The sequence below is a fragment of the Heloderma suspectum genome, chromosome 1, assembly GCF_057233095.1.
Source record: "Heloderma suspectum isolate Gila_16-S chromosome 1, 16-S_ref, whole genome shotgun sequence".
NCBI classification, from domain to species: domain Eukaryota; kingdom Metazoa; phylum Chordata; class Lepidosauria; order Squamata; family Helodermatidae; genus Heloderma; species Heloderma suspectum.
The window spans coordinates 354,326,275-354,397,693 of NC_139458.1; the positions used below are offsets into that span (position 1 = coordinate 354,326,275).

The 71,419-nt window shown below is 45.6% G+C and overlaps 4 protein-coding genes across 4 annotated transcripts; all 4 read right to left on the reverse strand.

The window, feature by feature from the left end:
- Positions 1-2,383: 2,383 nt before the first annotated feature.
- LOC146359705 (proto-oncogene Mas-like) lies at positions 2,384-10,511 on the reverse strand. Its single transcript, XM_084818010.1, has 3 exons — positions 9,666-10,511; positions 2,939-3,064; positions 2,384-2,833 (listed from the first exon to the last, which is right to left on the reverse strand). Exons 1-3 carry the CDS (start codon positions 10,509-10,511, stop codon positions 2,384-2,386), a joined length of 1,422 nt encoding a protein of 473 aa, XP_084674136.1.
- Positions 10,512-21,201: 10,690 nt separating this feature from the next.
- LOC146359706 (proto-oncogene Mas-like) lies at positions 21,202-22,152 on the reverse strand. Its single transcript, XM_084818142.1, has one exon. It carries the CDS (start codon positions 22,150-22,152, stop codon positions 21,202-21,204), a length of 951 nt encoding a protein of 316 aa, XP_084674268.1.
- Positions 22,153-34,149: 11,997 nt separating this feature from the next.
- On the reverse strand, positions 34,150-39,320 carry LOC146359707 (proto-oncogene Mas-like). Its single transcript, XM_084818274.1, has 2 exons — positions 39,223-39,320; positions 34,150-35,122 (listed from the first exon to the last, which is right to left on the reverse strand). Exons 1-2 carry the CDS (start codon positions 39,318-39,320, stop codon positions 34,150-34,152), a joined length of 1,071 nt encoding a protein of 356 aa, XP_084674400.1.
- Positions 39,321-52,334: 13,014 nt separating this feature from the next.
- Positions 52,335-53,333, reverse strand: LOC146359708 (proto-oncogene Mas-like). Its single transcript, XM_084818407.1, has one exon. The coding sequence runs from the start codon at positions 53,331-53,333 to the stop codon at positions 52,335-52,337; it is 999 nt and encodes a 332-aa protein (XP_084674533.1).
- Positions 53,334-71,419: the final 18,086 nt, after the last annotated feature.

Genomic DNA, 71,419 nt, shown 5'->3' on the forward strand with positions numbered 1-71,419 from the left:
GGCCTGTATATTTTATTTCATGGGTTTAGGCTGCCTTTTGGATCATCCAGAGCCAGCATAGGAAACAAACACATATTAACACGTATTTTAAAAGATGCCTAAGACCCAGCAGTATCAACGTGTTTAAAACCACTAACGGGAGCAGTGAAAATCTATAAATTTCAAAGGTGTTGGTGCCAACTGACTAAAAGATGGCCTGACCTGAATTTGTGTCTTTTTAAGCTTGAAGTGGAGCATTAGCAGGGGTTCTTACCTATCTCTGCTGTGAAGATCTTCACCTGCTTATTTCCGCATGTATCATGTACAGCTGCAGAGACAGCTTCAAAAGATGGCAACTGAGATGTTCTCACAGTTTTCACGTCTGCCAGGGGTGGGCAAGTTGTGGCCCTGCAGATATTTTGGCCTACAACTCCTATCTGCCCTCGCCACTGGCTGTGTTGGCGGGAGTTGTGGGCCAAAACACCTGGAGACCCACCCCAGACTTACACGATCAGAAATGAATTGCCTAAAAATGGCTAATACTTTTTCAGAAGAACCAGTCTGTACTTCAACCTGGTGAGCTGGATCCAGACATAATCATGCTTAGAGTAGACCCACTGAAATCCATGGGAGTTAAGTTGGTCATGATGGTCTGCTGTAAGCATGACTAAGTCTGAATCGACTCCACTGTGTAGCCCTAAGCAGCCATTCACCTGCTCACATGTAGAGCGAAAGTGTGGAGGTGGGTGAGCACTTGAGCCCCGCCTCCAGCATCCCCATGATCCTGGTACCTAGTTAGATGTGCAAAGGTCTGAAGAGGGCTCTGTAAGTGCATTCAGCTGAACACACTTAGAGTTCCTGCAGACGGAAACCCTGATAAGGCAGGGGTCACGACTGCGGGATCTATAAACATGCTCAGACGAAAGCGCTTACATAGCCCTTATCAGAAGTTTGTGCTCAACACATGAAGGTCTAACTGGGTACCGGGTATGCAAGGACGCTGGAGGCAGGGCTTACATGCATGTGCCCACATTCCCTCCACACTTTAGTCCTATATGCGAGCAGGCAAACACCTGCGTAGGCTTATTTTTACTTCCAATATGTTCAGGTGTGCTACAAGACAGTTTGGTCTTATACAGTAAGCACAATTGAGCATATATGATGCAACTATGGTTTTTTCCCCTCCAGTTTCCTGAATGTTCAGCTTTTTGTGTGGTCACCCTATGGAAGCTGAAATGAGGGGAATGAGGCAGGTTTACCAGAGGGGGATTCTTACCTGGAGACTGTTGCAATGAGTTGGCTGCTCTTTGTGCTGAGGAAAATTCCAACTGTGCTCTCAAATGTAAGATTTGATCTGATATAGATACATATGACCTGTTGCTGAAGGTCGCTACGTGAAATGCATGCTGCTGGTATATGGACTGATTTTTATGATGCTCCAGTAATTATTGGTTGCTGGGGAACATGGGTGGGAGAGTGCTGTTGCACTCATGTCCTGCTTGTGGGTTTCCCGTGGGCAGCTGGTTGGCCACTATGTGGTTAGAATGCTGGACTAGATGGACCCTTGGTCTGATCCAGCAGGGCTCTTCTTATGTTCTTATGATTTTAGAAGATATATTTCTGGTAGCAAAATTGATATGTGGCTATCTTTAATTGTTTCTGTGTAATGAGTATATAAATGTTAGCATTGGAGGACATAGCAGTACAGGCCCTGAGTGTTGGTTGATTTTTCTTTATTTGATTAGATGTCTATTGCCATTCAGTAAAGCTGCCAGAACAGTTTACAAAAAAGAGGGATAACATATAGAGCTTAAAATAAAATTATAATACGTTTACAAAATGTTAAAACAGTATGTTTTAAAAGCCTGGGAGAATAGAATCGTCTTTGCCAGGTGCCAAAAGGATAACAAGGTTGGCGCCAGTGGTCTTCCCTGCAGAGAGAATTCTGCAAATGGGGTGCCACCATTGAGAAGGCTCTCTCCTCTGGTCACCACCCACCTAGCCTCTCACATAGCAGGGGCACCTGGAGGAGAACTTCCAAAGATGACCTCGGCATAGAGACAGGTTGATATGGGGACAAGCATTCCTTCAGCTACCTGGGTTCTAAGGCATAATGGTTCTCTGCGCCCTAGAATGCAGCAAGTAGAACACATGTGGGCAGAACGTAAATCTCCAGGTGTTTTGGACCCACACCCAGATCCCTCTGTCAGCATGGCTAGTGGTCAGGGATGCTGGGAGTTGTTCCAAAACATCTGAATATTTACTTTCTGCCCACTCCTGTAATAGAAGATGCATCATGTGCATAACACCAGAACCCAGCTCTTCTTTTATTAAGAAAACTAACTCTTTTTGGATTCCTACATATGTTTCCACTGGTTATCAAATTCATCAAGAAAGGACAGCCTTAATTAAACTGTGGCAGAGGCAGTCCAATATCCTCTTTGTTGTTTGACTTCTGGAGTGTGATGGCACAGCTTCTACCACAGTTTTTTGAAATGCTGTTTGAACTTCCATTCTTTATGTCTACAACAGTCAAAAAGAAAAATGACTGAAATAATCTCAGTAAAAGGTCAGATGTATAATCCTGAACCCAGGACACAGTGCCTAGGGCAAGCAATCCAGTCGTCAAGACTGCGGTACACAGCTTTGTGTAACATCTGTGCCTTTCTTGCTGGAATCTCCTGAATATCTCCAAAGCACACATCGCCACAAATGCTATGAAATCCCGCAGATCCAGTGCACTTGTAAAGCTGTGCAGTTTCTGACACTGCACTTCATAGTCCTCCATCAGCTCTTCTCCTGAGACATCCTCTGTTTCTGTATCTTCAGGGCAGAGCTTGTATTCCATGCCTCTCTGCAAAAAAGTGAGAACCCACAGAAAAATGCACAGAACAGAGTAATGTTTGGTTTGGAAGTGGCTGAACACCATTTTGAAAAACAGTGCCCGCAATCTCTCTACACTTATGGCCATCATCAAAATGACACTGCCATTGTATCCCAAATCAGAGGCCGTGGTTTCTGTAACTTCTGTCCAGTAAGGGGAAGGAAATACAGTGGGGATTGTCTTACGAAGGGCTGGCAGGAGCTGTTCAAAAACAGAAATCAGGAATTGGGCAACAGCCAGATTCAGCGTACAGGTTGGGTGTGGTTTCCAATCCTTGCGAAAGCATAACCACCAAATTGAGCTTCCTGGTGTAGCCATTGCCAGAATGCAAAGATTGAGAGTAAGCCACAGTGATGAGGTTTCTAGTGCATGTTCTTCCACAGAGGCCTGAGTCGAGTTAGTGTAAGGTGGTCAGTACTAGAAAAATACGCATCCATTGGAAAAGCTAGGTTGCCCACCTTCCTGTACTACCAGAAACAAAATAAAACAGGTTATTTCATCTATCCACGGTGTGTTTGGCAATTCTTCCCTTGAATGCTGTTGTCACTGCTATAACTGTTAAGAAAAATGTGTCCAAAGCATGCTTTGTTGTTCAGTTGTGTCCGACTCTTCATGACCCCATGGACCATAGCATGCCAGGCCTTCCTGTCCTGTGCTCTCTCCCAGAGTGTGCTCAAGTCCATATTCATTGCATCAGTGATGCTATCTAGCCATCTCATCCTCTGCCATCCCCTTCTCCTTTTGCCTTCAGTCTTTCCCAGCATCAGGGTCTTTTCCAGAGAGTTTTCTCTTCGCAGTAGGTGGCCAAAATATTTGAGCTTCAGCTTCAGTATCTGTCCTTCCAATGAGCACTCAGGGTTGATTTCCTTTAGGATGGACTGATTTGACCCCCTTGCAGTCCAGGGGACTCGTAAGAGCCTTCTCCAGCACCACAGTTCAAAAGCATCAATTCTTCAGCGCTCAGCCTTCCTTATAGTCCAGCTCTCACAGCCATACATTACTACTGGGAAAACCATAGCTTTGATTCTACGGACCTTTGTCGGCAAGGTGATGTCTCTGCTTCTTACTAGGTTTGCCATAGCTTTCCCCCCAAGGAGCAAGCGTCTTTTAATTTCATGGCTACAGTCACCGTCTGCGGTGATCTTGGAGCCCAAGAAAATAAAATCTGTCACTGCTTCCATTTCTTCCCCTTCCATATGCCAGGAAGTGATGGGGCTAGATGCCATCATCTTCGTTTTTTTAATGTTGAGTTTCAAACCAGCTTTTGCACTCTCCTCTTTCACCCTCAACAAGAGGCTCTTTAGATCCTCTTCGCTTTCTGCCATTAGGTTGGTATCATCTGCGTATCTGAGGTTATTGATAATTCTCCGGGCAATCTTAATTCCGACCTGTGATTCATCCAACCTGGTGTTTCTCATGATGTACTCTGCATATAGGTTAAATAAGCAGGGCAACAATATGCAGCCTTGTCATACTCCTTTCCCAATTTTGAACCAATTGGTTGTTCCATGTCTGGTTCTTACTGTTGTTTCTTGACCCTCGTACAGGTTTCTCAGGAGACAGGTAAGGTGGTCTGGTACTCTCTTTCAGAATTTGCCACAGTTTGTTGTGATCCACACAATCAAAAGCTTTAGCGTAGTCAATGAAGCAGAAATATACGTTTTTCTGCAATTATCTCGCTTTCTCCATGATCCAGCGAAAGTTGGCGATTTGATCTCTAGTTCCTCTGCCTCTTCGAAACCCAGCTTGTACTTCTGGTAGTTCTCGGTTCGCATACTGCTGAAGCCTAGCTTGTAGGATTTTGAGCATAACCTTGCTGGCATGTGAAATGAGTGCAATTGTACGGTAGTTTGAACACTCTTTGGCGTTGCCCTTCTTCGGAATTGGAAGGTAAACTGACCTTTTCCAGTCTTGTGGCCACTGTTGAGTGTTCCAAATTTGTTGGCATATTGAGTGCAGCACTTTAACAGCATCATCTTTTAGGATTTTAAATAGCTCAGCTGGAATACTGTCATCTCCGCTAGCTTTGTTGTTACTAATGCTTCCTAAGGCCCACTTGACGTCACTCTCTAGGATGTCTGGCTGAAGTTCAGTGACCGCACTGTCATGGCTATCAGGGACATTCAGATCTTTCCTGTATAGTTCTTCTGTGTATTCTTTCCACCTCTTCTTAATCTCATCTGCTTCTGTTAGGTCCCTGCCTTCTTTGTCCTTTATCATGCCCGTCTTTGCACAAAACGTTCCCTTGAGATCTCCGATTTTCTTGAAGAGATCTCTAGTCTTTCCCATTCTGTTGTTTTCCTCGATTTCTTTGCATTGTTCATTTAAGAAGGCCTTCTTGTGTCTCCTTGCTATTCTCTGGAACTGTGCATTCAGTTGGGTATATCTTCCCCTTTCTCCCTTGCTTTTCGCTTCCCTTCTTTCCTCAGCTACTTGTAAAGCCTCATCAGACAGCCACTTGGCTTTCTTGCATTTCTTTTTCTTTGGGATGGATTGAGTTGCTGCCTCCTGAACAATGTTACAGACCTCTGTCCATAGTTCCTCAGGCACTCTGTCTATCCGGTCTAATCCCTTAAATCTATTCCTCACCTCCACTGTATATTCAGAAGGGATATGATTTAGGTCATACCTGAATGGTTTAGTGGTTTTCCCTACATTCTTCAATTTAAGCCAAAATTTTGCAAGAAGCAGCTCATGATCTGAGCCACAGTCAGCTCCAGGTCTTGTTTTGACTGACTGTATAGAGCTTCTCCATCTTTGGCTGCAAAGGACATAATCAATCTGATTTCGATATTGACCATCTGGTGATGTCCATGTGTAGAGTCGCCTCTTGTGCTGTTGGAAAAGCGTGTTTGCTATGATCAGCGTGTTCTCTTGGCAAAACTCGATTAGCCTTTGTCCTGCTTCATTTTGTACACCAAGGCCATGCTCGCCTGTTATCCTGGTGATTTCTTGACTTCCTACTTTAGCATTCCAATCCCCTATGATGAAGAGGACATCTTTTTTTGGTGTTGGTTCTAGAAGGTGTTGTAGGTCTTCATAGAACCGATCAGCCTCAGCTTCTTCGGCCTCAGTGGTTGGGGCATACACATGAATTACCGTGATGTTGAATGGTTTGCCTTGGATTCGTAATGAGATCATTCTATCGTTTTTAAGATTGTACCCTGTACTGCTTTTCTCACCCTTTTGTTGACTATGAGTGCTACTCCATTTCTTCTAAGGGATTCTTGCCCACAGTAGTAGATATGATGGTCACTTGAATTAAATTCGCCCATGCTTGTCCTTGTCTCAGAATTGAGGGGTACCTGCAAAAGGCCCTCTTCTGAAGATCTGAACATATGTGTAGGCATTTATGGTAGGAATGTGCATCCACAAAATGGCAACATAACTCACAGTGAACACTGCATTTTATTACAATGGAGTGTCTTTAAATTAGTTTGCATATTTAAAATGGAACACAGGATATCAGCTGTGACAAATATTTAAAATGGAACACAGGATATCGGCTGTGACAAATATTTACCTATCCTGCTGTCTGTAAAAGAACTTTCCACCCAATGCATTTCACATACTTCTGAGGCAGCCTTTCCCAACCTGGTGCTCTCCAAATGTGTTGGACTGCAATGGCCATGCTGGCTGGGAATGATGGCAGTCAGTCCAGCACATCTGGAGGCTGTGCCATGTCATTGCTCTTGCGCTTCTGAAGGCGTTTCTAAAATGTAAGCACCAAACTTATATTCTCACTTTTTTCAGTCATTCAAATTCAGAGGTGAATGTACTCACTGGGCTGCTATTGGTGTCAATTCAAAAGGGAGACACTGTGAGAAACGGTGTCCGTTGATGGAGAAATATTGCTGCAAGCTACCCTTGCTTTCTGATAAGGAATGAATCGGATGTATTTCTCAGCAGAAGCTAGTTTCTCCACTGCTTGTTTTGACGTGTGCTGTTATATCTAACTTAAATCTTTAAGGCACAGAATGAGGCACCAAGCCCTTTGCTTTCAGTGGGTTTTAGAACATCTGTGTTTTTACTGGGTTGTCACTTACTCTTTTGGGTTCATAGGCAAAAATGTTTCTGAGCTGCTTGAAGAAAAAAACCCAAATATACTGCCCAGTCCTCTGCAGAGTTAGGCATGCCTAAGCCTATTGAACTATCTGGACTTCAGTGCTCCTAATTTGAGTGTGAGCCGCTTCATTTTTTAAAAAAACTTTTACTTTTTTTAAAATAAGAGGCATCTACCAATCCTATTTTTGTATGACAAGAGTGATTTGTTCATCAACTACCTCCAGGACTGCAATCAATCTAATGAGTGGTGATCAAATAGAAACAGGTTTTTTCATGTATGGATCACCCCACAGCATGCACAAGGAGCTGGAGCTTTTTCGTTGCTGCACCCGTGGAGCTCACAAACCCCTAATCCTGTTCAGGTGGGTGGGGAGGGATTCTTTGCAGGCATTTTCTTCCTCCCAGACATCTATAGAGGGAGGACAAGCAACATCCACAAGCATTTTTCTGATCAAAGCAAATACGTTTGACAGCTCTTTCCATGCAATACTTCTTTAATTCACATCAATGAGAGCTTTTTTCATTGCCCAGAAACCCATCCCATGCAAAGTGATGATTTGTCCTAATCTTGCTCTCGGAGGAGAGATTTGACAAGCAAGAAGCTGATAGAGATACGGTTGTATCTCTATCATAGCTGAAATACAGCTGAAACACTGCTGTAGGGGTTTGGTTGACAGGAACGGCAACCGCTGGGCATTGTTGTAGAGAACAAGCCAGGGTTAATTAGCATTATCAGAAGAAAATTGCTCTGTTGATGTTCAGTAAACAGACGCATCATCTTTAGACATTATTTGCTGTGAAGCTCTGAACATAGAACGGCTTCTTTGAGCTTTCCACATCAGCCAGAGCTGCCTTCGTGAGGGGAGGAGTGAAGCTCTTATTGAGCTGGATTGCTCTGGAAAAGCATGCTCAGTTCTCCATTCCTGTGTTGGGTTTTACGTGTGAGAACATGTATGTGCGTTAGTAGACTTGGCAAACTTCACACAGTCGATTTGGCTGTTTGCAATACTTTACCTTCTCCAGAACATCTTTCACCCTGATACTTAACTGTTGATTGTACTTTATCTGAATTGACCCCTATATTTTTTTATTGTTATTAATTTACCCTTCAAATATACATCCTCAGCATAGTAGGCTCTAGATATTAGACTTGTGAAGGTCTCATCACAATTGAGTGTGGTCTCCCTGCAGCTGCTTTCCTTTCTCCCATCTGTGGAGGCCTCCTTTAAGAACAAGGCTACTTCCCACAAAGATGTAAAATCATGATGGGGGGGCTGATACTGCTGGTGGTGGCAAAGAGTAGCATCGCTCTGTCGTGGAATGAAACCGTGAAATTTAAATCACTGTTTGACAAGTACAACAGAAGACTGTAGTATATCCCCACCTCCTAAGACAGGAGTGCACAACCTTTTTGGCCCTGAGGGCAGCTTGTGATGCTGGCTTGAGGGCCACACGCTTGTGCGCACCAACACACACCATCCTCGCTGCATGAGGACTGAACAGCACTACATGGCTGCTGGTTAAGACTGCCTGGAGCCCTGAACTGGAGCAATCCCTTTAGCAGTGCTCTGTTTACCTGTATACTGTCCAGAGAGTTCTGGTTATTAGGCAGTCTAGAAGTGTAAGAAATAAGTAATTATAGACTATTATTCAGAGTGCTAAGAAGCCATGTTGTTTCTTTTGAAAGCAGGACAAATTCCTTCACACTTTTATTCTGATTAGAACAAACACCATGAAAAGGTACATTACACTTTCAAAATAAATGTGGCTACTTAATGCATATGATCCACAGGTAAGACCCCGCCATCGCCTTAGAGCATCTATTAAAGCTTTACTAACTGAAGTATGTACTGCTGTGTTTAAACATGCCCTGCTGCTGTTGGCGTTTGGGCCGTACCTCTAACAGTGGATACCTACACACCCATTCCCCTCCACTCCCACCCCTGGGGTTCTGTGACCCCATGCTTTCCTCCTCTCTGGTTCCTCTAATTTTCATTGTATAATGGTCATCTGCAGATCCTTCTTCTCAGACTGGCTTTTGCCTAGGGTGGCCAATGTGTCTTGCTTCAGAGGACAGTCCTCTCTTTGAAGACATCCTCTATTTAAAGGACTGTCCAGTCCAAGGCCGGTTTAAGGAGAAAGAACCATACCCGTCAACAATTAGCACCTAGGCAGCGGACTGAGCAGGCACAAAGGCCAACTGGTCACAGTCTTCCCCACTATGGTGAGATGGTATTGTATTTCTGTTTAAATTATAGTCACTATATCTAAATTTTGCAGCTAGACATATACATTAGCATATGCAAATCTGTGCCCCCCTTTTTTTCTGGTGATGCACTTCCTCTTCTTTGGCCATGTGTAAGGAGCCAGCATACTCTCCCCAAGACGTGCTTCCTGTTCTGAGAAGTCAGTCTCCTTCTAGAGTGGTCTAATCACTCCTACCTCCTCGTTGCTGCAAAATGCTTGCAAGGTTAACGCTGTCACCCACTGGATGCCTCTTGTCCTTCCCTCCAACATCGTTGTTGTTGACCCACGGCATGGCAGGAGTGGGGTAGGAGCTTGTGGCCCAAATAAGAGGTGCAGCTGACACTGGGTAGCCTGGGTGGCTAAATCAGAAGTAATAAACAGTAAAATATATGATTTGTAATACATTTATTCAGGATCTGGGGATGCAAGATAATATACCTCATGTTTAAGAATAGTTTGGCGGCTCCTAAGGCCCAGAATATATTTGCACCTGTTCTTGGTCTGCTTGTGTTCTCTCTACCATGTTGCTTTCATATTGTAAAGCGCTCTTGAGAAAAATCTCGAGGGGGTCACAGGATTTCCTATTGCAACCTCCAATGGCAAAATATAAATAAGGGTTGATACTGCTGGTTATGGAATCAAATAACACAGAAGCTGTAAAGATTGGTAAATCTATTGAATCGAACCAATATTCTAAGCTACGGAGAAGTCTAATGGACGCATCAAAAATCAGAAACAGGAAAAATGTAGCTGTGATGGTGATGTCGAGCATCGCTGGAGGCATTTGCTGTGCTTTTTTCAGCATTCTGAAAACAATGGCCAAAGTGCAGAAGAGCATGATGGGAATAAGAATCAGATACTCAGTGATCAGTTGGGATATAATTGTGATGTGACAATAGAAAGCATCTTCATTCAGGTATGCATAGAATCTTGGATGGCACGCAGAATATTCCAGAAACGATACTAGGCCAGAGAAGACCCACAACATGACACAAAAAGCCGAGAAATGCTTTAGCCGGTGCTGTTGATACCAGATGGGGAAACAGACAAACAAATATCTTTCAATGCACATAGCTGTTAAAATATAGAAACTGGCATTGCATCCAAGCACATACATCAACTCTAAAAAATGTGAAGCGGGTCCACTGAGAGGGCTTGGTTTTAAAAATAACATAAAATAAATATATTGATAGAGCAGAACAATAAAATCGGCGGCAGCCATATTCTGGATATACACAGTGAACCTAGTCTTCTTGATCTTCCAGCAAACAAAGAAAAAGACCAGTCCATTCCCAACTAATCCTATAATGCAGATAGGAATAGCTATGATGATCATTGCTTTGTCAATGTAGGGCGCCGTCTGCTCCACGGCTGCATCGTTTTTGTTCACTGCATCAGCAAGGATGGGAAGATGAATTGCTTCTCTGTGCCAGCATGAGATTATGAACTTGTACGGTAACTCTTCTCAACCTGCCAAAAACAATGACAGTTTGTCATTATCATAGTGTTGAGATGCAACTGAAGTAGGAAAGTTCCAAGAAGTTCACCTGCCAGGTAAGGATATTTGTGTTATAATATTATACTCCTATTAGATTTGACTGGGAAGGCCCATCCTAGCAATTCCTTACACTCCTTGACTGACTGCTTACTACCCAGTTATGCAGGAGGCTCTTAGATGTCATTTAGAGCAAAGTGGGCAACATATGGCCCACTCCCCACGCCTTGCCCCCCAACCTGCTGCTGAATTTGCTGTGGGGTTGGGAAAAAAGAGCACAATTTTCCTTTAAGACATGGTATGTGGGGTATGCACAATTTGTCTGGAAGCAGAATGGTGACCCTGGAAGCTGCCTGAGAGTGCAATTTTGCTTCCAATCACCACTTTTTTGCCTGACCATGCCACTGCCACCACGAGCATCTCTACATCAGCCTAAAATCCCGCGTTTAAAATGGGACTTTCTGCTTCCGTTTTAAATGCAGGATCATGACAGACTCCCTTTACATGCACTGCCTCCCCCGTTTTCCCCCTATCTGAGTCTTCCATATGTTTCATTCAGTCACTAGATGGCACTGTGGTCTAGCTCCTCTTATTGTGGGTTTTCCTTTTTCATGAGGGAACTCAAGCACTATAATTTGATATTTCATTATCTCCGATCTTTTAAAAAATGAAATAAAGGTCATTTGGTGCGGGAGAAAGGACCCATGGACTTCCATGAGTAAGCAATCTCAGCAGCAGAATAAAAGCTCCACCTGAAGAAGCCCCACATTTCAGCAGCAAATGCGATAGTGGCAAGCCCCTGGTAGGGCCTGGAGGGGCACAGTGTGGGTCCCTAACCCCTAGAAGTTTCCCACCCTCGATTTAGAGGAAAGGGAATGGCTGGAGCCTACAAAATCTGACATTCCTTTTCATCACCCCTACAGTAAGCCCTGACACACACCATCCATCCAGTTTCCCCTACCTGGTTCCTTCCAAGTGTTTTGGACGATAAGTCCCAGCTTTCCTCGCCATGGTGGCCTGGAACTGATGCGAGTTGAAGTCCAAAACATCTGGAGGGTACCAGGTTGGGGAAAGCTGGTCTACCTGCTGTTCCTACCATCTGATCGAGTCAGTTCCAGAAAAGGGGAATAACAAGCTGAAACTTGATCTAGACAAAATACCAGTACTATTAATCAAGAACACCGGGTGAGATGTTCAGGCTGTTCTGGATGGGGTTGCACTTCCCTTGAAGGAACAGGTATGTAGCTTTAGGGTATTCCTTAGCCCATCACTTTCCCTGGGTGCTCAAGTGGTTCTTATCAGCTGTGGCGGATATGTCACTTGGTCTTTTCTGGAGAAAACAGACTTGGCTTCGGTCATCCATGCTTCAGCTGCCTCCAGTCTGGATTACAGTAATGCATTCTATATGGGGCTGCCTTTAAAGATGTCTTGCGATGCCAGTATGACTTGTGAAAGCGGCAGTTAGCTTGTTGATTACAGCAGTTGTGAACCCCTTGATGACTTCACATGTTTTCCTCTGTCAGACTGGATGGTATGCCTTAGAGCACAGGTAGGCAACTTGCTACCCTCCGGATGTTTTGGCCTTCAACTCCCATAGCCATGCTGCCTGGAGATAATGAGACTTGACGTCCAAAACATCTGGAGGGCACCAGGTTGGGGAGGGGAGATCTAGATCCATTTCACTGGGGCTTCAGGCCTGGTTATGGGACAGAGACTGCTCTGGTCATCTTGGTTGACAATCTACACCATGACCTGGACAGGAGGACTGTGTCCCTCAGAGAAGTCTTATTAAAATCAATACAATACAAAAATCACTGTTAAGTTATTGGAAAATTATCCCAGTCATGCTCTACTTGGGTTTTGAACTCACGTCCAACAAGTGGGTGTCCCACGGGTAGATGGTTGGCCACTGTGTGAACAGAATGCTGGACTAGATGGACCCTTAGTCTGATCCAGCAGGGCTCTTATGTTAACTTGCAACATAAAATTAAAAACCAACCAGTAAAAGAAAAAAAGCACAAGGAGAGAGCAAGCACAACAATAAGTAGGTTCTGCTTGTTGAGTGCTACCTTTAAAAGGGGGAGGAGAATGCTCATCAGACCTACCTGAGGAGTCTTCACACATAAGAAATATTCCAGCTGATTACCATCTCCTGAACATCGAGCTCTCCAGGTCTTACCTAGGGCAGTTCCGAATTTCTTGGGGAAAATGACTTGGTTTGCCAACTGACCCCCAGTATCCGTGGACTAATTCTCAGGGGGACTGTGGAGTCAGAAGACATGGGTGAGGAGCATTTGAGGAGGTCACTAATATACCATCTTAGAAAAGATGCCATCTTAGTAAATTGGTCAGGTACAGTCAGAACTGTCTTAAAATCCTCATTCAGGTAGCTTGTCTCTACAGTTCATTGTGACATAGCCCCATGGCCAGTTAAGGGTTTCTTAACGTATGAACAAACCAAATGGTTTATGATCAGGGGGTTTGGTACAGAGAGGGATGAAACAGCTTCCAACCATCTTCCTGGATTTACCCCCACCCCCAATACCTTGGAAATAGAATAATTCTGGAGCATTGTAGGAAGAAAAGATGGTGGTGAGTACAGAAATAGAGCAGCCACCACATTTTGTTGTCGATGGTAGCTGCCAAGATATCCCCTCACAAACCATGGTGGTTTGGGGGCAAATTGAAGGTGGCAACCCAAAGCTGTTTGACACTGGAGCACCACAAAATATACATATATATTTAATGTAGCCTACGTCGAGAACTCCCCTTCATGGATCACTGCCTTGTTGTGGCGAAGGGGCTGGCGTAACTCAGTGAAGCCATAAGCTATGCCGTGCAGGGCCACCCAAGATGGACAGGTCATGGTGGAGAGTTCTGACAAAATCTGGTCCACTGGAGAAGGAAATGGCAACCCACTCCAGTATTCTTGCCAAGAAAACCCCATGGAACGTATCGCAAGGCTAAAAGATATGACGCCGGAAGATGAGCCCCTCAGGTCGGAAGGTGTCCAATATACTACTGGGGAAGAGCAGAGGGTATTTCCAAGTAGCGCCAGAAAGAGTGAAGCGGCTGGGCCAAAGCTGAAAGGACACTCAGCTGTAGATGTGTCTGGTGGTGAAAAGAAAATCCGATGCTGTAAAGAACAATATTGTTTAGGAACCTAGAATGTAAGATCAGTGAATCAAAGTAAGCTGGAGGTGGTCAAACATGAGATGGCAAGATGGAACATTGACATCTTGGGAATCAGCAAACTAAAATGGACAAGCATGGGCGAATTTAATTCAGGTGACCTTCACATCTACTACTGTGGGCAAGAATCCCTTAGAAGAAATGGAGTAGCACTCATAGTCAACAAAAGGGTGGGAAAAGCAGTACTGGGGTACAATCTCAAAAACGATAGAATGATCTCAGTACGAATCCAAGGCAAACCATTCAACATCACAGTAATTCAAGTCTATGCCCCAGCCACTGAGGCCAAAGAAGCTGAGGTTGATCGGTTCTATGAAGACCTACAACACGTTCTAGAACTAACACCAAAAAAAGATGTCCTCTTCATCATAGGGGATTGGAATGCTAAAGTCGGAAGTCAAGAAATCACCGGGATAACAGGCAAGCATGGCCTTGGTGTACAAAATGAAGCAGGACAAAGGCTAATAGAGTTCTGCCAAGAGAACACGCTGATCATAGCAAACACGCTTTTCCAACAGCACAAGAGGCGACTCTACACATGGACATCACCAGATGGTCAATACTGAAATCAGATTGATTATGTCCTTTGCAGCCAAAGATGGAGAAGCTCTGTACAGTCAGTAAAAACAAGACCTGGAGCTGACTGTGGCTCAGATCATGAGCTGCTTCTTGCAAAATTTCGGCTTAAATTGAAGAACATAGGGAAAACCACTAAACCATTCAGGTATGACCTAAATCATATCCCTGATGAATATACAGTGGAGGTGAGGAACAGATTTAAGGGATTAGACCTGATAGACAGAGTGCCTGAGGAACTATGGACGGAGGTCCGTAACATTGTTCAGGAGGCAGCAACGAAATCCATCCCAAAGAAAAAGAAATGCAAGAAAGCCAAGTGGCTGTCTGATGAGGCTTTACAAGTAGCTGAGGAAAGAAGGGAAGCGAAAAGCAAGGGAGAAAGGGGAAGATATATCCAACTGAATGCAGAGTTCCAGAGAATAGCAAGGAGAGACAAGAAGGCCTTCTTAAATGAACAATGCAAAGAAATCGAGGAAAACAACAGAATGGGAAAGACTAGAGATCTTTTCAAGAAAATCGGAGATCTCAAGGGAACGTTTTGTGCAAAGATGGGCATGATAAAGGACAAAGAAGGCAGGGACCTAACAGAAGCAGATGAGATTAAGAAGAGGTGGAAAGAATACACAGAAGAACTATACAGGAAAGATCTGAATGTCCCTGATAGCCATGACAGTGTGGTCACTGAACTTGAGCCAGACATCCTAGAGAGTGACGTCAAGTGGGCCTTAGGAAGCATTACTAACAACAAAGCTAGCCATGACAGTGTGGTCACTGAACTTGAGCCAGACATCCTAGAGAGTGACGTCAAGTGGGCCTTAGGAAGCATTACTAACAACAAAGCTAGTGGAGATGACAGTCTTCGAGCTGAGCTATTTAAAATCCTAAAAGATGATGCTGTTAAAGTGCTGCACTCAATATGCCAGCAAATTTGGAACACTCAACAGTGGCCACAAGACTGGAAAAGGTCAATTTACGTTCCAATTCCAAAGAAGGGCAATGCCAAAGAGTGTTCAAACTACCGTACAATTGTGCTCATTTCACATGCCAGCAAGGTTATGCTCAAAATCCTACAAGCTAGGCTTCAGCAGTATGTGAACTGAGAACTATCGGAAGTACAAGCTGGGTTTCAAAGAGGCAGAGGAACTAGAGATCAAATCGCCAACATTCGCTGGATCATGGAGAAAGCAAGAGAATTGCAGAAAAACGTCTATTTCTGCTTCATTGACTATGCTAAAGCCTTTGATTGTGTGGATCACAACAAACTCTGGCAAATTCTAAAGAGATGAGAGTACCAGACCACCTTACCTGTCTCCTGAGAAACCTGTACGAGGGTCAAGAAGCAACAGTAAGAACCAGACATGGAACAACCGATTGGTTCAAAATTGGGAAAGGAGTACGACAAGGCTGCATATTGTCGCCCTGCTTATTTAACTTATATGCAGAGTACATCATGAGAAATGCCAGGTTGGATGAATCACAAGTCGGAATTAAGATTGCCCGGAGAATTATCAACAACCTCAGATACGCAGACGATACCACCCTAATGGCAGAAAGCGAAGAGGATCTCAAGAGCCTCTTGTTGACGGTGAAAGTGGAGAGTGCAAAAGCTGGTTTGAAACTCAACATTAAAAAAATGAAGATCATGGCATCTGGCTCCATCACTTTCTGGCATATAGAAGGGGAAGAAATGGAAGCAGTGACAGATTTTATTTTCTTGGGCTCCAAGATCACCGCAGATGGTGACTGTAGCCATGAAATTAAAAGACGCTTGCTCCTTGGGAGGAAAGCTATGGCAAACCTAGACAGCATAGTAAGAAGCAGAAACATCACCTTGCCGACAAAGGTCCATCTAATCAAAGCTATGGTTTTCCTAGTAGTAATGTATGGCTGTGAGAGCTGGACTATAAGGAAGGCTGAGCGCTGAAGAATTAATGCTTTCGAACTGTGGTGCTGGAGAAGGCTCTTATGAGTCCCCTGGACTGCAAGGAGGTCAAATCAGTAAATCCTAAAGGAAATCAACCCTGAGTGCTCATTGGAAGGACAGATATTGAAGCTGAAGCTCAAATATTTTGGCCACCTAATGCGACAAGAAAACTCACTGGAAAAGACCCTGATGCTGAGAAAGATCGAAGGCAAAAGGAGAAGGGGACGGCAGAGGATGAGATGGCTAGATAGCATCACTGATGCAATGAACATGAATTTGAGCACACTCCGGGAGAGAGCGGAGGACAGGAAGGCCTGGCGTGCTATGGTCCATGGGGTCACGAAGAGTCGGACACGACTTAACAACTGAACAACAACAGGTCAAGAACTAGGGGTGGGCCTCAGCCCCTGCCCAAGCATGCCTTGTGGTACCATTGGCCCTGGTTCTGGACTAGCACTACTGGACTACAGTGAAAGGCAGTACTGAAGTAATTCCATTCAGTGAATCATCTGGGCAAAGGCCTTAGCATTTATACATAAGTAGCTGACTGGGAAGAGGGGCCTACCAATATCTGGCTGGTGGGACTTGGTCTCCAGTGATTAGCAGGTCAGACTAAGGCTTTGTCCTCTCAGGTACTGAGTTCCTCTTGCCAGACTTCGCAAACCTGACATACATGCAAAGGAGAGGAGACATTGTCAGTGCATCAGACTTACTTCTGGAGAGAAGGATTCAGAGGCAAGTGGTGGGTGGAAATAGTCTTTATCTGTTTCCCCTCATCCCTCTGACACCACTCCTACTCCCAGCTGTTATAAGACTACAGAAGATAGAGGCATATTATTTGTGCGGTGATCTGCCTCACATTGGGGTCGCTGACAGAACGTTCTTAGGAGGAATAGATCAAATACACTCAGAATGATCAGAGTCAGGCAAGTTCCCAAGATGGCTGTTAACCAGACACATGACGGCGATGATGAAAGTAAGGAAAATCTTAGCTTTTTTGTTTGTTTTTCTCAAACTGTTTTGGATGGCTGCAAGGCAGAAAAATAATACCATGGTTACAGTCTAGTGTTCTTTTTGACCGTCTTTTATCATGCGTCTGTTCATCATAGAAGTTTAATCCTAGGAAGGTATTACGAACCGCCTCACTATGATGATATATGGCCTATGTAACAAACAGAATGAGAATCTCATGACCTCATAGCAACTGTTAGCCCCAGTCTGGTGATGCTCATAGTGGAATTCTGGATCCATTTCAGTCTGGCTCTTGGCCTGTGTTTGGCACAGAGCCTGCCTTGATCATCCAGGTAGAATAGATGGTCTGTAGTAGGAGAGAGACAGGGTAAACGTGGCTGTTTATTTTGATGTATTCATTTAAGAGATTTGTATACTGCTTGTCAACAATCTACAATTCACAAATCAACATGCAAAGCCATCTGAAAATAACAAATTATAAAACCATGTAGTGGTCTAAAACAATGTAAACAGTTTAGGAATTGAAAACAGATGTTTTTAGAAGAAATCAGATACATCCAAAATTAGGTAGTGGAGGTTCCTATGAAGCCTCTTAGACATGTGACTAAAAGACATTTAGGTTTTTAAAAATCAGACATTCATAAGCATATGCAAGGTATCTATCATCCAGTATTGACTTATACTAACACAATACAAACGTGGTCACACTTCTGTTCAATCTTCTTTTATTATGCTTCTGCTCTTCACATAATCCTGCAAAGATATGACCAGCTTCACTATTCTGATGTGTTCCCTGCATAACTAATGGAAGAGTAGAATCTCATGACCTCACAGCAGCTGTTAGTCATAATGTGGTTAAACTCATAGTGGAATCACTGTGGATCCATTTAAATCTGGCTTCAGATGCTGACAGTTGTAGGACTTCTTTTTCTGTCTAAACATGCATAGGATTATGCCCTAAATCACTGAGTGAGGTCATTCAGGGATTTACAGCATGATGCAGGCCATATGCTGCTGATAATCGTGTTCTGTTTATCCTTTCCTTCTGCAACTGGAGTGGTAGTTCTGTCCATAAAGATCCAGGTACCAGTCATGGCTAGTAACATGTCTTGAAAGTTTCAGCTGGTAGACTAGTTGTGGCCCTTTTTGGAGACAAAGGCCACCAGTGTGCAAGCAGTGGTAAACTCTCAAATTAGCTGCTTTAGTGCAGTGTCTGTAGGGTGGCACTTGAAGACAGTTTTGAACATTTCAGATGATAAAGACTGTGGCAGTTTGTATTTTGTGTGGTACTAGCCAAAGAGATAAGAAAACACAGAAAGCATTTCTACAAATTGTACTGGTTAGCTGTTTGTGTCCAAGCACATGTTTTCATCTGCATATTGATGAGCACAAACTCTGGAACTTTGGACAACCTCCCCAAGTGGTGCCATGTAGATGTTAAATAGCATAGAGACACGATGGAGCCCTGTGGCACACCACAGGTCGAAGGCCAAGGTGTTGATCCAAAATCCTCTAGCACCATGTCCTGGAGCCTGACCTCCAGCCCAGAAAGGCACTCCAGAAGAACACCACGGTCCAGATGTTCCTGGGCGCAGCGGATTATCTAGCTCATCTTTCTAGCTCGTTCAACTTCAGATTTGTTGATCTACAACTCCCATCAACCCTAGGCAGCACATCTAATGGCAATACTGGCTGGGGATGATGGGAGTTGAAGTCCAAAGCAGGGTACTAGATTGAGGAAGGCTGATCTGGATCCATTTCAATGGGGCTTCAGCCCTAGTTATGGGATAGAGAATTCTCTGGTCACCTTGGTGGATGATCTACACCAGAAACTAGACAGGGGGAGTGTGTCCCTAAAATAAGTGTTATTAAAAGCAATTCAATACAAAAGTCACTGTTAAATTATTGAAATTTATACCAGGAGAAGGAAGAACAGGGGAATGCCATGAGTGGCTGCACTTCGGGCGGGGGGGGGGAGAGAGAAGGAAGTTGTTTTTTAAAAAATCTTTTCTTAATCTAGTGGTACGATTGGAGTGAGGAAGGGGGAAAGGGATCTTTAGCAGCAGAGGAAATATAAAAGGCGAGGAGGGCAGGCCATGGAAGAGCAGGAGGCAGGACAGCGCATCAAGCCAAAAACTTCAAGAGAGAGCTGAGGGCAATGCAGATGCCACAAAGACCCCCACCCACCCAAATTTAGTCCCAGGGTCCAAAAGTAGCTATAGTATTGTAAAACAAAACACAGCGTTTTCTGGAAGAAGAAATGATGTGCCTGTCTGTGTGTGTACACATGTGCCAGGGCTGCTTTCTGAACAAAGGGGCAACAGACACTAAATGAGCATGTTCGGTGCTAGCTGGAAAGTCACAAAAAGTATGCAGGACTCCTGTGAAGTAATGAGTGACAGGGTACTGCCTGTATTGTATTAGGATGCCAGGGAGACCCTGAGACCCTGAACAGCAACCTGAATCCTGACTCTGACCCACAAAAAGAGGGACAAGGGTGATATTGTGGTAGGTGAATTGCATGTTGGGAATTATAGCAGAGGCATAAAAGGAGCTGAGAGGAAAAGGAAGTGAGGGAAAAGTCAGGCTGATTGCAGAGTGTGTCGGTTTTAGTTTCAGTTTGAATGAAGACCTCAAAGAAGCTTTAAAGTATCTGTCTCTGGTGTCTTGGGCTTCTTACAGTACAACAACACATCAAATCACTTAGAGCAGGAGACCTGCCCCATCTACATGAGCCATTTGCCTGGGTGCCACTTAAAAGGGAAGATCTTTGCGACAGGTGATGCAGTCGCCGCTTTGCAGCCCAATCATGGTTTTCACAGAGAAATCCAGGTTTTCTCAGAGTCCATTTGCTGCGAAGTTTTCCCTTGCTTCGGGTTCACTGTGGTGGGTTGGGTTGTCTGTCCCTTCCTCAGATTGAAATCGCAGCATCGTTAGTGATGGTCACTTTGTGACACCTTTTTGCCCCTCCCCGTTCCTCCTCCTTCGCAGCTCCGCAGTTACAGAGGCATGAAGAAGCAGGCTGGTGGAAGCTGCACTGACTGGTGGAAGGGAAAGTAGCCAGGGGCAGGGGGAGAGCAGAGGGGCAAACATGTCTACTGGGAAGTAACTCATTGCCTTCAGTTCCACGTCGCTGCCTCTCTCGCTTTAGGTATTGAGCCTGAGAGTGGAGACGTGCACCTGCAAAGGAACACAGCTGAGAAAGCTTCATGCCTGTGGATTTGCAGCTGCGCGGTTGAGAAAGGGTGGGTGTCAGGGCAGATGATTTTCAGAAACATGTACTCAGAAGCCCTTTGGTGAGCCTGTGTTCGCGCGCGGGGGGGTGGGGTTGATTGGGCAGTGAAGAGACTACCTCTCTCCTCCACAGCTCTGTGCTCCCTGCTCTCAGTGCTGGCTCAGTCTCCAGAGGCAGTGGCCTCAGTTCAAAAGCCTCAGTTCAGGCCCAGAACTCATTAGAGCCAGTTGCTCTCCTGGAGCTCTCCCAACATTCTTCAACTCCAGTGGAAGGCTGTGATGTGTGGGCCTGTTCAGCCTGTGGCCCAGGTGCTAACTGTGGATGCACAAGAATTCTTATGGTTCTTTATCTTTAAATTGGAATTGGACAGGGCAGCCCTTCAAATAGAGGGCAATCCCCTGGTAGTCCTTGAAATAGAGGACTGTCCTCTGTAAAAGAGGACAGCTGGCCACCCTACACTGCTGCCTCTGCCTAAGTGGAAACTGGGCCTAGGTAGGTGTAGAAGAAGTAATGAACAGTAGCTTACAGTATTTGTAATTTATTATTATTATTATTCTGAACTCTGGGAATGCAAGTCAATATTCCTCAATGTATGCAGATGTTTGTTTCGCCTCAAACTGGGGATATTTTCAGGCCCTGTCTTGGCCTCCGTCTGTTCTCTCTGCCTTGCTTTCTTCAGCTTTCAAAGCTCTCTCAAGAAACATAAGGATGGGCTCAGAGGACTTCTGCCTCTTCCAATTTCCAACAACAAAGTATACAAAAGGGTTGCAAGCGCTACTAAGGGAATCCATTAGCAGCGAAATGTTATTCAACATATACCTATCTATGTCATAAGTCCAAAAGGTCAAGATATGAGCAGTTCTCACTGGTGTATTAAGTATAAAAATTAGAAGAACTGTAGCCACAATGGTGATATCAAGCCTAGCTGGAGGCGTTCCCTGTTTTCTTTTCTGCATTCTGATCCAAATGGCCAAAGTGCAACAGACTAAGGTGGGAAGGAAAATAATCAACTCAATGATGATATCCATTATCGTTGATGTTCGACAAGCGACAATAAGGGTGTGAAAGTCTATTTGAAATCTTGGAAAGCAGGCATAATAGTCCACAAATGACAAGATGAAGGACAGCCCCCACAAAATACTACATATGATGTGTGAGAAGTTCTTGGGTCGGTGACACCGATACCAGATTGGGACAAAGAGACTGAAGCACCTTTCCACAGTGATAGCTGTAAACAAATAGAAGTTGGTGTCATATCCACATATGTGCAGCATCTGCATTACACGTTGAAATATTAAACTGGGATTAATTTGTGTAAAATATAAAATGACAATGACAAAGTTGCAGAAGATGATAATAAGATTCGCAAGTGCCACACTGAAAAAATACAGGCTTAACTTAATCTTGGTCCTGCAGCAGAGAAGCCATAAGATAACTCCATTCCCTATCAGTCCCAAGGCACAGATTGGAATAGATGTGAACAGCATTCTTTCTTGTAAAGTGTATGGAGGATCCATAATTTTGCCCATTTTCGTGGCTGCACCAGCAGTGATAGAAGACAAAGCACTTGCCTCTGCCATCGCATTGCCATCAATGTGTTCCAAAATTCTTCTCAGCCTGCCAAAGTCAAACACAATTTGCCATCATTATTGTGTTCTGATGTTGTAAGAGAAGTAGGAAACCTTCAAGCATGGATGTTTGGGCTATAATACTCCGCCCCCACAGGGTTTGGCTATGAAAGGCCAACTTGGGATTTGACCCCACTCCCCATCCTGGGCTGCAGGGCTGGCTGCTCAGTACAACATTGTGAAGGGGATTCCAGCCTTTATTTAGAGGACAGAGGGATGGTGGAACACTATAAAATCTGGTGTGGGCTTTGTATAGTTCTAGGAGACATCACCCATCCTGATATGCCATAGAACAGGGTTGGAGAACACTTTTCCTTTGAAGGGCCATTGATACACAGGAAACACCAATCAGGAGCCATAGCTATGCTGGGTGGAGCCAATGGTGGGTGGGGCCAGCAATGACAGTGGGCAGAGTTGTATTGTATTGCTCTTGCTCTCTATCTCTGTGCCACCTCATCTCTCTCCCCCCGTCCCCCGGCTGTCGTTCTCTCTGTGCTACCCCATCTCCGCAGGCTACATTTTATTAGGGCCACATGGAATTAGCCCAATGTTGGTTGTCTTCTGAAGCCAGCTGGAGGCAAAGTGACTACAGTACAGGACTGTTAGAACTTCCTGCTACACCTCCATTTCTTTTCTGTGGGTGAAAATCAGGAATGAGGGGCAGCAATTGGCACCGAGTCCATGGCAAGTGTGGGCATGGCAAGTGTGGGCATCTCTGTACCTGACAGAGATATCCTCTGCTCCATAGCTAGCCTTCCAAAAGGCACATCTGAGGGATCCTGGTTGTACCTTCACTTTGACCTGACTCCACTTGGACTAGAACTAAACCCAGTGGACTGAAGGAACTCTATCCCACTGAATCACATGGACAAAGTCCATAGCTATTAGGTGATTTTTGTGAACCGCCCAGAGAGCTTCAGCTATTGGGCGGTATAGAAATAAATAAATAAATAAATAAATTAAACGCAACTGATTGTGATGAGGGGCCTACCAGTATCTGGCTAATGAGGCTTGGTGCCTCAGGATCTGAGGGTCAAACTAGGGCTGTGCCATCTGAGGTAGTATCCTGCCATATTTTACATGAATGACACTCAAGCAGCTGGGAGTCAGAGGGGAATGCAGAAGCCTTTATTTTGGAGGGACCCATTCAGAAGCAAGTGGGCAATGGATATTTGGTTCTCTTTTTTTCTGTTTCCCTCTTTCCTCCTCTGCCATTCCCATCCCTTATACAGTTATGGAAGATGGTAGTTCTGTTTGTGCCAGGGCTGGCATCAAGGCACAGCATGGTTGGGCCTTTGCCAACAGCCCACACCCAGCACAGACAAGAGCCCCTGGACTTGTTCCTCCTCTTAATCATTGCGACCTGCTTGTTCACCTGCCCCTCCCTCTGACCCAGACAACAGTGGTAGTGAGGAGGAGAAGCAGTAGATGCCACTGCCCACTCGGTCACTGGCTCTCTCCCTGTCAAGCAAGCAAGTAGTAGCAAGGATGAGAAGGGGGTGAAGAGCTACAGCAACAATGGCAGAGAGAAGGGTGGAGGGAGCCCACTGAAGTTACCTTGCCCAAGTGCCCTCAGAAACCTGGAGCCAGCACCGATTTGTGCAACAATCTACTTAATGATCTGGTCACTAACTGGATGTTCTTAGGAGGAATAAATCATGAACAACCAATATTTTGTCTGGCACGATCCTATGAAGCCTCTTAAACAGACATGATGTGACCAACAGACAATGAGGCTTTTAAAAATGAAACTGGTGTAAGGATCTACAAGATAGAAATAATCAATACTAACATGGCTGCACTCCAATTCTCTGTTCAATCTTCTTTGATTATGGTTCCGTTCTTCACTGTAGTATAATTCTGCAAATATATGATCAGCTCAACTATTATGATGTGTTCCCTGTGTAACAAAAGGAATCCTAGAATCTCATGACCTCATACCAACTGTTACCCAAAGTGTGGTTAAGCTCACAGTGGAATCACCCTGGATCCGTTTTAATCTGACTTCAGATCAAAGTCTGATAGATGACTTAAACCTGGAGAGATAGGGTTTGTTAATCCTTATTGGTTTTCTCAGTTGTCTTGGTACATGTTGATATCATCAGCCATAGTAACCTTTTGGACATCCTGCACAGGATAAGACTGGAGGGCACAATTTTGTGTTGGTTTCACTCCTACTTAATGGGGAAATTCCAGAAAGTGGTGCTAGGACACTGCTGCATTTGTGGGAACATTTCTACAAGGTTTTGGAGGGTTCGGAATGTCTACATTAAATCATTGGGTCATCCAGGGATTTGCAGCATGGTGTAATCTGTATGTTGCTAACACCCTGCTCTATTTCTCCTGTCCTTCTGCAGCTGGAATGGTAGTTCCCTGTGAATACCTAGGCATCAGTCATGGATAGTAATGTGTTTTGCCAGTTTTATCTGGTAGCCCAACTGTACCCCTTTTTGGAAACACCATTGTGCAAGCCATGATAAACTCTCAGGTTGACTACCATATTGCAGCATATGTAGGGGCTGCACTTGAAGACAGTTTGGCAATTTCAGGTGGTCCAGACTGCAGCAGTTTATATTTTGTGTGGTGCAAGCCATAGCGGTAATAGTAAAACACTGAAGAAATCTCAACACATTTCACTGGTTATCTGTTTGTGTCCAGTCACAAGGCTATGGTTTTAACCTTTAAAGCCCCAATAGTCTTGGTCATGGATAGTTGAGGGAATACCTTATCCCATATATTTTCCCCCACCCCTTGAATTAAGATTTACTGGAGAGATGTTATTACAGGTGCCACCTCCACTGGAAATTAATATATACTAGAAACAGAGGTGTGTGTCTGTGTGTGTCTGTGTTTTAGAATTCCCTCCCAAAGGAAAGTCAGTTCGGTTTTCACCTATAAAGAATATCAGAATTCTCATCATACTACTGGATTCACTGTTTTTCTTCTATTCTTTTTTGGTTGATGAATTTATTTATTAACTTCCATCTGACATTGATTCATAAATACAAATAATAACAGAGAAGAGTTATAAACATAATCTCATACCACTTAAATTACCCCTAACAGTAAATAAGGTTGTACTGAGTCCTGAATTTATCATTCCAGTATAAAATAATGCTACTCCATTTTTCTATAAAAGCATTATTTACTGACCATCCCTCTCTGACTAATCATATTAATTTCAGGACTGGGGCCATATCTCAAACCTTCATACACCAATCATCAATTGTTGGAGGGTTAACTGTCTTCCACCTATAGCTTATTGCCATACAGGCAGTCATCAGTTAAGTGAATAGTCATTTCCACATCATCGACTAGGACTATATCTTCAGCATATCCAAATAAAAATATCAGTGCATCCAAAGAGAGCTCAGCACCCATTATTATCATCATCATCATCATCATCATTATTATATTTATTTATACCCCGCCTTTTTCCCAATATTGGGACACAAGGCGGCTTACAAACATTAAAACATATACAATTAAAACATATGAAAATACACAAAAGTTAAAATATAATTAAACAATACAATTAAAATTATACTAAAACAGCATTTTAGCAGCTTACCCCCAGGTTCCAACTATGTCTCAAATGCCTGCTGGAACAAGAATGTTTTAGCCTGCCTCTGGAAACACATCAAGGAGGGAGCCATCCTAGCCTCCCTGGGAAGGGTGTTCCACAGGCGTAGGGCAGCCACTGAGAAGGCCCTTTCCTGGGTTCCCACCAAACGTGCCTGGACAGTGGTGGGACTGAGAGAAGGGCCTCCCCAGAAATTCTCAGGACATGGGCAGGTTCATAAAGGAGGATACAGTCTTTCAGTTAACCTGGACTGGAGCCGAGCACTATTCCTCTTTTAATAGATTCTTGGGGAACAAGGGCATTTCTTTAGACAATTGTATTTATGTCTTACTTGCCCCCTGCTGCATCAATTGTGTGACAGGCAAATGCGTTTGTTAAGACTGTTCCCATGTATGCAGTAATTACTCAGTATCAAACAGAGAAAACCTACATCCAGATGTGAAGTACTCAAGACATCTCATTCATGGGGGAGAGAAGGGCATATGCTTTCCATATGCCAGGCATTTGCATAGCCCAGGCATAATACTGCCCTTAATGTCTCCATGGGCATTTGATACTGCACAATAAGTTAATCATTAGAACGGTTGAGGGAGGTAGCATAAACAGACATAATTACTATCACAACTTCCCCTTGCATCCATATTATAAAAAAATTAGGAAAATGCCCACCAACTGGTAATTATATATCTGGGGAAATGATTGCAACCATTCCCATTTGGTTTCCCCCCACTTTTCAGTCCCTTGGTCCTGTTTTCATTTCTTTAATAGAGGTGCAAAAAGTGCAGCCCACACACTGCAGGCAGCCTCCCCAAGTCCGCTGTCCTTCCTGCCAACCCTGCCACCAGTGAAAAAAGAAAAGAGAGGAAAAAATGCTCTAGGAACAGGCTGTGTGGTTCCTACCATAGAACCCTCTTTCCAAGCGCATCTCCAGAGTGTCATAGGAAGGAAGCAGGAATCTTCTAGCACTGCTTCCTATAACCGTCTAGTAATGAGAGTCTATGGCAGCACCCATGTAGAGTGTGGCAGTTGCCTCAGGCAGCTGTTTTGGGGTGTCATGAAAGGGCAGTCAGTTGTTATTTTTTTTTATTGTTGGTGTAATAGTTTGGCCATGCTTAGGTTATTCTGCACTTTGATTGGGATTGTCCTGACTGGCTCAGTTCAAGACGCCCAGAGGTGCCAAAACCAGCAAGACAAGACAGAGTCAAGTTAAGCCTCACATCAGGTCACATCAAGTCAAGTCACATCAAATCAGGTCAAGTTGTCAGGGTGGACACTGAGCCCATAGAATCCCAGAGTAGTTCTGATTCTGAGGAACAGCAGTCGCTCCTGGGAGAGGAGCATGCTCCTCTTTCCCAGGACCAACAGTTGACGGAGATTCCTCCCAGCAGCATTCCTAGTTTAGTTAGCAGTCCAGGGAGTGACCAAGCACAGATAGCAGACTTGGTGGATGCGCGACGCAGACGCAGAGAGCGGCGCCAGATGGAGGGTGCGGAAAGGAGGCGTAATGCCAGGTTGGCGCGCAAACAACGGCTGCGCCCAGAAGATACAAGGGAAAAGGGGAGGGATGCTCCCTAGTCCTTAAGTTCAGGGGTCTGCCAGTAATTCCCTTTCAAACAGGGACCAACTGTTCCAACGTAGGGCATAGGTACTGTGCTGCTCAGATCTAGTTGCAATCAGTATAGTTGTTAAGTTGTAAAAGAAGAATAAAGCTTTGAAAGGAATTTCCTTTGTCTGTGTCTGGACTTGGCTACTGGATTAGACTGAGAGAGGCCTCCAAGGAGCCCTTGACACAAGTCCAGTTGCCTCAGGTCAGGTGAATAACAAGGCAAGACTAGACCAGGGCCCCATCTACATGAGCCATTTACTCGGGGGCTGCTGCAATTTGAGATCTTTTGGGAGACACGACATGGTAGCCACATTGCAGTCTAACTGGTTTTCACCTGGAAAATGCAGGTTTCCAAAGATGCATGCCGCTGCAATTTTTTTTGGTTTCCTGCAGGTTTCCCACGGTTGCGAGCTGTCTGTCCCTTCCCTGAACTGACTTCACATTTTGTGGTGGGCATGTAGTAGTGTTTGTGCCTAGTGTTTGTGTCACTCTGTGACACCCATTCTCATCTATCCATTCCTCCAGGGCTGCGCAGTTACAGAGGCACGGGAAAGCGTGCTCATTTCTTCAACCACACTTTTGCACACCTTTGCAGCTTCATATCTTTGCAATGACTGCTTTGGAGTCATTCACCAAGAGCCAGGGGGACTCGGCGGAGCAGAAGGTCCAGGACCAACTTCGCTCCAGCCACCATGTACCTCTCAAGGGCATACACCTTGGCAAACCATCACGAGGGTCTCGGGCTGGAGAACTGCCAAATGAGGAACAGACACAAAAGTATCCCTAAAATACAAAACAGCCACTAAACCCCAAAGTGTCGCACCCCCATGTGCCTGCACAGCTACACATTCAAATATAATGGTAAAAAAGGGGGCAGTGCGACTGCCGCAGTTTACTTCGCTTCAAGGGTTGTGTATCAGCATGCAGTGGATTTTCCCATTGGAGAAGTCCACAGTAAAACACGTGTGTTCCGCAGCAGAAGCTAATTCATGGCTGCAACGCTGTGCAGTTACGACAGAGTGGGGGGTAGAAAGCAATGCCCTGTAGATGGTCCCCAGGCAGGGTCTTTTACACCTTGGACAGCTCCAAGCTAGCTGAAACTCATCAAAAAGAGCTGTTGACTCAGCAACAGCCAAAGGCTTTCTGAAGCCTTATAAAGGCCAGCAGCTCTAGACCTGCAGTTAGCCCCACCCTCTGAGAGAAGCAGTTTGTTTCTTAAAGGGCCACTGCCTGATTTTGTAGCTGCTGGCTCCTACAGGGTAGAGATGGTGAAGGCTGTAATGTCTTCTGCATCTGAGAAGTCAGGTAGAGCCACATCTTCTGGCCTGGAAAGCTTTGGCATAGCAGGAGCTGGGTTAATGGAGGAAGGCTCCTTTGCCTCTTCAGAGCTAGATGGGGGAATCAAGGCTGGGGAACATGACAGGGATGGAGGGGGTGTGTGTGTGTGTGGAAACTGACCCGATAGAACCCCAGAGCAGTTCTGATTCTGAGGAGGATCAGCAATCCGTGGGAGAGGAGCCAGCTCATCCCTCACAGGCACAGCAGCTGGGAGAGATTCCTCCTGCCAGCATTCCTGAGATAGATAGTGACCCTGGCAGTGAGAGAGTGCGGGAGGGGGGCTTGCTAGACGCTCGACGCAGACGCAGGGAGCGATGAGCGATGGAGGGCGCAGAAAGGAGGCGTAGCGCCCATTTGGCATGCAAGCAACGGCCGCCTCCCGTGGACCCAAGGGAAAGAGGGAGGATCTCTCCCTAGCCCATAAGTTCAGGGTCTTCAAGTGACTCTCCTTCAAATGGGGATCAACTGCCTACTCGGAGCATAGGCTACTCTGCTGTTCCTTGCTTAGTCGCTGGTGATTAGCATCTGAAAGAGTTGTTAAGTTGTAAAAGGATTAAAGCCTTGAAAAGAATCCTTTTGTCTGTGTCTTGAGTTGGCTATTGGAGTCTACTAAAAGAGGCCGCTAGGGTGCTCCTGACAGTGTGTGTATGTGTGCGCGCGCGCGTGCATTTGCTGTTCCGCCTCAAATAGCAACATGCCCTGGGCTGGCCCTGATGAGGAATGCACCAGATCGTCCCCACTGATGGAAGCAACTTGGGACAAGCTGGCATAGGAGACTTCCACCAAACCCTATAGCTCCTAGACAGCTTAACTGAACTGTAAGATTTCTATAGATGAGATACTTTTTTTTAATGAAGGACAGTCCTCTATATGAAGGCATCCTCTATTTGAAGGGCTGTCTTGTCCAATTCCAGTTCAAAGACAACGAACCACAAGAACTGTTGCCCATCAACAGGCTGGACAGGCAGGCACACAGGTGACTTGGTTGCAGTCTTCCACTCTACAGTGAGATGTACCACATTTCTATTTCAGTTACAGTAATTATTTCTACATTTACATCCATACATATACATTAGCATAAGTAAACAAAATGCAAATCGCCATCCCTTTTTGTGTGATGCATTTCCTCATTTTTTGGCAATCCACAAGTGGCTACCTTAAGCAGGTGGGCTGGCAAAGGGTGAGAGGAGAGGACCCTAACCCAAACTCCATCATGATGGGCAGTGGCCAGGTGTTGCACTTGACAGGGGACAGCCTCTATTTGAAGGGCTGTCAGGCACACAGCTCACCTGGTCACAGTCTTCTACTCTATGGTGACATATACTGTATTTCTATTTAAATTATAGTAATTATTTCTACATTAACACCTAAATTGGCATATGCAATTGTTATGCAGATCACTGCCTTCTTTTGGAGTGATGCATTTCCCCTTTTTTGGCAATTCGTAGCCATCCTAAGATTGATGCAGTTGAAAAGCCCCAGGCCATGGGCTGGTAGGTGCTCAGTGCTCTATCTCCTCACGAGCCCAAATGAAGAGACTCTGGCCAGGTTCCCATGACCATTTTGACCCCTGGTGGCTTAAATAAGCCACCATGGTTTGCAGCACATGCTGGGTGCCCATTCCATAACCCAACCCCCACTCATAGGTTGTTATGTTGTCCGAAGCTGGTGAAGGTGGATTGTTGGTGTGGTTAACACATCACTCAGAAACCATGGGGCTGTTTTAGGGCAACATGACAACCTACAAATGGAGGCTGGGGTATGGAACCGGCACCAGCTGGTGCCCGGTGGGTGCTGCAAACCAACAATCAAAATGGTGGTGTAAAGCAGGTCTCTGTCTCTTTAAGGATATTTGGCCACTTGCTGAGGGCCTCCAGGGTGGGAGGCTGTGCACCTTGTAACTGCCTCTCCTCACCAGCTCTGGCCTGGGATCAAGGGAGGGCAGACTGTGAGTTGGGGGGGGGGGGCGATCTGTGCCAATGCTGGCTCCTCCCTGAGCTCATCAGCCAGCAAGTTCTCCTGGGATTGTGCTTTAGAGGCTCCTGCCTCCTCCCAGTGGGCCTGGAGGGGAAGATGAGGCCTGAGAAGGAAGTGTGCCTGGCCTTCTTCCTTCCCCAACCTTCTCTCCCCAGCTGCTCGCTGTCTGCTCGGCCTTCTGCCTCTTTATGGGGCAAGGGCAGTCGTGGTGATGCATTTGGAAATTTTAGACCCTGGACTTGAAGGATTTTATGGGGAGCCCCTTTAGATGGCCACATGTATTAAGTTGTGAGGCACACCGTTCACATGCCTCTTCTCCCCGCCTGACGTTCCAGATGCCTTACAGCTCAAATAAAGCCCCTGTTGGCCAACCCTAATTAGCAAAAGACGTTCTCCGAGCACCTGCAGTTTTGCATTTGAAATCCACTTGTGTAGGTTTGGGCATGGCGGCACCTACCTCCGCTCCACGCTGAGGATGGGCCAGCTGGAAGTGAGCAGAGCTGGGGCACGCACGCCTTGGCAGCTGGGTGCCCAGCGTTCCTCCGCCCCCTCTGCCGGGATGTGAATGCCACGCAAAGCAGCAGCAGCAGCAGCCACTTTGAGGGAGGCCAGGCAAAGCAGCGAGGAAGGGCGGGGGGCTCCTGAGGGAATTTACCAAGAAGCCGATGGGCGTTGTTTGTGTGCACTGAGAGAGTGGGACCGAGTCGAGAGTTTCTGGACTCCGGGGTGCAGTGGCGAGCCAAGTTTGGAAAGAGAGAAAAGATTAACGACAGTGTTCTTCGGAAGGGGCGAGGACGGGGGATAGCAGAAGCGGTCGAACTGCTGCAAGTCCTGTTGCTGAGCGGGGCTTCTTGACCATACTGGAAGGTTGAGAAGGCCCCACACACACTCTCTGAGCTGAAGAGCAAGAGGTGGGCCTGGCGGGGGTTTTCCTCAGAGTAAAAGCATCTAGCCCCCAGCATCCCCCGCACCCTGAAATTGGGAGAAAGTCTGGCATCACTGAAATCGTAAGTACCGTCATGACTTCAGGAATAAAACAGAGTTTAGTTCTGCTGAACACTTTTACTTGGGAATAAGCAACATTTTGTTGTAGAAAAGGATAATATATGTTAAAAGTTTAAAAAAAATAATAAAATGAGCATCTGTAACAGGTATATGCCTGGCCAGTCGCCCCCAACTATAAAATGTTTTTAAAAATAAGACGAAGGGGTGCTGCGGCAAAGAGCTTCAGCCCTGGTGGGCCCCAGCATGTCCATGCCCATCCAGGTGCATGGGGGGTCATTTGGGGGCTAGGGGGGTCATTTGGGGCCCCAAGGTCCAGCTGGACCACTCGGTAGGGGTCAAGGCCTTCGGCAGACACAACCTGCCAGCATTGCCTCATCTCCAGGGCTAGCTCTGTTCCCACTGCAGTTGGGCTTTGAGGAGCAGTGTTTCCAGGCTTGTCACGGCAGGGCTTTGCAGTTAGGCCTTTGTTTGTATTTAGTTGTAGGCCGGGGTGTTGTGTCAGCCTGAGGCCCAAATCCAATTTCAGAGAAGCTCTTGGGGGCTGCATTCCAGCAGTGAGTGGAACCAAAGGCAAAAAGGGTGAGGCCAAAAACACAAAAATATACGAGCCTGTTCTAGCTGAAAAGTCTACTGCCGATAACTAAGGGCCAAACTAAATGGTCTCCTAATCACATATAGTGGAGCTATGCATGATTGTTTACCCTACTGTCCTGCAAGGAAGTGTGGCCCCAATTCAGATCAGGACCATAGTGCTTCAGGAGAGGAGGGTTTAAGCTCCCCCCACCCCATTTTCATCATGAAATTACCCCCACCTCCCACAGGAGAGGGGTTAAAAAAGAAAAAAGTCTCAATTGGAATCAATACATGCTTTTTTTCTTTCTTTTTTATCATTCCCTCACCACAGGGTGTGAGTGAGTAGAATTTTGGGACAAAACTGAGGAAACTGATCCAAATTGGGGCTGAGTGCACTTGCAGGAGAGTAGGGGAAACAATCACGCATAGTTCCACTATGCATGATTAGGATAATGTTTAATTTGGCCCTCAGCATTAGGAGGAGCATTTCAACCTTTTAATATGGCAGGAAAAACTGCACAAATGCTGGGAAATACCAAATGATTGGCAGTTGGGAAAGGGGATGGGGCCAGGAAAAGGGGTGTGGCCTTCTGGGGAACCTGAGATCCCAGGACAGCTAGTTTGACCTGAGCCTGAGGTGCTATAACCCTGCTGACAGGGCTTCACTACATGAGGCTTTTATCATGAGCTTATGATTGGTCACTCACAGAAGTTTGCGAGTCCTTTACACAACGTCATTAACCTCCAGGGCCTCTCCCATGCCTCATGACCTTTATCCCAGCTTTTTTAGGATTGGGGAAAGTATGGTATTTTCTCTTGAAGTGCAATGAAGTGTTTTAACTTCTGCGTGATCTTCTGTAATTGTGCTATACCACAGCTCCATCTAGTGTCTGTATGATGAAGCACATAGAACTTGCAGAGAAAACAACAACCCCAAAACAGCCTATATCAGCCCGTGTAAAGGAGCCAGTCTTAATCCCACAAAGAATCCAGAAGCAGAAGGCCCAGTAAAACTGCAAGATAAAACCGTGGTGTAAAGAAGCCCTAAGTCATCCCTGCAGCCATGACTACTCCATAGTTGGTAGGTATACACATTAACAGTACAAACCTATGCATGTCTATTCAGAAGTAAGCCCCACTGACTTAGATGGGTTTTACTCCCAAGGAATTGTGTATAGGAATGCATTCTAAGTCTGAGATGAGAATAGGGATTGGGAGAAGGGCTAGTGATGTCATGAATGGGCTGATATTTCTCTACATTGGGAAAGCAGCAGTATTTCTTTGTGCAGTTCCTAAGGGAGAGGAATGCCTGTGAAATCTTTCTCAGAAGAAAGAATTCCGGTTCCTCCATTCCTTGAGTGCCATTTTTTTTGTAGACAGGCAGGATACAAATTAAATAAATAAATAAATACATTCTCTCTCTCGTCAGCCTTGTTACATTCCCTGTCCTACCTGTTTTGGGACTCAAACGTGCAGTTCCAGGACGGGACGTTAGCCAGAGTGCTGAGAAGCAACGTTATTTCTTTTGCAAGTAGGACAAAATTTCTCCTACCCCCATATATTCTCTTTGTGATTAGAACAAATATCTTCAAAAACTTAATCACCCAGTTCAGGGCAAATTGAAATGTATTTTAGATAGAACAAAGTTCAAAGTAACTGGAATGTAGGCATACTTGTATAACAATTGTACTATTAAGATACGACAATGACAGCGGATAGGAGAAATAAATATGATTCCTTAACTCATAAATTCTACAGTCTACACCAAGCCCTCTCTCTAGGTGTCCATCAAAGCTTTGCTCAGAGAGTTATTCCTCTCTGTATAAGAATTTTAATTTGGCTTCTGAGGCCCAGGCAATTTTCAGGTCTATTCTTGGTCTGCTTGTGTCCTCTCTGCCATGTTTTCTTCAACCTGCAAGGCTCTTGCGAGAAACATATTGATGGGTTCTGAGCCCTTCTTCCAAAATCCAACGATTAGAAATATAAAAGGGATAATAGTGCAATTGAAGGTGTCAAATAAATGAGTCATTATAGTCAGAACAAATCCATCTATTGTCTCAATCCAAAATGCGAGGATAGTAGTAATTCTAATTGGTGTGTCAGTTAGAAGAAACAGAAGAACTGTGGCCACAATGGTGATATCAAGCCTTGCTGGAGAGGTTTGCTGTGTCTGCATCCTGATCAAAATGGCCAAAGTGGAGAAGACCAAGATGAGGAGAAAAATCAGTAATTCGATGATGATTCTCAATATACTTATAGTTCTGCAATTGACTACAAATTCATCCTTGGGGGTGTGGAAATGTGGAAGGCAGGCCAAATTATCCAGCACTGTTATCAAGCAGGACAAGGCCCAAAAAATTCCAGACACCATGACTGCGAAATGCCGTGGCCGGTAGTGTTTATCCCAAACTGGGAAAAAGACGCTGGAACACCTTTCAACACAGATAGCTGTTAAGATATAGAATCTAGTGTTGTATCCTAATACCTCCAGCATCTCTACTATATGTAAAAAAATCATATTGATATTCAAGTGTAAAAAAATTCTAAATATATATATAAAATGGTTCACGAGTACAGTAATATTAGCAATGACAATATTCTGGCAATACAGGGTAAACCTAGATTGCTTGGTCGTGTAGCAGAAAAGACAGGAGACAATTCCATTCCCAAGTAATCCCAAAAGCCCTAAGGGAATGCCAATGATCATAATCTGTTCTTCAAAAATATGCGCAGCCCCCAGTTCGTTCCCAATGTGCTTGGCTCCACCAGCAGCGAGGGAAGACAAGGTGCTTGACTCTGCCATCATGCCACCATCAGTGAGCGCAGTAATTCTTCTCCAACTGTCAAAATCAAATACAATTCGTCATTATTAAGATGTTGAAAGGGAGGCAGGAAATCTTCGAAAGAGGCATCTGTCAGGCAAGGACATTTGTGCTGAAATTATTCCATTCCCACAAGTTTGGGCTGGAAAGGCCAACTTGGCATTCAGCCCCCTTTTGGCTGGCTGCTCAGTACAGAGTTGTAGAGGGGCGTTCAGAATTCACTTAGAACATGGGTGGGGTACCTGTGGCCCTGAAGATACCGGTGGACTCCAACTCCCATCAGTTCCAGATGGCTTGGCCAATGGCCGGGGGTGATGGGAGTTGTAGTCCAGCAACATCTGGGGGGCGGTAGGTCCCCCACCCTTGATTTAGAGGATACAGGGATGGTCAGATGCTGCAAAAATGGGCATGGTTTTTCGCTGCTTCTGCAGAAAGCCCTTACACACATCACCTGTCCAGATACGGTCTGGTCATATGGTCATGTCCACCAGATTCACATTTCTAAAGGGCAGTGTTCCTCTTTTTTCAGTGCATATAGAAATTGTTTCTATACACTGAATGTTGCAAAGATAACAATAAAATATGAGCACAGAGGAATATCTGATGTCAAAATATAGCCACATAAACATTCCAATAGGCATAATTATCTTGGATATAGATAACAGATTTGTTTGATCCAGTTTGCTGACCCAGTTTGTACCAAGTACTAGCACCCTACATCTGTAGCTATTTGGAATGTTAAAATGCAGTGTACCTTACCTGGGATCTCAACTGGGCTACTTTGAAAGCATGTGTTAAATTTGGAATTTTGACATCTTCAGTTTCCGAGCGTCCAAGACAAGTAGTGTGTGAATTTGAGATATCTAAATGTGGCAATATATTTCTGGGGATATAAAGGAATATGTTTTTGATAAGATTTCAAGATATCCTGGGATGCCACCATGACTTGTTGAAGTGGTGTTTAGTTTGCCCATCACAATGGTTAATCACTTGATGTCTTCACACAAAATGGTACTGCGGCAAGGCGGTGGCTACAAGAGAGAGGGTGTCTCCCCTGTTCACGGGTGGCATCTATGTTATGGTCTTTCTGGTGCCAAGGGCAGACATTTTTATTCTCCCAGGCATTTTAACAACTGGTTTTAGTAGTTTTACCTTGTTTTTTTCTGCTGCTGGTTTTAATTTCGTTTTGTGTGCTGAGATGGTTATATTCTTTGCTGCTGGTTTTATCTTGGTTTTATTCTGGGCTGTTTTTATTTTCTGTTTTAATGTTTGTGTTTTATGTTTTTAATGTATTGTACACTGCCCAGAGAACTTTGGTGATTGGGTGGTTTAAAAGTACAGTAAATAAAATAATAAATAAATGCATATTGCCTCTTTTCCTTTGTCAAAGAAATACACAAAATATTTTGCATGGTATGGCAGAGAACAAACAAACCTTGCTACGAGATAACTACAAAATACATCCCATGTCATCTTTCTGTCTTGATGAAACTTTCAGTGTGTGCAGCTGAATCGAGGTTATTAGCCACAAAATCTGGCAATAAGCTATATTCTTCCCAGCGGGTCCAATAGCTTGGCTTTCAGCACCTAACTGCCCCCCACAGTTACAAATCTTCTTACTCTTTAACACAGCCTTCCAGATGTATGTGATGGACTACAACTCCCAGCATCTCCCACCCAGCCATGCTGGTTAGGGGATGCTGGGAGTGGTAGTCCAACACACCAGGAGGGCACTAGTTTGGGGAAAGCTGAGTTAACACATACTTATCTCTTTTAGAACATGATCTCCTTATCCCATTGCTCTTTGCTCAGTGACAAATGAGAAACAAGCAACTATTCTGCACTTTCTTTGGAGGACAGTCATAGAAACATGTAACATACACTGACATAACTGAAGAGAGCATCAACAAATGGATCTGAAAGGTGCGCCAATTACTTACTGAAGTTGTTTTCAGTAAAATACTAATAAAATACCTGTGAAATAAGATATCCTTGCAAATACAGCACAATCATACTGCCCTATTTTGGATTAGGTGGCACCTCTCTGCCATACTTACCCACACTTGAATCAAGTAAGCCATAGCTGGAAGAATGGGCTTGTTGACACTGGGGAGAGGCAGATCCAAGATGCCCTGACCCAGGATTAAATCTGGGTAGAGAGCAGAGATGGAGAGGTGGCCTGACCACAACAAGCAGACTCTAGGCCTGACATTCCCAAAACACACCTGTCTCAGAGGGCCTGGTTTTATCCTCTCCATGATGTGACTTTGCCATTACCAATGGACTGAAGTAACTCTACCCTAGAGAATTAAGTGGGCAAAGCCCATAGTGTTAGTGAGTAACCAGGCAACTGTGATAAGGGATCCAACAGTATCTGGTTGTTGGGACTGGTGGTCCAGGGATCTGCAGTTATGACTAGAGTCATGCTCTCTGAGGTTTTGAGCTGCCCTTGCCAAACTCACCGAGCCTGACACACATTCAAATCAAAGAGAGTGAGGGGGTAGATACACCAGCCTTACCTTTTCAGCCTTGCTTGGTCAGAGTTCTGCTCTTCTCAGGAGTTCCATCCTTCAAAAGGTACGACCTCCTTCACTATGATGACATGTTCCCTATGGCACAAATGGAATGTGAGAATCTCATGACCTCACAGGAATTGTTCACTGCAGTGTGATGAAAGGTTCACAGTGGCCTCTGCCTAGATTCATTTCAATCTGACTCTTGCTCCAGGCAGTGCGTGTTGTCAAAGAGCAGAGTCTGTCTGGTGGGAAGTGTGGGAGGGAGTCCATCAGAACAGTCTAGGGGTCAAGCCAGAGGAGCAGAAGCTAGCACTGGCTGGAATCGCCAAGCTGGAGTGTAGGGCAGTTGGCCCAAGAGTCAAGCCAGAAGTCAGGATGAGTGAGAGATGATCTTCATGCCAGGATCAACAGGAGAGCTGCCTTTGACCCAACAGTCTCCCTGGTGTCTTTGGGTTTCCTGCAACAGCTGGCCAATGGGATCAAACTCTGGAGCTGGAGCTTATATTTTATAAAATATAAAATATTTTGCATGGTATGGCAGAGAACAAACAAACCTTGCTACGAGATAACAACAAAATACATCCCATGTCATCTTTCTGTCTTGATGAAACTTTCAGTGTGTGCAGCTGAATCGAGGTTATTAGCCACAAAATCTAGCAATAAGCTATATTCTTCCCAGCGGGTCCAATAGCTTGGCTTTCAGCACCTAACTGCCCCCCACAGTTACAAATCTTCTTACTCTTTAACACAGCCTTCCAGATGTATGTGATGGACTACAACTCCCAGCATCTCCCACCCAGCCATGCTGGTTAGGGGATGCTGGGAGTGGTAGTCCAACACACCGGGAGGGCACTAGTTTGGGGAAAGCTGAGTTAACACATACTTATCTCTTTTAGAACATGATCTCCTTATCCCATTGCTCTTTGCTCAGTGACAAATGAGAAACAAGCAACTATTCTGCACTTTCTTTGGAGGACAGTCATAGAAACATGTAACATACACTGACATAACTGAAGAGAGCATCAACAAATGGATCTGAAAGGTGCGCCGATTACTTACTTGTTCACTGCAGTGTGATGAAAGGTTCACAGTGGCCTCTGCCTAGATTCATTTCAATCTGACTCTTGCTCCAGGCAGTGCGTGTTGTCAAAGAGCAGAGTCTGTCTGGTGGGAAGTGTGGGAGGGAGTCCATCAGAACAGTCTAGGGGTCAAGCCAGAGGAGCAGAAGCTAGCACTGGCTGGAATCGCCAAGCTGGAGTGTAGGGCAGTTGGCCCAAGAGTCAAGCCAGAAGTCAGGATGAGAGAGAGATGATCTTCATGCCAGGATCAACAGGAGAGCTGCCTTTGACCCAACAGTCTCCCTGGTGTCTTTGGGTTTCCTGCAACAGCTGGCCAATGGGATCAAACTCTGGAGCTGGAGCTTACTTGGGAACGGAAGAGGCCCAGATCTGCAGAGCACCCTGTTTGCCTTTGGCTCTCCATCACAGGACTGAAGGGCTGAGATCCAGAGGCCTTTCGCAAGAGCCCAGCCACCCATCATGACATGACACTGGCTTTGTCTTGAGTTTGGGGGTGGAGCCTGTCCTGGTAGATGACCCGTACTTGGCGACATAGAGGCTTGCTTGTCTCTCAGTTTTTTCACCTGTTTTTGATACTACATTCACAGCTTGTATGGGATTCCGTTTGATCATTGCAGTCATCTGGTGAGGCTCTCCTGGTAGTGCCATATACAGGTCTGCTCCACAAGTTGTTCAGAGAGGGCATTTATTGTAGTGGCACCCACTGTGTAGAATAATCTTCCCCCTGACATTACACAGGTGCCAACCCTTTTTATCTGAAGGTGGCTGTTGATGACCCATCTGTTTATACAAGCTTTCCCTGTGCAAGCTTTCCCTTCCATCATGTGTAGATACAATATATTCTGTGTATTTGTCTTTATTTTTATGTGTCCATGATTTCTGTACACTGTGCTGAAATCTTTAGATGCACGCAGTTTATACATACTCAAAAATGAATGAATGAATGAATGAATGAATGAATGTATATATGTTCATAGAATCATAGAATAGTAGGGTTGGAAGGGGCCTACAAGGCCATCGAGTCCAACCCCCTGCTCAATGCAGGAATCCAAGTCAGAGCATCCCTGACAGATGGCTGTCCAGCCTCATCTTGAACGCCTCCAGTGTGGGAGAGCCCACCACCTCCCTAGGGAATTGGTTCCATTGTCGTATTGCTCTAACAGTCAGGAAGTTTTTCCTGATGTTCAGCTAGAATCTGGCTTGCTGTAACTTGAGCCCATGATTCCGTGTCCTGCACTCTGGGATGATCAAGAAGAGATCCTGGCCTTCCTCTCTGTAAAAACCTTTCAAGAGCGCTATCATCTCTCCCCTCAGTCTTCTCTTCTCAAGGCTAAACATTCCCAGTTCTTTCAGTCTCTCTTCATAGGGCTTTGTTTCCAGTCCCCTGATCATCTTTGTTGCCCTCCTCTGAACCCTCTACAGCTTGTCTGCATCCTTCTTAAAGTGTGGTGCCCAGAACTGGACACAGTACTCCAGATGAGGCCTAACCAGTGCTGAGTAGAGGGGAACTAGTACTACCCAGGATTTGGAAGCTATGCTTCTATTAATGCAGTCCTAAATAGCATTGGCCTTTTTTGCAGCCACATCACATTGTTGGCTCCTATTCAGCTTGTGATCGACAACAATTCCAAGATCCTTCTCGCTTGTAGTGTTGTTGAGCCACGTATCCCCCATCTTGTAACTGTGCATTTGGTTTCTTTTTCCTAGGCACAGAACTTGGCATTTATCCCTATTCAATGTCATTCTGTTCTTTTCTGCCCAGCGCTCCAGTCTATCCAGATAGCTTTGAATTTTGTTTCTGTCTTCCAAAGTATTAGCTATCCCGCCCAATTTTGTGTCATCTGCAGATTTGATCAGCATTCCCTGCACCTCCTCCTCCAAGTCATTAATAAAAATGTTGAAGAGCACTGGGCCCAGGATTGAGCCCTGCGGTACCCCACTCGTTACTTCTCCCCAGTTTGAGAAGGTCCCAATGATAAGCACTCTTTGCGTCCGATTCTGTAGCCAACTGTGGATCCACCAGATTGTTGTTTCATCTAGCCCACTTTGAGTGAGTTTGCTCATCAGGATAGCATGGGGCACTTTGTCGAAAGCTTTGCTGCAGTCGAGGTATATGATGTCTACAGCATTCCCACGGTCTACAAGGGAGGTGACTTGATCAAAAAATGAGATCAGATTCATCTGGCAGGACTTGTTTTTGACAAATCCATGTTGGCTTCGAGTAATCACAGCATTGTTTTCAAGGTGCTTCCAGATGGATTGCTTTATCATCTGCTCCAGAATTTTCCCAGGGATTGATGTCAGACTGACTGGTCTATAGTTCCCAGGTTCTTCCTTTTTACCCTTTTTAAAGATAGGGACAACATTAGCCCTCCTCCAGTCATCTGGCACTTCCCCCATCCTCCATGATTTCTCAAAGAGAATAGACAGTGGTTCTGAGAGTTCTTCTGCCAGTTCCTTTATTACTCTAGGATGCAGTTCATCTGGCCCTGGAGATTTGAACTCAGTCAAAGTAATTCGGTGTTCCTTGACCATATGCCTATCGATCTCAAGCTGCAATCCTGCCCCTTCAGCCTGTACTTCGCCTTTGCCAGGGGGCTCATAGACCCTCTTTTGGGAGAAGACTGAGCTGAAGTAGGAATTGAGCACCTCTGCCTTTTCTTTGTCATCTGTTATCATTTTGCCATCCTTATTTAATAGCTGAACAACCATTTCTTTCCTCTGCTTTTTACTATGCACATAGCTGAAGAAAGCCTTTTTGTTGTTTTTAGCATCCTTCGCTAACCTCAGCTCGTTCTCAGCTTTAGCCTTCCTGACACCATCCCTGCAATTCTGTGCTACCTGCCTGTACTCTTCCTTTGTTACTTGGCCTTCTTTCCACTTCCTATTTGTGTCCTTTTTTGTTTTCAGGTCATCCCTAAGCTTTTTGTGCAGCCACATTGGCTTCTTCTGTTGTCTTCCACCTTTTCTTCTTGTTGGAATTGCTTGTGATTGTGCCTTGAGAATTTCCTTTTTTAAAAGCTCCCACCCATCTTGGACTCCTTTTCTCGCTAGCATCGCTTGCCATGGGACCTTACTGATCATTGTTCTGAGTTTATTAAAATCAGCTTTCCTAAAATCCAGTGTACATGTTTGACTACACTCGGCTTTTGCTTTCCTTAGAACCAAGAACTCAAGTACAACATGGTCGCTTTCCCCCAGAGTTCCTGTAACTGCTACTTTATCCACTAAGTCATCTCTCTTGGTTAGGATCAAGTCAAGGATAGCCGATCCTCTAGTTCCTTCCTCTACTTTCTGTAGGAGGAAGTTTTCCGCCACACAAGTCAGGAATTTCCTGGAGGGGCCATGTTTTGCAGAATTTGTCTCCCAACAAATATCAGGGAAATTGAAGTCCCCCATTACTATTACATCATGCTTCCTTAAAACATTGGCTATTTGCTTTTCAAAAGTTTCATCCTAGTCTTCTCCTTGATTGGGTGGCCGGTAGTAGACTCCGACCACCAGGTTCCTTTTATTCTTTGCTCCAATTATTTTGATCCAGATGCTCTCGATGGGGCTACCAAGCTCATCCTCCCATATTTCTGTGCAGAGATATTTATTTTTCACATACAGTGCAACCCCACCTCCCTTTCTGTTCCTCCTGTTCTTTTTGAACAAGTTATATCCTTCAATTGCTGTATTCCAATCATGACAGTCATCCCACTAAGTCTCAGTTATACCTATCAAGTCATAATTTCCCTCTTGTATTAAGAGTTCAAGTTCGTTCTGTTTGTTTCCCATACTCTGGGCATTAGTATATAGACATCGAAGACCATGTGCTTCATAGTCTGGCTTTCTTCCTACATGGGTCTGAAGACTATTATTGGGCGCTATCAGAGCTGTTCTCTCCGTTGCAGTGCATGAGCCTACGTCCATTGTTACCCCCAACATTACATCTCCCTCCCCCGTAGGATTCAGTTTAAAGCCCTCCTGATGAAGTTCTTCATGCTGTGGCCAAACACATTCTTCCCATCCTTTGTGAGGTGCAACCCGTCCCTTGCCAACAGCCCATCTTCCAGGAAGTATAGGCCGTGGTCCCAGAATCCAAATCTCTCATCATGTTATGATGGTTTTGTTCCTGCATAGCACAGGGGATGCCAAATAAGGCAATGCTGGGATGCTACTGCTCTTCCCTGTGGGGACTTTCCTACAAAATTTTTCAGGGTTCCATCTTGTCTCCCAGGCTTTTTTATCTTCTATGTACAATTGCTGGGTGAGGGCACTGCTGTTAAGAGCAGTTGTCATTATTCGTATGGTGATGATATCTGGCTCTTTTTCTCCTTCTCCATCAGGCATGGTTGCTTCTGTGACGGAGTGACAGACGTTGGTAATGGACTGGACGGGGTGAATAAATTGAGGCTCAGTCCAGACAAGGCAGAGATACTGATGGCAGGGAGCCTACTCTGCCACAGTTTGGAACTGCCCCTACAAAGCATTACTGCTGGATGTCCTTTCAGCTGTTGCTCGGAGTTCTTTTTTCCACTGTTTAACCACCTCTATCAAGGGTGGTACACCCACTGTGCCCCTCTCTGAAGATAAAGAACCTGGCCACTGCCCAGCATACTCTGATAGCCTTCTTTCTTGACTCCTGTAATGTGCTCTATATGGGGTTGCCACTTGCCAGGCCTCAGTCATCCTCAGAGATGGCCACAGCTGGGAGTGTCCTTTGGGAGCAGGGAGACAGAGGCAGAGGACGTGGTCTAAGATGGGCTGGTGATCAGGTTCCAGAGAAAGGCAAGGCGAGTCTGTTCAGCAGCTTCTCCCAATGATGAGGGGTTCAGACTCAGGTGTTAGGGCCCTTATGGTCCTGATTGGCCAGTGGGGTCAGCTGACAGTACTCAGGCCAGTACTGAAGTCTAAGTGGCATCTGTTGTACTATAGCCCCCCCCCACCTTGGCACCTTCCAGATGTGTTGGAACTACAGCTCCCAACCATCCACAGCCAACACAGCCCATGGCCATGCTGGCTGGCTGTGATGGGAGTTGTAGTCCCAACACATCTGGAAGGCATCAGATTAGGGGACACTGGTGTATGCATTACTTAGCCTGGGAGACAGAGCATGAGTGCCTCAGGGGGGAAGGTGTCAGGTCCTGATTGGTGGGTGCCCCGAGGTGAGACCCCTCCCCCAATGCCCTACAAGAGCTGCCCTCAATGACAGTCTGGAAATGTCTTCTGGTCTAAAATGCGCTCGCATCGCCTTTGCTCCATGCAGGCCGCGGAGGTCATGGAGGAGTACTCTTTGAAAGAACTTTATTGGTTACCAGATTGTTTCTCTTTCTGGGCCAAATTCAGGATGCTGCATTTAACCTTTGAATGAACTTGATATTCTGTGATATTTATTGGAATTCCCACCCACCCACCCAATGGAGATCTATTGGAGAGATTTTGTTTTGGGTTCCAACTCCATCTTTGTTGTTGTTCAGTCGTTATGTCATATCCGGCTCTTCGTGACCCCATGGACCATAGCATGCCAGGCCTTCCTGTCCTCCACTGTCTCCCGGAGCGTGCTCAAGTTCATATTCATTGGATCGGTGATGATATCTAGCCATCTCATCCTCTGCCGTCCCCTTCTCCTTTTGCCTTCAATCTTTCCCAGCATCAGGGTCTTTTCCAGGGAGTTTTCTCTTCGAATTAGGTGGGCAAAATATTTGAGCTTCAGCTTCAGTATCTGTCCTTCCAATGAGCAGTCAGGGTTGATTTCCTTTAGGATTGACTGATTTGACCTCCTTGCAGTTTGTTGGCATATTGAGTGCAGCACTTTAACAGCATCATCTTTGAGGATTTTAAATAGCTCAGCTGGAATACTGTCATCTCCGCTAGCTTTGTTGTTACTAATGCTTCCTAAGGCCCACTTGACTTCACTCTCTAGGATGTCCGGCTCAAGTCCAGTGACTGCACTATCATGGCTATCAGGGACATTCAGATCTTTCCTGTATAGTTCTTCTGTGTATTCTTTCCACCTCTTCTTAATCTCATCTGCTTCTGTTAGGTCCCTGCCTTTTTTGTCCTTTATCATGCCCATCTTTGCACAAAACGTTCCCTTGAGATCTCCGATTTTCTTGAAAAGATCTCTAGTCTTTCCCATTCTGTTGTTTTCCTCAATTTCTTTGCATTGTTCATTTAAGAAGAACTTCTCGTCTCTCCTTGCTGTTCTGTGGAGCTCTGCATTCAGTTGGATATATCTTCCCCTTTCTCCCTTCCTTTTTGCTTCCCTTCTTTCCTCAGCTACTTGTAAAGCCTCATCAGACAGCCACTTGGCTTTCTTGCATTTCTTTTTCTTTGGGATGGATTTCGTTGCTGCCTCCTGAACAATGTTACGGACCTCCGTCCATAGTTCCTCAGGCATTCTGTCTATCAGGTCTAATCCCTTAAATCTATTCCTCACCTCCACTGTATATTCATCAGGGATATGATTTAGGTCATACCTGAATGGTTTAGTGGTTTTCCCTACGTTCTTCAATTTAAGCCGAAATTTTGCAAGAAGCAGCTCATGATCTGAGCCACAGTCAGCTCCAGGTCTTGTTTTGACTGACTGTATGGAGCTTCTCTGTCTTTGGCTGCAAAGGACATAATCAATCTGATTTCGATATTGACCATCTGGTGATGTCCATGTGTAGAGTCGCCTCTTGTGCTGTTGGAAAAGAGTATTTGCTATGATCAGCGTGTTCTCTTGGGAAAACTCTATTAGTCTTTGTCCTGCTTCATTTTGTACACCAAGGCCATGCTCGCCTGTTATCCCGGTGATTTCTTGACTTCCGACTTTAGCATTCCAATCCCCTATGATGAAGAGGACATCTTTTTTTGGTGTTCATTCTAGAAGGTGTTGTAGATCTTCATAGAACCGATCAGCCTCAGCTTCTTCGGCCTCAGTGATTGGGGCATAGACTTGAATTACTGTGATGTTGGATGGTTTGCCTTGGATTTGTACTGAGATTATTCTGTCATTTTTGAGATTGTACCCCAGTACTGCTTTTCCCACCCTTTTCTTGACTATGAGTGCTACTCCATTTCTTCTAAGGCATTCTTGCCCACAGTAGTAGATATGATGGTCACCTGAATTACCATGCTTGTATTTTAGTTCGCTGATTCCCAAGATGTCGATGTTCAGTATTGCCATCTCATGTTCGACCACTTCCAGCTTACCTTGATTCATTGATCTTACATTCCAGGTTCCTAAACAATATTGTTCTTTACAGCATTGGACTTTCTTTTCACCACCAGACACATCCACAGCTGAGTGTCCTTTCAGCTTTGGCCCAGCCGCTTCAGTCTTTATGGTGCTACTTGGAAATTCCCTCTGCTCTTCCCCAGTAGTATATTGGGCACCTTCTGACATGAGGGGCTCATCTTCCGGCGTCATATCTTTTAGCCTTGTGATTCATTCCATGGGGTTTTCTTGGCAAGAATACTGGAGTGGGTTGCCATTTCCTTCTCCAGTGGCCCACATTTTGTCAGAACTCTCCACCATGACCTGTCCGTCTTGGGTGGCCCTGCACAGCATAGCTTATGGCTTCACTGAGTTACGCCAGCCCCTTTGCCACAACAAGGCAGTGATCCATGAAGGGGAACTCCATCTTACTTAAGATTAACTTCTACCAGAGATTGGGGGTGGGGGGTGTTTCTTGTGACACCTGTGCTGTGGAATTCCAACACTAGGGAAATGCTCTTTGATTTTCCTATGTGCATAATTCCCTGTTCCCCTTGGAACTCAAATACACATATATTTAGATGTTACGCTGACTTGGATCTTATTTTTCTCTGCTGCACCAATAGTTGAGAGACAAATTGGCTGCTAAGGATATATGAGACCTTTCTTTCTGTTTGCACATCCCACAAACATGTCCCCTTTACAATCCTGAGAGTAAGCAGAAGCTGTATATTTTCCAAAACGTTTTTAAACGTTTTCTGAGATGTTTAAAAATTCCCAAATTTGCAATCACATTTGTGAAGGAAGGATCCCGCTGGAACCGGCCCCAATCTCCCTGCGAGGGAGGACCACTCAGGACCCGATCCCAGGATCCCCTTCCCAAAAACAGGACTAGCCAAACCCAGCCTTTCAGTGCCCCAAAATACCCAGTAGCCACCCGCTGAAGCCAAGAGGCACTGACATTAGCACTGAGGTTATGCAGAGAGATCACACCAGCTAACGGTTGGATAAAGGTTTATTAAGATAAAAATAAAGGGGTAGAGGGAAAGGGAAGAATGGAAGTAAGAAGTTACACAAGAGGGTACAAAGCCAAATCACTTAACTATAAACAGAGAGCTTCATGAACGCACACCCAAGCAAAATAATAAATCTACCTGGCCTATCCTTACATACCTAAGTATGGATCTCCCCGGATAGCAACTAGCTGTCTGCAGGTCCAAGACCACCGGGATGAAGGGAGACCTCATGCCTCGACCTCAGCCCACCTTTAAAGCCCAGCCCTGGCAATCCAGGGCAGATTTTCCTTCAGCCAGTCACTGGCTCAGTCCCTGGGTGGGTACCCTGGCCTCCGAGAGGCTGGGACTCCCCACCACCTCCATCTATTCCCACGTCCCAATGGCAGGGACTGCACCCAGCCTGGAGCAAAGGGGCCGAGGAGCCGCTAGATAATACACGATCCCAGGTGGTTACATCCGACGTGACAGCCTAACCTAGTCTTCAGGTGGAAAACAGGCTGTCATTCTTGACAACCTGTAAAAAAAATGTGCACTTTGAAAAGCACAGAAATGTGCATGTTTCGTGTTCAAAATGCACACTTTCATGTTTCAATGAGCCAAAAAAAAGGTTGAAAACTAAAATGGGAGCAAACGGAAATGAGTTTCCAAGTGATTTTTGGGGGGAGAATTTAGGCAAGCTCAAAAATCGCTGAGTTTCCCATCCCTATTGACTGTTCCAACAGGGATATTAATCCATAAATAAATATGGTTAATTGGGAGGAGAGCTTTGCAATGCCATTGCCATTCATTTGGATGGGGCAAACATCACAGAGCTCTCTGTGTTGATGGGCACACGTAACTTAATCATCTCTTTCATGGGCGAGCAAGCTCTGGCCTGTAGGCCTGATCTGGCCTGCAGAGGTTGCTCTTCCAGCATACAGAGACTTGGGCTCCCTCCCTCTGCAGGCTCACCCACTCCCCTCCCAAACCCTGCTCCTTGCTCTGGAAACTACCAGGGGCTTTGGGAGGAGATGGGGAGAGGAATCGCCTTGTTATCTCTGATTTGTGATCAGAAATAACAAGGGGGTTCCCCCGTGTGCCACTGCCCATCCCAATGGTGGGTGAGCAGCACTCTGAGGAGTCCCTTTGTTATCTCCAGTCACAGATGAGAGATGACAAAGGGACTGGGGAAGACGCAGCTGCACACTCGTCTGACACTGGCATGAGTTCCTGCAGGTGCTGGCCAAGTGGGTTTTGCTCGACTTTTGCCTTCCCCACGTGGGGAAGTGGAAGAACAAACGAAGCTAGGCAGCTGGACTGAACAATTTCAGTTCCCCCATGGCCTCTTCCCGATGGGAGGAAGTGCGAGGTAGGTGAGATGGCTTTGCTGTGCTTGGGCCTTCTCCAGTGGGACAAGGCCTGAACGCAGCAAGACTGGTTCCAGCTGACTTACCTGATGGAACGTCCACCCAGTCTGCCTGCGAGGACCCAAATGATGTCAGCTGGTTTGGCTATGCCCCTTTACATCATTTGGCCTGGGTGAGGGGCTCATTCACACACACACACACACACACACACACACACGATTTCTCTTTCCTGTTAAATTTGACCCATGGTCTTAGTGTTAGAAACTTGTTTGTCCAAGCATGACCTGTAAAATAACTTCGTGACACACGTTCAAGCAGCACTCTATGTTTATTATTTATTAAGCAGGTTTGCAAAGGTGGGTGTCCTAGCTGAGTAGGCACACCTGACAATCAAAGCACACAGTTTTTATTCTCTTTCCCCGGCTGCTGAGTCCCTCCTTGTTTCCCCATTGGCTAGGTACTTCAAGGTTCACAACTTTCCGATCCGCCTATTCACATTATCTCCTTGACATGTTCCCCCTCCCTTTACATACATCACACTTACATTATAATGACCTTATTAGCTATGCAGGGTGTGTAATTAGATTGTTATACAGCCACTAGATTGTGCTATGGTATAGCAGAACTGCGCAATTTTACACAGCCATTAAAGTGGATTAACATTTATTACCCCATTGTCCCCAAACTTTTAAAAACTGGGATAAAAGTCAGAAAGTGTGGGAGACACCCTGGAGGCTGATGACATTATGTAAAGGACCTGCAAATTTCCATGAGTGACCAATTACAAGCATGCAATAAAAGCCTCATGTAGAAATGCTCTAATACTGGCAGAAGCATCCCCCTCAGCAGAGTTCTGCTCACAGGCTCCTCTTGCTAGCAGAAGGAGGGGAGGCAACTTTAACCAATTTCCCCTTCCTCCTGCAGCACCGTGTGTCTACTCCCCCCCCCACATACACACACAAACTGTTTTGGAGGGCTGGGAGACCCTCTGGAACAATGTAGGAGGAGCTGGAGACAAAAGGGGAAAGGGTCAAAAATTGCCTCCCTGCCAAAGGTGGGGTGGATCGCAGTCCCATCTGTGAACAGACAAACCCCTTCCATTCACAGATACCTAGTGAACTTAGTATCCAAGCCACCAACATTTGCCTGAAGCCTGGGAAAGCAATGCATTTCCGAGGTGGCAAAGGGATATTGGGGTCTCTTTCTTGGGGGAAATGTTACAGGTTGGCCAAAATGGTCTTTCCCTTCTACCTCTCTCAGCTTTGTGAGGTTGTGCCTCTTGCCCACACCAATAAAACAGTTCAGGATGTGGTGGAGACAAACAGGCTCACAGATACATTATTTATAGAAGATTACCTGGAACAGACACTGAAAGTCAGGCAGACTTCTATTCTTATTCCTTTGTGATACCCACTTCTACACCACATCATGTCAACAGAACCTTTCTGAGCTAAGAATTCTTATACTTTTTAATGAATGAATCACAAAAGTCTGCCACCTTAGAAAAATCTGATGCTTGTATTAGAGATGCTTAATCTCTCCAGCTTCCCTTCACACAGGGCTCTGACCCTGCCTCCACATTTGTAAGTCTTAGCCAGACACTATTTACCATATTTTCTGTGTGACAGATTTTTCCTACTTAACACACCATTCCTGGTGATTATTGTCACTTCCCCATCTTATTGCAATGACAGATCATACATACCTTCTGTAGCAGGGAGTCGTCCCCCCCAATCCTTGCAGGACTTACACAATTTTCACTGAGCAGCCTGCCTTAATGGAATGCTTGTGTTTTAGTACACATGCAATGCGGGGGGGGGGGGGGTGTTGAGCAAAGAAGACGGAGTTTGCTTTAATGCTGTTATTTTCTAGGACTGTGTTTCTTCCTTCACAAAAAATTGCAAGATTTTGGGGCTGTATCCAATCCTGTCCATCTGCCAGTGGAACAGAAACTACTGGAAAAATAGATTCCCCCTACAGCCACCCATGCACCCACCCATGCACCCCTGCCCCAAATCTGCCCCAAAGGCAGAGGGAGGATCCTCTGAAGCATATTGGGGGCTTTTCTACAGTGGGCTGTTAATCCACTGCATCTACTTTCCATTTCATCGCATAATTGTGATCCAAGCATTACACAAGGAGCATTTCTTTTCCTGCTTTTCTGCTATATAACCTCTAGGTAGCGCTGTGGTATAGCAGAATAGCACAAACATACAAGACAAAATTGTGCTTTCTTTCACCATTAGAAATAATACCCTATTTTCCCTACACTGAAAAAACGCAGGGAAAGCAAAACTGGAGGGTCACAATGTCATCAAAAGAACCCATACACAACCATCAGTAGGGAATGACAAGCACACAATAAATGCCTCATGTAGAAAAGGTCTTTGTGCATGTGCAAGGGCTGCAGAGAAGAGAGCAAACCGATGTCCCATGACATTAGATGGAATGCTTGGAATGTGAAAAATATCAAAGTAAACCACAAGAATAGGAAGGTTTCCCGAGTTTTCTAAGTTGTACTGGTGGAAACCTAACAATTCTGAGAATGTTGATTGTAGGGAAGCAAACAGCAGTTAAAACAACAATAACAACTTGGTTCAGAAGTAATTCTTCTGCTCTAACAAACCATGTTCTTTGGGAGCAGGAACAACCAACAAGCTCCTCTCCCTTCTCCTCCCTGGCTTGTCAGGGGTCTCCTGGTTTGTTAAACCACATTTATGTGGGTCATTCAAACTGGGAAACCGTGATTGCAAGGCTCCCTAAGAGCCCAAGGTGTAGGCTGACGTGTCATCAATAAGTGGATGATACCCAGCTCTACCTCTCTTTTTCGAATATCCAGGTGAGGCAGTGGCTGTTGAATCAGTGCCTGGGCATGGTAATGGACTGGATGAGGGCCAATAAACTAAGACTCAATCCAGACAAGACAGAGGTACAGTTAGTGGCTAGGTAGGCAGATGAACCACCATGTTCTAGAGGGGGTGGCACTCCCCCTAAAGGATCAGGTTTGTAGTTTGGGGGTGCTCTTAGATCCAGAATTGTCACTTGAGGCACAAGACTCAGTGTGGACTCAGTGGCACGGAGCACCTTTTATCAGCTTAGGCTGGTATACCAACTACGCCCTTATCTGGACAGAGATAGCCTAGCTACAGTTATCCATGCTTTGATAACCTCTCATCTGGATTACTGCAATGTGTTACGTGTGAGGCTGCCTTTGAAAATGGTCCAAAAACTTCAGCTGGTCCAAAACGAGGCAGCCAGATTGTTAATGGGGATTGGCCAGCGTGATCATATCATGCCAGTACTTTTCCAGCTGCACTGGGTCCCAGTCCCTGTCCAGGCCCGAGTCAAAGTGCTGGTATTAACATTCAAACTCTAGTCTAAACAGCTTGGGGCCAGGTTATCTGAAGGATCGCCTCCTCCCATATGTACCTGCCCAGACCCTAAGGTCATCTTCAGAAGTCCTCCTCTGGGAGCCCCTGCCAAAGGAAGTGAGGCGAGCAGCTACCAAAAAGAGGACCTTTTTCTGCTGTGGACCCCAGCTGTGGAATGAGCTCCCTAGAGAGGTTTGCCTGGCGCCTACATTATGCTCTTTCCAGCACCAGGTGAAGACCTTTTTATTTGGCCAGTATTTTAACATTCTAGTCTTTTTAGCTTTGCTGCTTCAGATCTGTTACTGTATTTTAAATCTCTGCATTGCTGCTAAGTTTTCTTCTGGTTGTATTTTTATACTGTAGTTTCAAGCTTTTATATTTTATATTGTTTGTATGCTGTACTTTGCGGTTTAATTTAGTGAACTGTCCAAAGAGCTTTGGTTATTGTGTGGTATATTAATGTAATAAATACATAAATAAAATATGTGTTTTTATGCACAAAATTCTGAGAATCATGACAACGGAAAAATAACTGTGTTCCAATTCACATAGTGATTTGGGAAGTATGAATTTATTAAGTTCATACCAAATGCAAACTGAATGAAATTCCTCTCCGTTGCCTGCTAGAAATTATAAACAGTAAAACTATCTTAAGTACATTTATTCTAGAGCTAGAAATGCTAGCGAACAGTCCTCTCTTTACAAGCTCTTTCCATTCATTGCTTAGGCCCAGGATACTCTGAGGCCTGCTCTTGGCCTTCTTTTGTGTGCTCTGCCGTGCTTTCTTGATCCTTCAAAGCCCTCTCGACAAACTTATAGATGGGCTCAGAGATCTTCTCTCTCTTCCACCATCCAACAAAGAAATATACAAATGGGCTGGCACTGCACTTGATGGAATCAAACAACAGAGAAATTAGAAATGGAAATGGTGCATCTAGTCTTTGATCCCAATAGGCAATGGCATCAACAGATCTAACTGAAGAAGCAAAGATAATAAACAGAACAACCAGGACTGTGAGGGTGATATCGAGTGTTGCTGGAAGGCTTTCCTTTTCTTTTCTTTGCATTCTGGTAAAAACTGCCAGAGCAGAAAAAAACATGATGGGAAAGAAAACAAAGAGGTTGACAATAACTGCGAATATACTTGCAGCACCACAGCAGGGACGACCTAGACTGTGAGAGGAAAGGAATCTTGGATAACAGGCAATATATTTCACCAGTGACACCAGGCAGGACAAGGCCCACAAAAAGGCACACACTATTTCTAAGAGATACTTTGGCTGGTGACGTTGATACCAGACTGGGAAAAAGACCACAAGGCACCTTGTAGCACTGATAGCTGTTAAAAAATAGATGCTGGAGTTGTAGCCAAATAAATAAACATTCTCCATTGCACGTAAAAAGTAGATATTGATAGTAACTGGGGTCAGAAATAAACAAAATGCTACAATGTAGTAGAAAACCACAATTAAATCAGCCACTGTCAAACTGAGGAAGTAAGTCATGATCCTAGTCCTCTTGAACTTGCAGCAGAGAAGCCAAAAGACAATTCCATTCCCAATTAATCCCCAGACGCAGATGGGAACAGATGCGATGACTACTGTTTCCAGAATATTTGGAATAGGTTGTTTCTTTGGCCAATTCCCCAGCTGTGTGTAATTTTTTCTTATTGTAATAGCAGTGTGGGAAGACAAAGCAACTGCCTCGGCCATCATGCTACTATCAGAGGGTCCAATAATTCTTCTCAATCTGGCAAAAATCAAACACAATTTGTTATTATGAAGGTGTTGAAATGTATAGAGCTAGGAAACTTTCAAGTGGCTCACCTGACAGGCAAGGACATCCGTCTTGTAATATTCGACTCACACAGCTTTTGGCTGGGAAAGGCTAACCTGGCATTCACATGCGCAGACAGCTGGCTGCCTCGTACTGGACTGTGCAGGGTATTTCAGTTTTCATTTAGAGGGCATGGGGATGGTTGGACACAACAAACTCTGGTATGACCGCTCGCTGTTTCTTTAGTAAGCCCTAGAACCAATGTTCACGGAAACGCATAGAGAAGCATTTTCAGCTTTTCTCTGCTTTTTCCTGAAACTGGCTTTGATTAGTCAGTGGCATGCGAAGCAAGAAAAGCAGAGCAAACCTCATTTCATCCTTCCCAGTCCCAATCCTAAACATACTAGTCACCCAGGAGTAAGTCCCAGTGTCCCCTATGACATTTACTTCCAAGGAAACATCCACTGGGAAAGATGGGATCCAGCCAAACTTCATAAATCTTCTGCTTGAGAGTCTACAGGAGCTAGGTTTACTTCTTCCTGGGGAAATCATACTTACTTCTGAGTAAAGATGAACAGACAGGAGTGGTGGCTTCATAGAGACTCTCGAAGACTTACTTCTTACTGGGGGGAGTGAAGCTTATTTCCGAGTAAACATGCACGTCAGGGCACTTTTGGATGCAGGCTTCCCTCCCCATTTTTTTTGCCCGTTCACCAGACCGCATTCGTTAGCCGTTTTCATTCATAAATACTAGCCTCTGATTAAGTCATTCACAATCATATCTCTGGTTCCTTCATTCACAACCCCGCAATGGCGGTGTTTCACCCCGTTAACAGACCACTTTAACCTTCTTCATTCAGAAATACTAGCATCCCCAGTTCCTTCATTCACAACCTTGGTGTTTTGCCCCTTTGGCAGTGCACATTAACCCTCTTCATCCAGAAATTCTAGCCAGTTTCCCCCATTGTGTTTGTGATTCTTCTGCTTGTGTGTGTGTGGGGGGGGGGGGAGGAAGAGGCTTTCCTGCAGAAACAGGAGTTTGGGGTAGGGGAAGCAGAGGCGGTGGCAGCAGCAGAAGCTGCCCTACCCAGCGCTAGCAGAGGGAGGCAGCAGCTGCAATAGTACTAATAATGAGAATAATGACAGACACATTATTCGGCAGCACCCCTAATCCCGGGTGAGGTAAGTCTCAGTTCACCCATCCCTACTTCTGAGTAAGCATGATTACCCAGCGCTCAATGAATGAATATTTAAAGGGAGAGGCAGCGATTTAGCCATTTTAAGAAAAAGGGCTAGCAAAGGAATTCTCCCGACCCCTCTGCTCCTGTAGGCAAAGTGCGATAGAAGGCAATGAGTTACTTATGGGTAGACATTTAGCCTTCTGCTCTCCCCACACAATTTTCCCTTCTGCCAATCTGCACCACTTTCATCAGCCCGCAGCAAAGCCAGCTGAAGTCACACGGACTGCCAAATTGCACTGAAGCCACGTGACGGGGAAAAAAGTAAAAATGAGTATGAAAAAAAAAACACCAGATTTAAGGCAAGAACGTGTGTCATCTGAAACAATTTACTTGGGAGCAGAGTAGAACTAGAGTAAAAGGCTCTTTTAGATAACTGCCTAGCAGGTATCACTCATCTTATCATATCATCTACAAGATTCTGGCTTCCAAATTCACATGTTTGAAGGATACCATTCCAATTCTTTCAGTGCGCATAGAAAGTGCTGTTGTGCACTGGATTTTTCCAAAGGCATATAAAAGATTAATGGGAAATAGTCAAACTGTAATATGTTTCAGCCATAACCCCTTTTCCCAGATAATATTTAATTCATACACATGTTGGAAAACAGTTAGGTTAAGGTACCAGATTGCACATAAACCCAGTTTCTACTAAATACTAACCTGTAATGATAAAATACAGTCTGTCTTAGTGTGTGCTGATTTTGGAATTATTACATCTTTATGTTTTAATGAATAAGATATTGTGAGACACGAAGTGTTAACTGGGATATCTAAATGTGGTGATGTCTTTTTCTAGGTTGTAAGATAATATGTTTTTAATAAGATTTCTAGATGACTTGGGATGCCTCTAGGACTTGTGGAATTGGTGTTTAGCTTGTCCATACCAACATTCTGAATCTTGTGATAACATCGCCCAAAAATGTTTGGGAGGGGCGTGGCTCAGTGATAGAGCACCTACTTTGCATGCAGAAGGTCCCAGGTTCAATCCCGGGCATCTCCAGGTAGGACTAGAAAAAACTCTGCTGAAAACTCTGGAGATCCACTGCCAAATAGTGTTGACAATACTAGGATAGATGGACCTCCGTGTTTCAATACTAGGATAGATGGACCTCTGTGTTTCAGTACTAGGATAGATGGACCTCCGTGTTTCAATGGTGAAGAAAAGGAGCAACTCCAGGGGCAGTTGACAGTGGGCCTATGCTGGAGCGTGGGCCCTCGGAAAGGTGCCCCAGCATGTGTAGCCTTGAGGCCGTCCCTGGCTCCACCCCTCTGATCATTTTGGTTGCCTTTTCTGTACCTTTTCCCAGCACTATGATATATTTTGAGATGGAGTGACTAGAACATGCCAGATAGTGCCACACCACAGATTTATTCAAAAGCTCTAGCATGTATATTTTCAAAACCTTCCCAAATGATCCCAAGCAGGGATGTTGCCTTTTTCTCAGCTGCCACACACTGGGCTATGTTGTCATTGACCTAACCACCATGACCCAAAGTTCTGCTTCATGGGATTAATTTGGGATGCCTTAAAGTGATAATGGCCTGGTTTGGGCAAGCAATCTCAGGCTAAGACCGGGGTGGGGAATTCCTTTCTGCCCCGGGGCTGAATTCAATTTTGGAGAAGCTCTTGAGGGCCGCGTTCCAGTGGTGGGTGGGGCTGAAGGCAAATGGAGTAGGACCAAAATACAAAAAAATGCCCACACATTGTAGCTTAAAGCTCTCACTGCCAGTAATTAAGCCTCAAGAGAGGCATTTCAACTTTTTAGAATGGGAAAATACCAGTGGCGGCTGGTGACTCCATTTCCAGAGGGGCGGTGATTCCATTCAGGGTTTTCGTTACAACCAGCCAAACCTCTAAAGGTGGTATCCAAGGTGCTGAACACATTTGGGGGACAAGTTTCAGCACCTTGGATAGCACTGCTTCTACTGTGCAAAAGCTGGGAAACGACTAAATAATCCGCAGTCTAGGGAAAGGGGGTGGAGTTAGGAGAAGCAGGCATGGACCAGGTTAGGCCCCCTGGGCTGAGGTTCCCCACCCCTGGCATAGGAAGTTGAGATATGCATGGTCCCTTTGCCCGTGCACACTGCTCCTTCTCTCCCCTTTTTGCAGCATGCAGCAATCAAACCTGGAAATCTATAGTCAAATATCATTTCCCATTTTATCTGAATGAGGAAACGGTGGGTGCTTCCAGACAAGGCTTTTATGGTACCATCACCCTGCCTCATTCTTGGAATTTTACAGAGGATTCAAACATCATCTTCGACTAGTAGGCCTCCCATGTCTTCCCACCACTTCTTCCATCTCTTTCCTTCCTGTGGAAAATCCATTAAGAAAAATAAAAAAGACAGAATTGCTGCACAATACCTTGTTGACAGTTAGTGCTAGGAGCCCTCTGTCTACAAGCACCCTATGGTTACCAGGTTCAGAACAAGCCAGGATTTAAAACAATCATTTTGAAGTTGGTTTAAGATCCTTGGACTCTGACACACCATGCAATTTGTGCAGCCAAGGTGTGTTTATTGCAGAATTTGACAGTAGGCTACATTTATTTTATTTTTATTTTATTTATTAAATTTATTAATTGCCCATCTGACTGGTCACCCAGCCACTCTGGGCGATGTACAACCCACCATAATACAATTTAAAACAATAAAATTTTACCATAATTTTTTTAAAAAAAATACCCTAACCCACCCCAAATGCCTGCCTGAACAACCACGTTTTTAATGCACGACGGAAGCTCATTAAAGAGGGGGCATGACAGAGTTCCCTAGGGAGGGAGTTCCACAGAGTGGGGGCCACCACAGAGAAGGCCCTCTCCCTCGTCCCCACCAGTCTAGCTGTCCTGGCTGATGGGACAGAGAGAAGGCCATCTGAGGCTGATCTTGTTAAGCGGCCTGTCTGGTGTTGCTGGAGGTGCTCCTTAAGATAGGCTGGGCCGGAACCATATAGGGTTTTAAAGGTCAAAACCAACACCTTGAATTTGGCCCAGAAAACAACTGGTAACCAGTGCAACTCCTTCAGCACTGGAGTGATGTGATCTCGCCGGCGGCTGCCTTTAATCAGGTGAGCCGCCGCGTTCTGTACCAGCTGCAGCTTCCGAACCGTCTTCAAGGGTAACCCCACGTAGAGCGCATTACAGTAGTCTAAACGAGAGGAGACCAGGGCATATACTACCGATGGGAGCAGATGGTTGGGAAGGAAGGGGTGCAGCCGCCGTATCAGATGGAGTTGATACAGCGCTGTCCGGCTCACAGCTGACACCTGAGCCTCCATGGACAGCTGGGAGTCCAAAATGACCCCCAGGCTGCGGACCTGGTCTTTCAAGGGTAGCCATACCCCATTCAACAACAGGTCAACATCCCCCAGCCTCCTCTTGTCTCCCACCAAAAGTACCTCGGTCTTGTCAGGGTTCAGCTTCAGCTTATTCCTCCCCATCCAGCCACTCACCATCTCCAGACATTTGGACAGGGATTCTACGGCCAACCTTGGTGAAGATTTGAATGAGAGGTAGAGCTGCGTGTCATCCGCATATTGATGACACTGCACCCCAAACCTCCTGATGATAGCCCCCAGTGGCTTCACATAGATGTTAAATAGCGTCGGGGAGAGGATGGAATCCTGTGGCACCCCACAAGTAAGTGGCCACGGGTCCGAAACCTCCTCTCCCAGTGCTACCCTCTGGTACCTGCCGGAGAGGAAGGACCGGAACCACCGCAATACAGTGTCTTCAATGCCCAACCCCTCCAGGCGGTCCAGGAGGATACCGTGGTCAACGGTATCAAAAGCCGCTGAGAGATCGAGGAGAACAAGGAAGGAGCATTCACCCCTATCCAGAGCCCTCCTCATATCATCCACCAAGGTGACCAAGGCCGTTTCTGTCCCATGCCCAGGCTACAACAGTAGGCTACATTCCTGCTGTAGTGCGTTTGCTGGTGAACTTCACAGCATTCCTATATGCTATTTGCCACCTAGAGACCTGTGTAGTTTGGCCTAACCGGCAGCTTTATAGTTAATTAAGAAGCCCTTTCACACATGCCAGTAATTTACAGCTTTCACCTTAAAGCTGTTTTGGTCAGCTAGGTTACATCATCCTGGAAGATGAGACAGATTTCACTTCCCATGGGAAAGAGAGCCCCCACCCCTCTCTGGGATAGGCAGAGGTCACCTGTCAGCTCCTGAATTAATCTGAGAGAGACTGATAAAATCCAGCTCATTGGCTTTTATGTTTGGTCTTGCTCCAAGGGGGAATATGCATCCTACCAGCCTGGAGAACTTCTGCTGGTCCTAGAGGAATGACTTCTCAACTGTCTTGGGGACCCAGATAGACACCCAGCTGTAATAACTTCATTGGCTGATGAGAGGTGTGAGCTTTCTTTGTGTTTTTATTCTGCATCCATTTTCTCTCAATAAACTGATATTCCTTTCACAAGTGGTCTAGTTTCAACTGAATTGAGGAAGGGTGGCCTGAGTACTCCCAGCAGCTGTGTGGGCAGGAAGTTTCAATCTGTTTCCCATCTCCCAGCTGAGCAGAGCAGAGGAAGCTGCTCCAGCTGGTCTTGGGACTATAGAAGCAAGCAAACTCCCAGAGACCAAGTGATCAGAGTGAGCAAACAGGGGCAGCAAACAGGAGTTGTCCAGGGGAGTTGCAGTGGAAGAAGAGACCAAGGAGACAAAGGAGACAAAGGCAAAGAGTTGGACTCTGTTTTTAACCTCCAGTGAGTAGAGGACCAGGCACAGGCTACTCCAGAACAACCAGAAAGCTACACACAAAAAGGGAAAAGAGACTATGGAAGGACAAGACTCTCCAGTGGTGGTGAACTGCAAGGTGTGTACAATGTTTGTTTTCTTGCCTGAGAACAACATGGCCTACACATGCAACAAGTGCAAATTGATCACACTGCTGGAAGAAAAAGTAAGAGGACTGGAGCGGCGAGTGTCGACTCGCTCCAGGGAATAAGAGAACACGAAGAGTTCTTGGACAGAATAGTGGAATTACAGCAGCAAAGTGAAGAACAGAAGCTTGAAGAGCAACACCAAGATGAGGCAGAAGTGGGAAATGCTGAGGTAAGGAAAAATGCAGTAGAGGATACTCCTTGGAAAAGGGTGACAGTTAGGAGCAGAAAAACTAGAAGCCACTCTGCACCAGTGGAAGCAATGGACCTATGGAACTGTTTCCAGGTACTTGAGGATGAGACTGGAGGACAGCCTGCAAAGGAAGAATTACAGGGGAATCTGCATGAGAGCAAGCAAGAGGCTGAAGGTCAGTCAAGCAGAGGCAATGAAGCCAAGGCCTACAACAACAAGAAGAGAAGAGTGGGATCGAAACCCAAGTATGTCGCGAAGACCCATGGACTCACCAGGCATGCTGTCTCTCGACGGATTAGAGACGTGACTGAAGGGTTGTCTACACTCATAAAGCCCACTGACAGGTATCCCTTTCTTCTCATCCATGTGGGAACAAATGATACCTCCAAGCGAAGCTACGAAGAAATCACATCAGACTTTGAAGCTTTGGGAAAGAAACTTAAGAACTTTGGGGCCCAGATAGTTTTCTCATCCACACTTCCAAAAGTTAGAAGAGGGATAGAAAAGGAAAGAAAAATACTCAGGGTGAATGACTGGCTACGAAGGTGGTGCCGGTATGAGACATTTGGATTCTGGGACCACAGGCTATACTTCCTGGAAGATGGACTGTTGGCAAGGGATGGGTTGCACCTCACAAGGGCTGGGAAGAATGTGTTTGGCCACAGCACTGGAACTTCATCAGGAGGGCTTTAAACTGAATCCTACGGGGAAGGGAGACGTAAAGTTGGGGGTAACAATGGATGAAGGCTCATGCACCACAACAGAGAGAACAGCTCTAATAGTGCCCAATAATAGTCTTCACAAACATGTAGGAAGAAAGCCAGACCATGAAGCACATGGTCTTCGATATCTATATACTAATGCCCGGAGTATGGGAAACAAACAGAACAAACTTGAACTCTTAATACAAGAGGGAAATTATGACTTGATAGGTGTAACTGAGACTTGGCGGGATGACTCTCATGACTGGAATACAGCAATTGAAGGATATAACTTGTTCAAAAAGAACAGGAGGAACAGAAAGGGAGGTGGGGTTGCACTGTGTGTGAAAAATACCTATCTCTGCACAGAAATACAGGAGGATGAGCTTGGTAGCCCCATCAAGAGCATCTGGATCAAAATAAATGGAGCAAAGAATAAAAGGAACCTGGTGGTTGGAGTCTATTACCGGCCACCCAATCAAGGAGAAGATGAGGATGAAACTTTTGAAAAGCAAATAGCCAATGTTTCAAGGAAGCATGATGTAGCATGGGGGACTTCAATTTCCCTGATATTTGTTGGGAGACAAATTCTGCAAAACATGGCCCCTCCAGGAAATTCCTGACTTGCGTGGAGGATAACTTCCTCCTACAGAATGTGGAGGAAGGAACTAGAGGATCGGCTATCCTTGACTTGATCCTAACCAACAGAGATGACTTAGTGGATAAAGTAGCAGTTACAGGAACTCTGGGGGAAAGCGACCATGTTATATTTGAGTTCTTGGTTCTAAAGGAAGCAAAAGCCGAGTGTAGCCAAATGTCTACCCTGGATTTTAGGAAATTTTAAAATGGCTACCCTGGATTTTAATAAACTCAGAACAATGATAAGTAAGGTCCCATGGCAAGTGACTCTAATGAGAAAAGGAGTCCAGGATGGGTGGGAGTTTTAAAAAAAGGAAATTCTCAAGGCACAATTACAAACAATTCCAACAAGAAAAAAAGGTGGAAGACAACAGAAGAAACCAATGTGGCTGCACAAAAAGCTTAGAGATGACCTGAAAACAAAAAAGGACACAAATAGGAAGCGGAAGGACGGCCAAGCAACAAAGGAAGAGTACAGGCAGGTAGCACAGAATTGCAGGGATGGCGTCAGGAAGGCTAAAGCTGAGAATGAGCTGAGGTTAGCGAGGGATGCTAAAAGCAACAAAAAAAAGCTTTCTTCAGCTACGTGCATAGTAAAAGACAGAGGAAAGAAATGGTGGTTCCGCTATTAAATAAGGATGGCAAAATGATAACAGATGACAAAGAAAAGGCAGAGGTGCTCAATTCCTACTTCAGCTCAGTCTTCTCCCAAAAGAGGGTCTATGACCCCCCTGGCAAAGGCGAAGTACAGGCTGAAGGGGCAGGATTGCAGCTTGAGATCGATAGGCATATATTCAAGGAACACCTAATTACTCTGAATGAGTTCAGATCTCCAGAGCCAGATGAACTGCACTCTAGAGTAATAAAGGAACTGGCAGAAGGGCTCTCAGAACCACTGTCTATTCTCTTTGAGAAATCATAGAGGACGAGTGAAGTGCTGGATGACTGGAGGAGGGCTAATGTTGTCCCTATCTTCAAAAAGGGTAAAAAGGAGGAACCTGGGAACTACAGACCAGTCAGTCTGACATCAATCCCTGGGAAAATTCTGGTGCAGTTTTTAAAGCAATCCATCTGGAAGCACCTTGAAAGCAATGCAGTGATTACTCAAAGCCAACATGGATTTGTCAAGAACAAATCCTGCCAGACGAATCTGAACTCATTTTTTGATCAAGTAACCTCCCTTGTGGACCATGGGAATGCTGTAGACATCATATACCTTGACTTCAGCAAAGCTTTCGACAAAGTGCCCCATGATCTCCTGATGAGCAAACTAGCTCAAAGTGGGCTAGAAGAAACAATGATTAGGTGGATCCACAGTTGGCTACAGAATCTGGCTCAAAGGATGCTTATCAATGGGATCTTCTCAAACTGGGGAGAGGTAATGAGTGGGGTACCACAGGGCTTAGTCCTGGGCCCAGTGCTCTTCAACATTTTTATTAATGACTTGGAGGAGGAGGTGCAGGGAATGCTGATCAAATTTGAAGATGACACAAAATTGGGTGGCTAATACCTTGGAAGACAGAAACAAAATTCAAAATGATCTTGATAGACTGGAGCGCTGGGCAGAAAACAACAGAATGACATTGAATAGGGATAAATGCCAAGTTCTGCGCCTAGGAAAAAGAAACCAAATGCACAGTTACAAGATGGGGGATACGTGGCTCAACAACACTACAAGTGAGAAGGATCTTGGAATTGTTGTCGATCACAAGCTGAATAGGAGCCAACAATGTGATGTGGCTGCAAAGAAGGCAAATGCTATTCAGGACTGCATTAATAGAAGCATAGCTTCCAAATCCCAGGAAGTATTAGTTTCCCTCTACTCAGCACTGGCTAGGCCTCATCTGGAGTACTGTGTCCAGTTCTGGGCACCACACTTTAAGAAGGATGCAGACAAGCTGGAGAGGGTTCAGAGGAGGGCAACAAAAATGGTCAAGGGACTGGAAACAAAGCCCTATGAAGAAAGACTGAAAGAACTGGGCATGTTTAGCCTTGAGAAGTAGGGATGTCAGAGAATTCCACAACGGATCTCGGTGAGGCCGAATGCCAGTGCATTTGGCCCCCCGAAATCCATCGCGGAACGAAGCCCCCGCCCCCCCAACCCACGAAAGGCGCACGGCACGAAGTCCCCGCTGCCCTCAACCCACAAAAGGCACGTGAAACGGAGCACTTACCTGCTCCCGTCCGCACTGCTTTGCGAATGGCGGCTGTCCTGCGACCGCCATTCACTTCCTCTTCATAGCCGTGATAGGCTGGGTTTTTTCCCCCATGCCGTGATAGGCTACGTAAATATTTACATAGCCTATCACGGCAGGGAGGGAAAAAACCAACGTATGCAAATGGCGGCGGCTACGACAGCCTCCATTTGTGTCCCTGCAGGGCTGCCCAGCGGCCAGATGTCTGGCTGCGGGTGGCTGGAGCCGGCCAGCAGCTCCGAAGCTTGGCCGCGGCTCGGAGCCGTCTGGGCAGGATTCTGGGGGGGAGGACCGGATCACCTCCCGCCCCCCATCGAGGATTCTGGGGGGAGGCACTGGGGACTCCAGCAGAAACAGAAGTACTTGAAAGGTTGTCACAGAGAGGAAGGCCAGGATCTCTTCTCGATCATCCCAGAGTGCAGGACACGGAATAATGGGCTCAAGTTACAGGAAGCCAGATTCCGGCTGAACATCAGGAGAAACTTCCTGACTGTTAGAGCAATACGACAATGGAACCAATTAGCTGGGGAGGTGGTGGGCTCTCCGACACTGGAGGCATTCAAGACGAGGCTGGACAGCCATCTGTCAGGGATGCTCTGACCTGTAGTCCTGCATTGAGCAGAGGGTTGGACTCGATGGTCCTGGAGGCTCCTTCCAACCCTACTATTCTATGATTCTATTATTCATCTTGGTAATCCAAAGAATCTATTTTGATTGGGACCTGACAGAAACAGCGCCCCCCCCGATCAATAAGAACCCAAGAACCTGCTAAGAACCCAATATCTTGGCTTATACCATCTAACTGCTCCCATCATTACAAATCCTCTACGATTTAAAAGATAATTTGTTATTTGGGAACATGCACCTATTTTACCTCTTGCTGCTTGCTTAATGGCCAATGAGAAATAAGCAACTATTTTCCTCTTCTCGTGTGGCAAGCCTAGAAAGAAGCGTCACATGCTCAGGCAGCTAAGAACTAACAAACATATCTGAAAGCTTCTCTCTTGACCACTAAGATTATTCCCAATGAATAAACTATTAATAAAATATCTGTGCAATAAAAGAGAGAAAATTCAGTGAGTCGTGGGCACTACACTACTGTGGGCAAGATGGCATTTCTGTGGCACAATCTGCCATGCCTGAGGTAAAGAAAGTGTGCAAATGTGAGGATGTTAACATAGGCAGGGCAGCGCAAGAGGCCTCTGCTCAGGGTTAAAGTGGGGAAGAAAGCATAGAGCAGGAGGTAGTCTGACCAGTGGAAGCTGTTGGCTCCGAGGTCAGTGGGGCAGTGAATCTGGTCCAGATTTCAGTCAGAACCAGTCAGAACGCTAAAGAAGCTGTCCAAAGGAGCTAGTCAGAACTCTAAAGGAGCTAGCTGCTTTAGAGTTCTGACTCGTTCTGACTGAAACCCGGAGCAGATTCACTGCTCCACTGACCTCAGAGCCACCAGGGTCCACTGGGTCTGACCACAGACCAGCAGACATCCTTAGCTCTAGAAGTTCAAATCCATGCCTGCAGCCTGACATTCTGAAAGGCACAACTACCTATCTAAAGGCCCAATCCTGTGCATGTTTAGACGAGAAAAAGGCCTACAACTCCCAGCATGATCCAACCAGCATGGCTGGCTGGGGCATACTGGGAGTTGTAGGCCTTCTTTCCTGTCTAAACATGCACAGGATTGTGCCCTAAGAGGCCCTTTGTTCTGCCTTCCCCTGGACCTTACGCAGGCTGGATCTACACATGCAGCACAATGGAGTGTTGTGCAACAGATGGTACCATTTTAGAAGGCGGGGGGGGGGGGAGGCAAATGCAATGTTAGGTTGCATCAACAGAAGTATAGTTCCAAAATCACAGGAAGCAATAGTTCCCCTCTACTCTGTGCTGGTCAGATATCACCTTAAATACTGTGTGCAGTTCCGGACTCCCCACTTTAAGAAGGATTCACATAAATTGGAACAAGTTCAGAGAAGGGCAACAAAGATGATCAGGGGGCTAGAAACAAAGTCTTATGAAGAACTGGGTATGTTAGTCTTGAGAAGAGAAGACTGAGGAGGATATGGCAGCACTTTTCAAGTACCTAAAGAGTTGTCACACAGAAAAGGGCTGCAACCTGTTCTCTGTCATCCAAGACTGTAGAACATGAAGTAACAGGCTTAAGTTACAGGAAGACAGATTTCGGTTGAACATCAGGGAAAAGTTCCTAGTGGTCAGAGCAGTCAGCCAATGGAAGCAACTGCCTAGGGAGGTGGTGGGCTCTCTGTCACTAGAGGTATTCAAGCAAAGACTGGACATCCATCTGTCAGCCGTTGAACTCGATTCCTGGACTGAGCAGGGGGTTGGACTCAATGCCCTAACGGCCCCTTCCAACTCTATGATTCTATGATAAGAATATTCTTGTTGTAGCTTATTCTTGATTTTCTTCTAGTGGATTATTCTTGATTTTTTAAATTGTTTTTGTTAATTAAAGAGCCGTAACAATTGTTGAAGTTGCTTAGTGGAGTTTTTGGAATGTACATAAACTGCAATATGACTGCAAAAATAAGGGTTAAGTAAAAACAGTTTACAGTTTTGTCTTTAAAAGGTCTGCAGACCAGATAAACTGCCCCCCTACTTTTTAAGCAACCCCCCTCGAATTTTAGTCTGGCTACAGGCCTGCAGCTGGATACAAGCAGAGCAGGCTCAGATGTTGCTCCAGAGAAGATGTGGAGCGCAATGAAGGCTTATAGGTGACTGCACAGTTAGGGTGGTTAGGCCTGCTCCCTTGGGGGGGGGGGGGGTCCTGCCCAATTTTTTTTCAAGCAGTGACTCTAGTGGTGCTGGGGCGGGGGGACCTTGGCTCTGTAGAGAAGTCTGAAATGGAGTCCCTGTAGTCTGAGGGAGGGGCCAGAATGGCTTCCTCAGCCTAAAGAGTGATGGCAGGTGTGGTTCTGGGGGTTCAGGGCCGGCATCAAGCACAGACATGGTTGGGCACCTGCCAAGGGCCCAAACCCCAGCATAGGCCCCCTGGCCAGAACCCCTAGAGTTGCTCCTCTTCACCTTTGCAACCTGCTTGTTCATCTGCCTCTCATTCTGGCCCAGGTGGCAGTGGTAATGAGAAGGGGCAGAAGATCCCCCTGCCTAGTTGGTCACCGGCTCTCGGCCTGTCAAGCAAGCAAGTGGTGGCAATGAGGAGAAAGTGGAGGAGGAGCTGCCGACAATGGCAGTGAGAAAGTAAACTTACTGATGGTGTCTTGCCCAAGGGTCCCCAAAGCCTGGAGCTGGCATTGTGGGGGTTCTCCTGGCACAGGATTTTCTGGTAGGGTATGGTTCTTCTGGGGCTTGTGCTGAGGGAAATTTTCTCCCCGTCTACTTCCTCCACAGTCACCTGCCTTGTCTCTGGATTATGGGGAGTCTAACCCAGGGTCATGATTCAGACATGCTTCTTCAGAGCAGATGTCAGAGGCAAGTGGCTGATGGAAACAGATTTCCCTCTGTTCCCCTCTTCCCTCCTCTGCCACTGCCACTGCCACTCCTAGCCATCATCACAATACAAAAAGGGGCAGGTATATTATTTATACAGGGATCTACTCAAAACTATGGTTACTGACAGAATGTTCTTCGAAGGTTAAAAAAAATTGTCCCAGAATGTTCCGTCTGGCAAATTCTTAGAATGCCAGTTAAACAGACATGTAATCATGTGTTTAATGGAAATCTTATGGTTTTTGTTTTGTTTGTTGAACAAACCAATATAAGCAGCTGCAAGAGAGAGAAAATACTACCGTCATGATTCCTTTCCCATTTTCTTCTCAACCTTGCTTGGTCATTCTTCTGCTGTTGTCCAAAGTTTTATACTGGAAAAGTATGAACCATCTCACTATGATGATGTGTTTCTTTGTAACAAATGGAACATGAGAATCTTATGACCTCACAGCAACTGTTACTTGCAGTGTGGCAACGCTCATAGTGACCATCACGAGTCTAGATCCATTTCAATCTATGTTCTGTCTGTCTGTTTTTTTAATCGAATGGGAAGAGCCTTGATTGGCCTGGTAGGTGAAGTGCACCTGGAGACAGGGTGTACATAGCCTTGTTGTTCTTCCTGGTTCTCTTAACAACTTATGGTACCATCAGCCGTCATATTCTTCTGGAATACCTGCATGGGTGGGAGTGCAGAGCAGAATTTAACGGCGGTTTCACTCCTACCTGTCGGGGGTGTGTGTGTGTGTGTCTCCACGGGTAATTTGCTGTGAGCTGGCTGCATTTGGGGGTCATTCAGGACACATGCGGGCTGCCATCCCATAGCCACCCTGGAGATTTTTGCAGAAAAAACAGATTTCCTGAGACTGCTTAAAGTCCGATGCTTTTCCTTAAGTCGGCTTCTCCGTGCTATCGTTGTTGTGTGCCCCAACCCCTGCATTTACCTAGCGTATGCTAGCCCTGCCCAGGGGTGTGCCTTTCACTGTGACCCAGGTCAAGGGGTGTTTCCTGCCCTTGTCTTCCCATCCCTGTCTTTCCTAGCACAAACATATGTGTATCTACTCAGAAGTAACTCCCATTGTGGTCAATGAAGCTTGTTCCCGAATGCGCACTCCCGAAGTTACCGAGATTCCCATGAATCAAAATAACACATTTAGGAGCCTTAAAGCTATGTCAAAGCTGTGTGTCTTTGATGTTGGCTTCCTTGCTTTTCCAAAGTAATTAATTCGCAGCTTCGCTCCTTCGCAGCATGAGGAGCTTCAGGGGGAAGGAGAAAGGGGATTAGAAAGGGGGCTGGTTGAAGCCATGGTGCTTCAAGTATTCAGAGTGTTTGTTTGTTTGTTTATTTATTTATTACATTTATATCCTGCCTTTTTCCCTCTTTAAGGAACTCTAGGCAGTGTACATAATCCTCCTCCTCCATTTTATCCTCACAACAACAACCCTGTAAGGTGGGTGGGGCTGAGAGTCTGTGACTGGCCCAAAGTCACCCAATGAGCCCCCGTGGCCGAGTGGGGACTAGAACCCGGATCTCCCGACTCCTAGTCCAACACTCTCGCCACTACACTACACTTAACTCTCCTAAAGGCTTTGCTCTGTCGAAGCTGCATGTCTTTGATGTCTGCTTTCTTGCTTTTCGGAAGCAATTAATTCGCAGCTTCGCTCTTTTGCAGCATCAGGAGCTTCAGGGGAGGGAGAAGGCTGCAGCTGTGTTTCTCTAATGTTTGCTTAGCTGTAAGGAGGGATAGGGGGGCAGAGCTTCTTGCATTGGTTGATCAGCCCCCACCAGTCTGATGACATTGACTCCAAACCCCCCCACCCCACCCCACCCAGAAGTCTGTTACTGTGAAGCGACTCCAAATGGGACAGTGCACTTGTTCATGGAGCCCTGCACGGACCAAAGCCGATTCCCTGAAAAATCCAGCAATCCTACATTCACTTCTCCTCCTGTTGTCGTGGAGATCCCCCCCAGGGACTTGCCAGAAGGTGGTACTGAGCGCACTACTGCTTTCCCTTATGGGAATTTACCTACGTGATTCTGCAGAGCTTTATCGTGTGCCCCATGCTTTTTAATATCTACAAGAAAGTGAGGTCATCTGGGGATTTGTGGCATCGTTCGATATCCTTGGCTGAAACCAAATGCCATTTGGCTCCTCTTCATTCAGAAATGCTTCCATCAGTAGATATTTAGAACAAAGGAATGGGGGTTGGACTCAGTGGCCTTGTAGGCCCCTTCCAACCCTACTATTCTATGAAGCTGCCTTATACCGAGTCAGACAATTGGTCCATCTACTTCATTGCTGTTGACACTGACAGGCAGCAGTGGCTCTGCAGGGTTTCAGGCAGGATTCCTTCCTAGCCCTACCTGGAGATGCTGGGGATTGAACCTGGGAACACTGAGCTTCAGCCCCATTCCTGGTTGCCTCAGAGGGAGAGGAGAAACAGCAAGCCCTCCTCCATCAGCTTGGCTGGGACCAACTGCCATTTGACTCCTCCCCTTCCCTCCCAGCATGACTCCAACTCACTGCATCTGTAGGAGAGATGAGACAGTGAGACTCCTCCATCGGCTCAGCTGAGACCAACTGCGATTTTGACTCCTCCTCTCCCAGAACTGACTTGGAAGTGACTCTTCCACCGTTGTTGCAAGACTGTCGCATATCTTGGCATGTTGTCTCTCAGAGATAAAATATTATCTGGGAGTACCCAGATAACAAAATGAAAGAGGTAGTGCCTCCATTAGTTAATTTCCTCATCTTTCATAGTTCCTTTCCCCCTCTTGTAACCAGTCTCTTAGAGCATTTCTACACCTGGCTAAAATTCGCAATTTTATTGGGGCTTCCTGCTTCCATTTTAAATGCAGGATCATGATGGGCTCCTTTACATGTGCTTCCCCCCTCCTTTACCCCCTTATCTACGTGTTCTATATGTTTCATTATACAGCCACTAGATGGCGGTGTGGTCTAGCTCCTCTGATTGCACGACTTCCTCTTTTCATGAGAAAACTCAATGCACTGTAATTTGATAGCTTATTGTCTCCTATCTTTTTAAAAATGGGATAAAGGTCATTTAGTGCAAGAGATGCCCTGGAGGTTGACGACATCATGTAAAGGGCCCACAAATGTCTGTGAGTAACCAATCTCAGCTACAGGATAAAAGCCCTGTGTGGAGAAGCCCTTAGATTGTAGCCCCCTATTTTAAATGCATTTGCAGAAAGTGCATTTGCAGAAAGTTGGTATAGAAATGGAATAAGCAACAAATAAATGTTGATGACACCTCAAACTGTTTTTCCTTTCCTTCTTGTTGCAAGGTGTTTGAGACTTGCTCCATGGGACTAGCAAAAACTCAGTGGGCTGCTTTATGATTTGCGCATAGTGGGGCTTGGCTTGAGGCAGTCTGAAGCTTCACTTGGGGACCAGAATCCAGAAGAATCTGGCCTTGGCTTACCCCTTAGTTGCAAAGGGGCTTGACACCAAGAGACCTCCACCCCAGAAAGAGAGAGAGAGAGAAGGGGCTTAGGAAAGGGAAAACTAGAACAGGTGAGAGTAGAAGACTTTATTCTGTATGCACAAAGTTACTTCTGTAGCTACCTTGAGGGACTGCAAATATTCTTTCTTTTTTTCTTCCCACCCTTCTGTCAGGGATTGTGGATTGGGGGCTTCAGCTACTGCTTCCAGCCCAGTTTAAGGGTGAGGTGGAAATTCATGCAAGAGGGATTTAATAGCAAGGGGACTTGCTCTGGAGGGGTTTCTCTTGACTCCAGGCTCCCCACTCCCAGCTGCTGCTGTTGGAGTGGCTGCTACCTTGAATAAGCACAGAGCTGGCCCTCCTGTCGCTACCAGAGCAAGGCTACCAATAGGCTAAACCTTCCGTCATTGGAGAGGGAAGTTCTGCCCTTTCCTCTTCCTGCATCTACCCCCTTTGAGGCATCCATATCACTGCAGCCAGTCCCAGTCCCACCATAACTATGGAGAACAGGGGTGGTCAACTGTGCCAAGAACAGCAGGTGTATCTACAGGAGAGACTGTAGAGAAAGTCCATAATCCCCAGGGGCTCTAATCCTGGTGAGTACTGGGGGTGACTGTATCAGGTGTGGTTACCTCCTCTGTGAATGACTGCCTGAAATTAATAATGCACTGGATAACAATGAATCAAACTGGTGCTCAGTTCTGGCAAGACAGAGATGGTGATGATGGGGAGACCCATAAACCACAATTTGAGGATTATGTCTCTTCTAGGACCACTCTCCCTCACAGGGATCACATTCACTGTTTGGGGTGTCCTTGATACAACACTACTGCTCAATGCCCAGGTATTGGCAGTAGCTAGGAATATTTTCAACTATCCTCAAGTAGTGCTCCAGCTGTGCCCATTTCTCAAACAAAGGAGCTTATCACCATTGTGCAAATTTGAAACTCAACTCCTGTAAAGTGATGAGGGGGGGCACCCTTGAAGACAGTTTGGAAACTTCAGCTCGTCCAAAGTGTGTTACTCATTCCTTTGCTGGAAGGTTAAAAAAATAAGGTGGTAAAACAAGGGATTGTGAAGAGCTCTAAAAGGATCTCTCTAAACTGGGAGAATGGGCCTTAAAATGGCAAATGCAGCTCAGTTTAAACAAGTGTAATGTGATTCATGTTGGGGCAAAAAACAACAATTTCACACGTGTGCTGATGGGATCTAAGCTGTCAGTGACTGACCAAGAAAAAG

Coding starts and splice junctions, on each gene's coding strand:
- LOC146359705 (XM_084818010.1), bottom strand. CDS start 10,511: ATGATCATCATAGCTATTCCTATCTGCATTATAGGATTAGTTGGGAAT. Junction 3,065..9,665: donor CACAAGCAGACCAAGAACAG/GTGCAAATATAT, acceptor GTTTTTGAACAG/CTCCTGCCAGCCCTTCGTAA. Junction 2,834..2,938: donor TTTTGATGATGGCCATAAGT/GTAGAGAGATTG, acceptor ACTTTTTTGCAG/AGAGGCATGGAATACAAGCT.
- LOC146359708 (XM_084818407.1), bottom strand. CDS start 53,333: ATGATGGCCGAGGCAGTTGCTTTGTCTTCCCACACTGCTATTACAATA.
- LOC146359706 (XM_084818142.1), bottom strand. CDS start 22,152: ATGGCAGAGGCAAGTGCTTTGTCTTCTATCACTGCTGGTGCAGCCACG.
- LOC146359707 (XM_084818274.1), bottom strand. CDS start 39,320: ATGACTGCAATGATCAAACGGAATCCCATACAAGCTGTGAATGTAGTA. Junction 35,123..39,222: donor GCAAGCCTCTATGTCGCCAA/GTACGGGTCATC, acceptor TGATTTTGACAG/TTGGAGAAGAATTACTGCGC.